The sequence below is a fragment of the Cebus imitator genome, unplaced genomic scaffold, assembly GCF_001604975.1.
Source record: "Cebus imitator isolate Cc_AM_T3 unplaced genomic scaffold, Cebus_imitator-1.0 Scaffold129, whole genome shotgun sequence".
Taxonomy (NCBI): domain Eukaryota; kingdom Metazoa; phylum Chordata; class Mammalia; order Primates; family Cebidae; genus Cebus; species Cebus imitator.
Window position 1 is genome coordinate 3171551 of NW_016107444.1, and position 72089 is coordinate 3243639.

Sequence of the window (72089 nt, forward strand, 5' to 3'; positions counted from 1 at the left end):
CCAGCTTGGTACTTCTTTGGGTCTAGAAGCCAGAAGTGGGCAAGGGGTTTATGCTTAACTTATTCTTACTGATCTCCAATACCCAGTTAGCTGCTGTTTCTGACTTTTCCAGGAATGGTTTTAGGAGGAAACGGGATAAAAAGTAAAGGGCTGGCTGTATTGTGATCATGCCAAAGGGCTTGGTGGATATACCATGCTTCCCTTTCTCTCAAGGGGACACTCCGTTTCTTGGAGACTCTCTCACTGGGACTTTCCAGTGGCAATTCAAGGGACAAGAGAATTTTTGTCCTTAGGCAGTCTTTTTCAAGCTGGTTCCAGAGCTCTCCCTCTTGCCAGTTCATTGGTTCAAGGACATAGTTGCACATCCTTGCCTTGCCTCTGCTGCTCTCCTCTGCCTCTCTGTCTCTTCTGAGTTACAGCCTTTCACATCAGTACTGTATTCCCCAAACTCCAAGGAGCACAAGTCAGATCATCTAAGTGATCCTCATGAAACCTCTTGTTGTTTAAGCTGGGAGAAGCACCCTTCCTTCTCCATGGTACTCTGGCATTCCCACAATACTTTAAATAATTTTTCTCTCAAAATTCTTAAGCTTCTTCTCTTTAATCCTTAGCCATTTTTATGCATTCTTACTTCATATGATGAGCAAAGAGTTGCAAAACTGCAAAACTGGGTTTCAGAACTCTCCATAGCAAATGTTTTACTGGTAGTTTAGCAGCTCAGTTTATAATAAGGATATATGATATATCTTTTTGGTTCCTCTGACTCTGGGACCTCAGCTCATCCTGAGGCAGAGAGTCCCATTTTAACATTCTGTTACATACACCAGTTGCAAAATGGATTTAACCTCAGGGTTATAATTACCAGGAATAAACATAAAACAGAAAAAAATAAACTGGTTATGATATCTGAATCCCTTTCCTCACTCATCCTCACAGGGACCAGCTGGGTGAAATGTCATACACCACAATGTGCATCAAGGAGACATTCCGATTGATTCCTGCAGTCCCATCCATTTCCAGAGATCTCAGCAAGCCACTTACCTTCCCAGATGGATGCACATTACCTGCAGGTCTATTCTTTTTCTAAGCATTTCCTAGAGGCTGTGGGATCTTGGGGACCACAGTGACAATGACTAGTGAGTCTCTTAGCACTTGGTGAAGTTAAAAGATAATGGTAACATGTGGTTTAGGTTTAATCACCTATGAGGAGCTCAGAGGATAATGCTTTGATCAGATGTGAATTTCAGTGAATAACCACTTGCACCAAAGGTAAGCCCAGAATCCATGTCTCTGGAACCCCAGCCCAGGATCTCTTCCATTGTGGGAAGACATTTCTAAGATAATCTTTGTTTGGCTCACTTTGAGACTCAGCTGAAACTTCATGGAAAATGAGCACCACTATCTTCGTCTGAAAGACCAACGGGGATCTTTGGCCTCATCATCTTAATATCACCCTTATAAATGTGCAACATTTAATAGCTTATGTAGAGTCTTCAAAACCATTATCTCATTTTTCCCTTTGGAATGTGATGTCAACGTACACTTATACAGTTATTTACAGTTTTCTAAACACTTTTAAATACTTTAGATGTGACTAGAAATCCAGAGGGAACCCCAATGTGTAGATGAGGTTAACTGATGTGAGCAGAGCTAGAACTCGTGCAGAGGCCCTGAGTCTAGAGCCTAGAGCTCTTCAGAACAACACAGGTTTCTGAGCAGGACTTATAGGAAGCAGAGGGGTCATGTGAGACATATTTTCACTTATCTGATTCAATGTTCTATTAATTCATGTCTTAGGAAACAAGCCAACAGGATTGCTTGTAGCAAACATCTACAGCCTGTTACTGTAACTTTGCTGACAGACCCAGAACTAATTTACTAGAATTATTTCTGGAAACCAAATAATCCTCAAATTCTCTTCCTTTATTTTCTACAATTTTTATCACCAAACAACATGGATATTTGCCAGAATTCTATACTTTCCATATATGAACAGCACCAATGGAAATGTGTCACTGGATCTTCATATCTGCACAATGGAATAACAGTTGTGTGCTTTTTTTTTTTTTTGAGGCAGAGTCTTGCTCTGTCGCCCAGGCTGGGGTGCAATGCCTGATCTCGGCTCACTGCAACGTCCACCTCCCAGGTTCAAGCAATTCTCCTGCCTCAGCCTCTTGACTAGCTGAAATAACAGGCATATGCCACCATGCTCTGCTAATTTTTGTATTTTTAGTATAGATGGTGTTTCACCATGTTGGCCAGGCTGGACTCAAGCTCCTGACCTCGAGACCAGCCCACCTTGGCCTCCCAAAGTGCTGGATTACAGGTGTGAGCCACTGTGCCTGGCCCATTCTGTTTATACCCAAACTGTCTCCAGGAGGTGCTTAACAGTCCATTAACAGGTATTTAGGCCAGGCACAGTGACTGACACCTATTCCAATATTTTGTGAGGACAAGGTGTGGGGATTGCTTGAAGTTAGGAGTCTAAGACTAACTAGCTTGGGAAACATAGTGAGACCCTGTCTTTACAAAAAAAAAAAAAAAAAAAAAAAGTATATAGCCAGGCATGGTGTTGCAAGCATGTATTCCTGCCTATTTGGGGGACTGAGGCAGGAGGATCACTTGAGTTCAGAAGTTCAAGGTTACTGTGAGCTATGCTCGCACCACTGCTCTCCAGCCTGAGTGACAGAGCCAGACCCTGACTCTAAACAAAAACAAAAAACAAATATTTAAGTAATTTCCAAACATAGCAGAAAACATAAACATGGTTTATCACTTTAATATGACACCAACAGCTACTTAAGACAGAATCATGAATTAAGTAAATTGTTGTGTGGAAAGCTTAGGTGCCAGCCCAAGCTGTGTCTTCGTATGAGTTCCTCACTGATGTCATCAGCTACAGCAGGCAGAGGATTGTCAGGCACTAGCTCTTTCCTTCAAGAAGGGAAGTCTTGTTTAAGAGCAGTGTAACAGTAGCCCACAACTTGCTCTTTCTCCTGCAATCTCTTTTACTTCCCTCCTTTCTTAGGGATCACTGTGGTTCTTAGTATTTGGGGTCTTCACCACAACCCTGCTGTCTGGAAAAACCCAAAGGTATGATTCTCTCTTATACATAAATACTTCCAAGGACTAATACTGTGCAAGTCACTTTTTGGTAGCTAAGCACACAAGTGGCTATATAATTAAGGTAAATGACACAAAGCAAAAATAAACATAAAAGCCAAAAGAAACGTACAACTCTTCTGTGTTCTTGAAACACTCTTGACATGTATTAGTGATTTCTTTTAATTAAGCCACTAAGGTTTAAGATCTATTACATGTAATAGGAAGCTGGAATATATGTCTCTGTAACAATTGGCCACATAATCATGTTGACTTGATTTCTAAATGGATGCACATCTATTTCTAGGTGAATGTATCTCCATCGTGAAAATAATACCACTTGCCATAGTATTTTAGTTTCCCTGGGTATCAGACAGGTCAGTTTGGAGGCTGCGAGGTAGGCAGATCGGAAGGTACAATGCCCAGTGTAGTAGCCACGGGACACATACGGCTACTGAGCAAATGAAATGTGGCCAGTTGGAATTGAGTTGTGCCCTAAGTGTAAAATTTGCACTGGATTTTGAAGACATAGTATCCTAAAAAAAAAAAAAGTGAAACATTTCCTTTTTTCCTTTTAGCAATTATTTATATTGGTTACAGGTTGCAATGATAATTTTGGTTTTTTTTAAAAAAAAAAAAAAAAACTCTTTTAGTTTTAATTTCACTTTTTTTTTTTTTTTTTTTTTTTGAGACAGTCTCACTCTGTTGCCAGGCTAGAGTGCAGTAGCATGATCTCGGCTCACTGCAACCTCCATCTCCGGAGTTCAAGCAGTTCTCCTGGCCTCAGCCTCCTGTGTAGCTGGGACTACAGGTGTGTGCACCATGCCCAGCTAATTTTTGTCTTTTTAGTAGAAATGGAGTTTCACCATGTTGGCCAGAGAGTCTTAATCTCTTGACCTTGTGATCCGCCTGCCTTGGCCTCCCAAAATTCTGGGATTACAGGTGTGAGCTACTGCACTCAGCAAATTTCACCTTTTAAAAAGGTGGCCACCAGGACATTTTTAATTACACATATAGTTCACATTATATTTCTATTGATCAGTGCTAGGTAGTAGGTGAAGAAATGTGTTCATGATGTTTGGGGATGGTGGTGGGGTTGTCCTCTCATTTCAGGTCTTTGACCCTTTGAGGTTCTCTAAGGAGAATTCTGATCAGAGACACCCCTATGCCTACTTACCATTCTCAGCTGGATCAAGGTGAGAACAATTTGAAGTTGCTGAAAGTACCCAAAGATGTTTACTTGAGAATAGCTTACTCCTTTCGTTCCTTAGCTCTATACATTCTTCCAGGGAACCGTAGATCTTGGTGCCTATTTAAGCCCTAAAGGATCAGTTACTTTTACAAAGGACAGTCCTATTCTCTATCACATCCTATTTGGCCATGTCTCAAAAACAATCCCACAATGTAAGCTACTGCTCATAGGCTTAATGCAGTCCACCTTCAAAACAAGAGAAATAATTTCATGAGTAACCCCAGCTGCCATCTTGTGATAGGGAAGGCATCATGTTGGAGCCTTGCAGCCCACATTCTCACAGTGGACAATTTAAGTCTAGAGTTCAAAAGTTTCAATGGCATTTGGTGGAAAAATGTCGCTTTACTGTATACTTGAGACTTCTTGTGCTAGTATTTTACTATAGTCAGAAGAAACATCATTTCTTCAAGTATCACTTTCTTTTCTGCTTGTCTGCAGGAACTGCATTGGGCAACAGTTCGCCATGATTGAGTTAAAGGTGACCATTGCTTTGATTCTGCTTCACTTCAGAATGACTCCAGACCCCACCAGGCCTCTTACTTTCTCCAACCATTTTATCCTCAAACCCAAGAATGGGATGTATTTGCACCTGAAGAAACTCCCTGAATGTTAGATCTCAGGGTACAATGATTAAATATAATTTGCTTTTAAGTTAAATTTATAGCTAATGGTTCAAGCAGCTAGAAAAGAATCAATGTATAGTGGAAGGATTGGAGGTTGGTGGGATAGGGGTATCTGTGAAGCTATACATGATGCAAAATCATTTCTAGGTACACAGTGTATCAGGTAGATCTGTTTCTACATGACTTTGGGAGATTTTCAGATCTTTTCTGTTAGACTTTCACTACTATTAATGCTATATACCAATAGAATTTCATCTATTTTCTGTTGCTTTTAGAAATAGTTTTCAGAATTATGCAAGTAATAAGTGCATGTATTCGCATTGTCAAAAATTCCCAACTAGAAAAGCAAGTAGAATAAAAATTTTAATCTCACTTCACATTCCATAGCCTACATTCCATGCCCTGATCAATCCCACTGCTTTTCCTAAAAGCAGAATCGTTTGGTGTGCATTCTTTCAGACTTTTTCCTGTAGACATGTAGCAATGTATTCTTATAGATGTGATCATACCTATGTTATTATTGACTTTTTTTCACTTAATAAAAATTTACCTTATTTCTTATCATGGCTTCATGGCATTCTATCATATATATGTACTATAATTTATTTAACTATTTTCCTTATTGGGTATTTGAGTTATTTATAATTTTAAAAACGTGTTTGTTGGCCATTTATGTTTATCTTCGTTTTGTTCTCTGTGATTTTTCTGCACACTGTCTATGTTTGTTTTTCTATGGAATTGTCTTTTTCTTATTGATTCTTACAAGTTTTTTATGTATTGTGGATAATAATCCTTTATTATAACTGTGCTTTGTGATTTTTTTCCCATTCTGTTACTTTTTATAAAAACTGTATTTATGATGTCTTTTACCATATAGAACCTTTTAAATTTTCATGAAGTAAGGTATTTACATTTTTTTAAGTTTCTGAGTTTTGAACCTTGGATAAGAAAGCCTTTTTTTGGAATATTATATATTCTACATATTTTCCTGGTGCTAATCATGTACAGCCTAAATGGAAATGTCTTGATGATTTCCAGATTCATCATTCATTTGAGCCTAATCAGAAATTTAGACTTGTTTTTAAGTGCAGAAGAAGGCCTTTGAAGGGCTTTCATCAGAGGCGAGATATGAGGTGAATTACATTTTAAGAAAGTTTTACATTCATTATATGGAGAATAAGTCAGTGCATTAGAAGGGGCAAGAGTGGGGAAGCAGGGAGACCAGTTAGGAAGCTATTGCAATGTACAGAGGAAAGATAGTGGTGGTTTGGCAAGCGTGAAGTTGAAGGAAAATGAATGTGAGATGGACTTGGGTGGCATATGGTAGAGTAGATAGGACTCTAATTGATTGGAATTCGTGGGTTAGGCATTGGGGAAAATCTAAGGTTATGAAGACTAACCAAGGATATCCTATTTGGCCATAGGAAAAATTTTGAAAACACTTGTGACTGGTGTGCTCTCACCATGTATCCATCAGTACTTGCCTTGCTGGACATTTTGATTATGATTAAATTCTAAAGTAAAAGCTGTGTAGGCACCTGAGGCATCTAATAAGGAGAGAGGCTTAGTATGAGAGAGATGGTAGCTTATGAGGCCAAAAATTCTCTTCACCACATAGAAGAGCACCATACTTGGTTTAATAAAACTCATATCCTGCCAAGAGTTATGAGAAGACAGAGATGATTTAGTTCTCAAAGGTAGTGGCCCCAAGTGCCCCATATAAAAATTTCTAGAAGAAGGCCGGGCGCGGTGGCTCAAGCCTGTAATCCCAGCACTTTGGGAGGCCGAGGCGGGTGGATCACGAGGTCAAGAGATCGAGACCATCCTGGTCAACATGATGAAACCCCGTCTCTACTAAAAATACAAAAATTAGCTGGGCATGGTGGCGCGTGCCTGTAATCCCAGCTACTCAGGAGGCTGAGGCAGGAGAATTGCCTGAACCTGGGAGGCGGAGGTTGCGGTGAGCCGAGATCGCGCCATTGCACTCCAGCCTGGGTAACAAGAGCGAAACTCCGTCTCAAGGAAAAAAAAAAAAAATATCTAGAAGAGTTCAAATAACTGATATAGATACTATTTTCCTGTTGCCTTCTCTGTGTCCATATGCAGTACTGGGGAAGGTCACTGTATTAATTCATTTTCACACCACTATAAAGATAATACCTGGGTTATTTATAGAGAAAAGAAGTGTAATGGACTTACAGTTCTGCATGGCTTGGGAAGCCTCAAGAAATTTACAACTATGGCAGAAGGGGAAGCAGAAACATCTTATATGGTGGTAGGTGACAGAGCTAGCATTTTAAGAAGAAACTGTCAAACACTTATAAAACCCTTGGGTCTCCTGGGAACTCAATCCCTATCACAAGCACAGCATGGAGGAAACCACCCCCAGTCAAGCCAGTCACCTCCCTCCCTCCACACATGGAGATTATAGGTCCCTCCCTCAACACATGGAGATTACAATTTGAGATGAGATTTGGGTGGGGATACAGGGCGAAATCATATGAATCACCATTAGTTGGGGGCAGTTTTCCCTGTCCACCAGTTTAATTTGTAACCTATGGCCAGTACTTCACCATGGAGTAAGGGTAAGTGGGAGCCTAGAGCCCCTATGGTCATGTGTGCTTGGTGCATTCTAGAACTTACAGCAGTAATTGTATTTGTGGTGAGCCTTGCCATTTTCTTTATAAATTAAAGAAAATGAGATGGCCTGCTGGAAATTCGAATGACTCTTGATTACTGAACTGTAAATGGTGTGATACGCTTTCTGGTCATTACTATCCTTTATACTGTTTCTATTTTAAGGGAATAACCCAGTCCATGTTTAAATGATAGGCTGTTTGCGGCAAAGATGACTCAACATCCCTTCAGCATCATTTCTCCACTCCTACAGAAATAGAAGTGTTAGCTGAGCACATGGTTGCCAGGTACAGACCATATTTCCCAGCCTCTCTTTCAATGAGATGTGTCATGTGACTAGATTTTGAGCATAACTGTGAGCGGAAGTGATGTGTACAACATCCAGCTAATGTCTTCAAAAGGAAAAGTGCATACCTTCCCTTTTTATTTTATCTCCTTCCCATTTTCAAAAAGGTGACTGTGGTAGCAGGAGGTAGAGCAGCTGCCTTAGATCATTCACTGAAAGCCGTATGTTTTAAAGAGCAGAACAACAGAGTAGAGAAGGAGCCTAGGTGCCAGGATGACCTTGTAGAGCAAACTACTTGACTACCTCTGGACCACCTAACTTCTCAAGACTTTTATGTAAGATAAATTATCATGTTGAAACTGCTTTATTCAGAAACTTTTTGTTAAAGTCAGCTGTTACTGGGGCGTTCCTTTCATTTTCTATCTATCCAGGTAATCAAGATCAGTTTGCTTTTACTTGGTACAAACAACATATTTATACTCTTTGTGTCAGGGCTGTTTAACAATGAAAAATTGCTGGACAATACCTAAATTGTTATTGATTTTTTCTCTTAATAAAAATTCACCTCATTCCTTATGGTTTCATGGTATTCTGTAATATAAATGTACTATAATTTATTTAACTATTTTCCTTATTTAATATTTATTTATAATTTTACAAACATTTCTTGGCCATTTATGTTTATCTTTGTATTGTTCTCTGTGATTTGTCTGTACACTATCTATGTTTGTTTTTCTATGGAGTTGTCTTTTATCAATTCTTATGAGTTCTTCATATATCGTGGATAATAATCCTTGGTTGTAACTATTCTTTGTGATTTTTTTTCCCATTCTGTTACTTATTATAAAAACTGTTAAGAGGTACATGAGAAAAGAAAGGAGTAGCTTTCGTTACCAAATATCTAGTTGTAAGCCAGGAATGGAGGGAGTGGGCAAGCATCTTGAAGGAGCCACATAGGCTTGGACAAAACACTGTCACTCTCTCTTCCTCCTCCCTCAACTGGGAGGTGACACACAAGTTAAAAAAAAAAAAGAGGGCTTAGTTTCTTGAACACTCACCTTAAACTTTTTCCATAAAGGATAATATGCCTAACCAAGTTGCCAGTTATATCAAGTATCATTTTTATTTTTTATATTTTCTGTATCATAGACATTTTTACAAATAGGAAGAATATCATGGATCTTCTCCAGAAACTTATACATGCTCCAAGCACCAACAATGTGCCTATGATTTCATGGCATTAGTCAATGATGAACTCATGTCTAGACCCAACAGAGAGCCCTTCCTCTGCCTAAATATTAAGAACTTTGGCCTCTCTTATTTCCTTGAGCAGTGGTTTGTAGTTCTCCTTGAAGAGGTCCTTTATATCCCTTGTTAGTTGTATTCCTAGGTATTTTATTGTCTTTGTAGCAATTGTGAATAAGAATTCACTCATGATTTGGCTCTGTTTGTCTGTTATTGGTCTGCAGGAATGCTTGTAATTTTTGCACATTGATTTTGTGTCCTGAGACTTTGCTGAAACAAACAAATGGAAAAACTTTCCATGCTCATGGATAAGAAGAATCAATATAATGAAAATGGCCATACTGCCCAAAGTAATTTATAGATTCAATGCTATCCCCATGAAACTACCATTGACCTACTTCACAGAACTGGAAAAAACACCTTAAACTTCATATGGAACCAAAGAGAGCCTGCACAACCAAGACAATACTAAGCAAAAAGAACAAAGCTGGAGGCATCATGCTACCTAACTTCAAACTATACTACAAGGCTATGATAATCAAAACAGCATGGTGCTGGTACCAAAACAGAGATATAGACCAATAGAACAGAACAGAGTCCTTGGAAGTAATGTCACACATCTATAATCATCTGATCTTTGACAAACCTGACAAAAACAAGCAATGAGGAAAGGATTCCCTGTTTAATAAATGGCATTGGGAAAACTGGCTAGCCATGTGCAGAAAGCTGAAACTGGACCCCTCCCTTACACCTTATACAAAAATTAACTCCAGATGAATTAAAGATTTAAACATAAGACCTAACATCATAAAAACCCTAGATGAAAACCTAAGCAATACCATTTAAGACATAGACATAGGCAAAACTACTTCATGACTTAAACACCAAAAGCAATGGCAATAAAAGCCAAAATAGACAAATGGGATCTCATTAAACTAAAGCGCTTCTGCACAGCAAAAGAAACAATCATTAGAGTGAACTGGCAACCAACAGAATGGGAGAAAATTTTTGCAATCTACTCATCTGCCAAAGGACTAATATCCAGAATCTACAAAGAACTTAAACAAATTTACAAGAAAAAAACAACCCCATCAAAAAGTGGGCAAAGGATATGAACAGACACTTTTCAAAAGAAGACATTTATGCAGCCAACAAACATACGAAAAAAATGCTCATGATCACTGGTCATTAGTCAAAACCACATTGAGATATCATCTCACGCCAGTTAGAATGGCGATCATTAAAAACTCAGGAGACAATAAATGCTGAAAGGGTGTGGAGAAATAGGAATGCTTTTACACTGTTGGTGGGAGTGTAAATTAGACAACCATTGTGGAAGACAGTGTGGCAATTCCTCAAGGATCTAGAAATAGAAATACCATTTGACCCAACAATCCCATTACTGGTTATATATCTGAAGGATTATAAATCGTTCTATTATAAAGACAAATGGACACGTATGTTCATTGTGGCACTGTTTACAATAGCAAAGACCTGGAACCAACCCAAATGCCCATCAATGACAGACTGGACAAGGAAAATGTGGCACATATACATCATGGAATACTATGCAGCCATAAAAAATGATGAGTTTGTGTCCTTTGTAGGGACATGGATGAACCTGGAAACCATCATTCTCATCAGACTGACACAAGAACAGAAAATCAGACACTGCATGTTCTCACACATAGGAGGGTGTTGAACAATGAGAACACATGGACACAGGAAAGGGAGCATCACACACTGGGGTCTGTTGGGGGGGGACTAGGGGAAGGACAGTGGGGGGTAGGGAGTTGGGAAAGGATAACATGGGAAGAAATGCCAGATATAGGTGATGGGGATGGAGGCAGCAAACCACATTGTCATGTATGTACCTATGCAACAATCCTGCATGTTCTCCACATGTACCCCAGAACCTGAAGTGCAATAAATAAAATATATAGATTAAAAAAAAAGACTTGCACAAAAAACTATAAAACATTGCTGAAAAAATGAAATAAGACACAAATAAAAACATATCCCATATTTAAAGATTGTCAGGCTTAATATTGTTAAAATGTCAACACTACCCAAAATGTTCTACAGGTTCAATGCAATCCTTATCAAAATCACAATGGCAGACTTCCACCAAGATGGCCGAATAGGAACAACTCTGGAATGCAGTTCCCAGTAAGAGCAACACAGAAGGCGAGCGATCTCTGCATTTCCAACTGAGGTACCAGGTTCATCTCCATGGAACTGGTTGGACAGTGGATGTCACCCAAGGAAGGAAAACCAAGGCAGGGTGGGGCACTGCCTCACCAGGAAGCACCCAGGCCAGAGGACCACACCTCTACCCAATGGAGGCCATCAGGGAGTTTTCTGGCCGCTGTGGCACTCCAGTTTAGATACTGTACTTCTCCCACGGTCTTTACAGCCCACAGACCAGTAGATTCCCACTGGGCCAACAAGTGCTGCAGGTTTTGCAGCCAGTGTCGTGGGTTTCCATCACAAATCTGAGTGGCTGTTTTAGCTGGCACCTGGAACACCTGTGAGACAGAACCACCCACTCCCCTGAAAGAAAGGGGGTTGAAGACAGGGAACCAAGTGATCTTGCTTGGCAGGTCCCACCCCCACAAAGGCCAGCAAACTGAAACCCATTGGCATGAGAGTTTCATGGCCAGCACAGCAGTTTGAGCTCGCTCCACCCAGGATAGTTGAGCTTAGTGGGGGAAAGACGTCCAGCATTATTGAGGCAGCCCACCATTGCCGAGGCAGTTCTACCCTTACCTGTGTAAACAAAATCACAAGAAAGTTTACACAGCAGCTGAGTGGAGCCCACGGCAACTCAACAATGCCTCTGCAGGCAGACTGTGACTAGACTCCCTCCTTGCTGGGCAGAGCATCTCTGAAAGAGGCAGCAGCTCATCAGGGACTTATAAATAAAGCCCCGCCTTCCTGGGACAGAGTACCTGGGAAAAGAAGTGGTTGTGAATTCCACTTCAGCAGACTTAAATGTCCCTGCCCAGCAGCTCTGAAGGGAGCAATGGAGATCGAGCACAGCACTTGAGTTCTGATAAGGGATAGACTGATACCTAAATTGGCTCCCTGACCCCAATATATCAAAAAAGACCTTTCAAACAGGAGAGCTCTGGCTGACATCTGATGGGTACCCTTCTGGGATGAAGCTACCAGAGGAAGAAACAGGGAGCAATCCTTGCTGTTCTGCAGCCCCAGCAGGTAATTCCCAGGCAAGCAGGGTCTGGACTGAACCTCCAGCAGTCTTGCAGCAGAGGGGCCTGACTGTTATAAAAAATAAATAAAAAACAGAAAAAAAATAGCTTCAACATCAACAGAAAGAATGTCCCCTCAGAGAGTCCATCCAAAAGTCATCAACATCAAAGACCAAAGGTAGATAAACCCATGAAGTTGGAAAGAAACCAGTGCAAAAAGAATGAAATCACCAAAAGCCAGAACACCTCTCCTCCTCCAAAGGATCACAACTTTTCACCAGTAAGGGAAAAAACTGAAGAGATAATGAGTTTGACGAATTGACAGTAGCAGGCTTCAGAAGGTGGGCAAGAACAAAATTCTCTGAGAAAAAGGAACGTGTTCTAACCCCAATGCAAAGAAACTAAGAACCTTGAAAAAAAGGTTAGACGAAATGGTAACTAGAATAACCAGCTGAAAGAAGAACATAAACGACTTGATGGAGCTGAAAAACACAAGAGCTTCGTGAAGCATATACAAGTTTCAATAGCCAAATCGACCAAGCAGAAGAAAGGATATCAGAGATTGAAGATCAACTCAATAAAATAAAATGAGAAGGTAAAATTAGAGAAAAAAGAGTGAAAGGAAATGAACAAAGCCTCCAAGAAATATGGGATTATGTGAGTAGAACTAATCTATGTTTGATTGGTGTAACGGAATATGAAAAGGAGAATGAATCCAAGCTGGTAAACACTCTTTTGGATATTATCCAGGAGAACTTCCTCAACCTAGCAAGGCAGGCCAACATTCAAACCAGGAAATACAGAGAACACCACAAAGATATTCCTCAAGAAGAGCAACCCCAAGACACACAATCATCAGATTCACCAGGGTTCAAATGAAAGAAAAAATGCTAAGGACAGCCAGAGGGAAAGGTCAGGTCACCCACAAAGGGAAGCCCATCAGACTCACAGTGGATCTCTTGGCAGAAACCCTACAAGCTAGAAGAGAATAGGGGCCAATATTCAATATCCTTAAAGAAAAGAACTTTCAACCCACAATTTCATATCCAGCCAAACTAAGCTTCATAAGTGGAGGAGAAATAAAATTCTTTATGGACAAGCAATTACTTAGAGATTTCATTACCACCAGGCCTGCCTTGCAGGAGCTCCTGAAGGAAGGATTAAACATGGAAAGGAACAACCAGTATGAGCCACTGCAAAAATACAGCAAATGGTAAAGACAATCAACATAATGAAGAAACTGTCTCAACTTATGGGCAAAACAACCCTTTAGTATCTAAACAGTAGAATCAAATCCACATGTAACAATATTAACATTAAATGTAAACAGGCCAAGTGCCCCAATCAAAAGACACAGACTGGCAAATTGGAAAAAAAGTCAAGACCCATCGGTGTCCTGTATTCAGGAGACCCATCTCATGTGCAAAGACACACATAGCCCCAAAATAAAGAAATGGAGGAAATTTACCAAGCAAATGGAGAGCAAAAAAATAGGAAGTGTTACAATCCTAATCTCTGATAAAACAGACTTTAAACCAACAAAGATCAAAAGAGACAAAGAAGGGCATTAAAGAAGGGTAAAGGGATCAATGAAACAAGAAGAGCTAACTATCCTAAATATATATGAACCCAATACAGGAGCACCCAGATACATAAAGTAAGTTCTTAATGACCAAAGATTTTTCAATACTCCACTGTCAATATTAGACAGGTCAATAAGACAGAAAATTAATGAGGACATCCAGGACTTGAACTCAGATCTGGACCAAGCAGACTTAATAGACATCTACAGAACTCTCCACCCCAAATCCACAGAATATACATTCTTCTCAGCACCACATCACACTTAGTCTAAAATTGACCACATATTTGGAAGTAAATCACTCCTCAGCAAATGCAAAATAATGGAAATCATAACAAATAGTCTCTGAGACCACAGTGCAATCAAATTAGAACTCAGGATTAAGAAACTCACTCAAAACCACACAATGACATGGAAACTAAACAACCTGCTCCTGAATGACTACTGGGTAAATAATGAAATTAAGGCAGAAATAAAAATGTTCTTCCAAAACAATGAGAATGAAGACACAATGTACCAGAATGTCTGGTACACATTTAAAGCAGTGTCTAGGGGGAAATTTATAGCACTAAACACCAACATGAGAAGCAAGGAAAGATCTAAAATTGACACCCTATTGTCACAATTAAAAGAACTAGAGGAGCAAGATCAAACAAATTCAAAAGCTAGCAGAAGACAAGAAATAACTAAGATCAGAGCAGAACTGAAGGAGATAGAGACACAAAAAACCCTTCAAATAATCAATAAATGCAGGAGCTGGTTTTTTGAAAAGATCAACAAAATAAATAGACCATTAGACAGACCAATAAAAAAGAAAAGAGAGAAGAATCAAATGGATTCAATAAAAAATGATAAAGGGGATATCACTGCTGATTCCACAGAAATACAAACTACCATCAGAGATTACTACAAACAACTCTATACACATAAACCAGTAAACCTGGAAGAAATGGACAAATTCCTGGACACTTGCACCCTCCCAAGACTAAACCAGGAAAAAGTTTAATCCCTGAATAGAACAATAACAAGGTCTGAAATTCAGGGAGCAATTAATAGCCTACCAATCAAAAAAAGTCAAGGTTCAGACAGGTTCACAGCCAAATTCTACCAGATGTTCAAAAAGGAGCTGGTACCATTCCTTCTGAAACTTCCAAACAATACAAAAAGAGGAAATCCTCCCTAACTCATTTTATGAGAACAATATGATCCTGGTACCAAAACCTGGCAGAGACACAACTAAAAAAGAAAATTTCGGGTCAATATCCATGATGAACACCAATGCAAAAATCTTCAGTAAAATACTGGCAAACCGAGTCCAACAGCACATCAAAAAGCTTATCCATCACGATCAAGTAGGCTTTATTCCAGGGATGCAAGACTGGTTCAACATATGCAAATCTATAAACATAATCCACCACATAAAACAGAGCCAAAGACAGAAACCACATGATTATCTCAATAGATGCAGGGAAGATTTTCAACAAAATTCAACAGCCCTTTATGCTAAAAACTCTCAATAAACAAGGTATCAATGGAACATATCTCAAATGAATAAAAGCTATTTATGAGAAACCCACAGCCAATATCATACTGAATGGGCAAAAACTGGAAACATTCCCTTTGAAAACTGGCACTAGACAAGGATGCCATCTCACACCATTCCTATTCAACATAGTACAGTATTGGAAATTCTAGCCAGAACAGCAGGCAAGAAAAAAAAGGGGGGGTGGTATTCAATTAGGAAAAGACAAAGTCAAACTGTCTCTATTTGCAGATGACATAACAGTATATTTAGAAGACCCCAACGTCTCAGCCAAAAATCTCCTGAAACTGATAAGCAACTTCAACAAAGTCTCAGGATACAAAATCAATGTGCAAAAAATCACAAGCATCCTATACACCAATAATGGACAAACAGAGAGCAAAAAACCATTCACAATTGCTACAAAGAGAATAAAATACCAAGAAATACAACTAACAAGGGATGTGAAAGACCTCTTCAAGGTGAACTGCAAACCACTGTTCAAAGAAATAAGAGAAAACACAAACAGATGGCAAAACGTTTCATGCTTATTGTTAGGAAGAATCAATATCATGAAAATGGCCATACTACCCAAAGTAATATATAGATTCAATGCTATCCCCATCAAGCTACCAGTGACCTTCTTCACAGAACTGGAAAAAAACCACCTTAAAATTCATATGGAACCAAAAAAGAGCCCACATAGCCAAGACAATTTTAAGCAAAAAGAACAAAGCTGGAGGCATCATGCTACCTGACTTCAAACTATGCTACAAGACTACAGTAATCAAAACATCATGGTCCTAGTACCAAAACAGAGACATACACCAATGGAACAGAACAGAGGCCTTGGAAGTAACGCCACACATCTGCAACCATCTGATCTTTGACAAACCTGACAAAAACAAGCAATGAGGAAAGGATTCCCTGTTTAATAAATGGTGTTGGGAAAACTGGCTAGCCATGTGCAGAAAGCTGAAACTGGACCCCTCCCTTACACCTTATACAAAAATTAACTCCAGATGAATTAAAGATTTAAACATAAGACCTAACATCATAAAAACCCTGGAAGAAAACCTAAGCAATACCATTCAGGACATAGGCATAGGCAAAACTACTTCATGATTAAAACAACAAGAGCAATGACAACAAAAGCCAAAATAGACAAATGGGATCTCATTAAACTAAAGAGCTTCTGCACAGCAAAAGAAATAATCATAGAGTGAACCGCCAACCAATAGAATGGGAGAAAATTTTTGCAAGCTACCCATCTGACAAAGGGCTAATATCCAGAATCTACAAAGAACTTAAACAAATTTACAAGAGAAAAAACAACCCCATCAAAAAGTGGGCAAGGATACGAACAGACACTGTTCAAACGAAGACATTTATAACAAACATATGAAAAAATGCTCATCGTCACTGGTCATGAGAGAAATGTGAATCAAAACCACATTGAGATACCATCTCATGCCAGTTAGAATGGCGATCATTAAAAAATCTGGAGACAAGAGATGCTGGAGATGATGTGGAGAGATGGGAACGCATTTACACTGTTGGTGAGAGTGTAAATTAGTTCAACCATTGTGGAAGACAGTGTGGTGTTTCTTCAAGGATCTAGAAATAGAAATACCATTATGTGGCACATATACACCATGGAATACTATGCAGCCATAAAAAAGGATGAGTTCATGTTCTTTGCAGGGACATGGATGAAACTGGAAACCATCATTTTCAGCAAATTGACACAAGAGCAGAAAACCAAACACCACATGTTCTCACTTATAAGTGGAGTTGAACAATGAGAACACATGGACACAGGGAGGGAACTTCACACACTGGGGTCTGTTGGGGGGTTGGGGGAGAGATAGCAGAGGGTAGGGAGACTGGGGAGGAATAACATTAGGAGAAATACCTGATGTAGGTGATGGCAGGATGGATGCAGCAAACCACCATGGCATGTGTATGCCTATGTAACAATTCTGCAAGATCTGCACATGTACCCTAGAACTTAAAGTATTAAAAAAAAAAAAGAAGTTAAATTCACAAAAAGAAAATCCCAATGGCATTTTTTGTGGAAATAGAAAATCTCATTTTAAAATCCACATCAAATCTCAAGCGACCCTGAATAGCCAAAACAGTCTTTAAAATTAACAAACCTGGGGGAATGCTGGCAAGATGGCCAAATAGGAACAGCTCTGATCTGCAGCTCCCAGCAAGATCAATTAAGAAGGCAGGTGATTTCTGCATTTCCCACTGAGGTACCTTGTTCATCTCATTGGAACTGGTTAGACAGTGGATGTAGCCCAAGGAGGACGAGCCGAAGCAGGCTGGGGCATTGCCTCACCCAGGAAGTACAAGGGGTTGGGGAACTACCTCTCACTCTAGCCCAGATACTGCACTTTTCCCATGGTCTTCACAACCAACAGACCAGGACATTCCCGCTGGTGCCTATGCCACCAGGGCCCTGGGTTTCAAGCACAAAACAGGGCAGCCATTTGGGAAAACACTGAGCTAGCGGTGGGAGGATTTTTTTCCATACCCAAGTGGCATCTGGAACACCAGAAGACAAAACCATTCACTCCCTTGAAAAGGAGGCTGAAGCCAGGGATCCAAGTGGTCTGGCTCAGAGGGTTCGACCCCCACACAGCAACTCTTGGTGTCAGTCTGGAGGCCCAGGGGAGAGAAAGTTGGCGGTGGGGTGGGGTGGAGGGTGGGGGGTATGGAATTTCCTGTGCTCAGGTTTGCAAAGTCTAAGTCAGAAGTGTGAGTGAGTCCCAGGGGCTCTTGTTCCTCACTGTTCCCCAGTGGGGAGCCTCCATAGGTTCCATGCCAATTCCCAGTGGGCAGCTGTCCTGTCTCACTCTTCTCTTTTCTCTGTGGGTTGGTTTTCTTGATGAATCCTAATGTGTCCTCCTGGACAATCCCACTGAAGAGCTAGTGTTTACCTCCACCCTGCCCTGCCTTAAAAATAAAAAAAGTTAATTGAGATAAAATAAAATTTATATGCTATGAAATCTAATTCATTAGCTATTCAATGGTTTATGTATGTTAATTTTAAGAAGTTAGTTACAAATATAGAACATAAAAGTAGACACTTTAACTAATTTAAATTGTACATTTAATGAAGTTCATGATGATTTAGAAAGCTCATTACTACCTATTTCCAAAACATTTTTTTCACTCCAGCAGAAACTCTGTAACTATTAAGCAATACTTCCCCAATCTGACTTCCCCAGTCCCTGGTAATTTCTAATCTACTTTCTGCATCTATGAATTTGCTTATTCTTCTACCTATAAGTGAACTTATTGTAATATTTGTCTTTTTCTGTCTGCCTGTTTTCACTTAGCGTACATGCTGTTCTCAAGGTCATACCTGTTGTTATATGAATCCGAACTTCACTCCTGTTTGTGACTAAATAATACTGCATTGTATGTATATAGGACATTCTGTGTACCCACTCGTCTTTTGATGGACAGCTGAGTTCTTTCTATCTTACCTCTGTTGTAAATAACGGTGTCATGAACATTGGCTTACAAGTATCTGTTTGAATCCTTGTTTTCAATTAGTTTGGTTATATAGCCAGGTGGGAATTTCTGGATACTATGGTACTTGTGCTTTTATCTTTTTCAGGAATCACAAATCTGTTTTCCAAATTGGTATGCCAATTTACATTCACTGGCAATTTGTTAGAGTTCTAATTTTTCCACATTCTGTTAAATATTCGTTATTTTCCACTAAAAAGAATGACAGACTTCCTAAAGGGTATGAAGTGGTATCTCATCGTGGGCTTCATTCAGATTTCCATAATGATGAATGAAGTTGAGCATCTTTTCAGGAGCTTATTGACCATTTGCATATCTTCTTCGCAGAAATGTCTATTGTAGTCATTCGCTGATTGTTGAATGCAGCTTTGTATTTTAGTGTTGAGTGGTGTTCTTCATATATTCTCATTTGGATTGCAAATACATTCTGCCATTCTGTACACTATGTTTTAGCTTTTCTATCCTTTTTTTTTTCTAAACTTTATATATGGTGTAGGTAAGGGTCTACCTTCATTATTTTATGTGTGGATGTTCAGTGCCCCCCTCCTTGTCCACTTTTCCCATCTCCTTGGTCATGCTCAGGTCTCTATCTCTCCCATCCAAATGAGACTTTCACTTTTATACTTCACCTCTCTTTTCATCCAGGTACTAGGGGTAGTAATGGGAGTGAGTGCCCAGTGTCCTGGGCTCTGTGAACACGGCCAGCATGAGCCTTGTGCACTACCTGATTCTGGGTGACCTGCTAACCATTATGTACAGGAGGTTTCCAACTCACTCTCGTGGCCCAATTTTCCCTCTTCCTCCAACCCTAGCTGATCACCGACTGTTCAGATTTTCCCTTTCCTGCCTCTTCTCAGAACATGGCTGAACTATCCCATTGACCCAGGAGCCCAGGAGACTTGGAGGGAAGTCCTGGCTGCAGGCATTAACTGGAAAAGAAGCCCATCATGGTACTAGAATGAGATGTCACATCTCAGGCAGAGGAAGGTCTGTCTATGGCATCCAGGGCCCTGGGCTAGGAACAGAGAGGGTTTGAAAGGAAACTTATGCTCAGATCAAGCAAGAGAAGCAAGGTCTGGATTGAGAAAGCCTGGTGCAATCAGGAACACCTGCTACCCAGGCCTTGATTCACTCTTTTCCTTGACCAAGTGGAGCTGGTGGGAGTGCATGAGGGTGAAGTGGTGAAATAGGGCTAAGGAGCACCGGTATCCAGGCAGTCACCAAGTATGAACAGCATTGAGGATGCTCCTGCTCCCCTAAGGTAGCCAGCCCAAGAAGCAAAGGACAACTGAAAAACTGTGCTGTGGGGAGGAGCTTCCTGGAGTCCTAACAGCCTCTTTGCCTACCTGGGCTCCTCCTAGTGCTTGTTGAATAGCTGTGTACTCTGAGCCTCCTCAGGAGCATGCAGGTCTCACATATTAGGGAAGTTGACAGGTATCTGGTGATGTTGCTGGGATGGCTGCTTTCTCAGTCTCATTCAAGCTGTGAAGAGCTGGGTACCAGAGGCCCTCATGCGAAACTAGGCCTCTGAGGCTTTCCTGCTAAGCCCACTGCAGCCCCACTATGTCTGGGATTGTGTCCTTGATCAAACTGGTCTTGGAAATTTCTCCCCAGTGTGATACATTTGGAGATGCATCATAGTGAGGAGGTGTTTGAATCATGGATTGGATCCTTCATAAATAATTTATTGTCCCCTTCATACTTTGCTGGTGTGAGTGAGCTTCTGCTCTAAGTGGTACGGTCATATTTCCAGGACAGTGGCTCCTGAAAAGAGTATGGCTTTCTTGGTATCTCTCTCTTGTGTCCTCTCTCATCACGTGATCTGTGTGCATGGCTGCTTCTCATTCTCTTTCTATCATGGGTGAAAGCAGCATGAGGACTACACCAGATTCAGCTGCCAAATCTTGGACCTTCTAACCATCAGAATCACGAGCCAAATAAACCTCTTTTCTTTGTCAATTACCCAGCCTCAGGTATTCTCTTATAGCAAAACCAAACACACTAAGACAAATCTTTAGCTCAGCCTTGCTCTGATTCATCTCACATAAGCAAAACTAAATCTTGAATGGAGTAGAGGCCTGGAATCTTGCCCCTACAGATGTGAGCTTCTCCCTCTGAGCTCCTTGAGAAAACCCCTTTATCTAAACTGTCAAGAAAGCCTCAGGAGCTGGGAAGATTGTGGCCATCATGGGTCACAGACATGCAATTGTGTGAAGCAGGGTAAGCCGGGTCAATCCCATCTGGGATCCTTGCACCACAGAGCAAATATCAACACTCTTTTTCCTACTCTGAAGAGACTTGTCTCCACTATATTTCCTCCACCTTGGTGTCTTCTCTCCTCTGTCAATTTCCTTTTAAGTAAATGCAGACACTACATACACCTTGTGTACTTTATTCTATAGGGGAGTGAAGACAGACGGGTTGGACAAATATAGATAAACATATAGAATGACAATCAGATAGGAACTGTGCTAGGCTGAATCAAGACCCTAGATGGTGTCCACATCCTAATACACAGCATCCATGATCATGAGACTGCATATATCAAGATGTACTTTGAAGTGGAAAGTAATGCGTTTTTTGAGATGGTGAACTTAACCTGGATTATCTGAATGAATTAGATGGAACCACAAAGGTCTTTATTAGAATGGAAGAGATGTGAGGACAGTAAGAGAGAGATTTGAAAATGCCATTGGTTTCAAAGAGGGAGAGGGGCCAGTAGCAAGGAATGCAAAAAAAAAAGGCAGCTCTGGAGCTGAAAGAGCAAGGGGTAAGACTCTTCCCTAGACACCCCAAAAGGGATTGGCCCTGTCTACAACTTGTTTTCACCCACTGAAACCCATTTCTGACTTTGACTTACAGAATTGTAAGATGAAACATTTCTGTTATTTAAAATTACTAAGGTTATAGTAGTTTATTTCAGTAGCAATAGAAAATGCCTACAATGTACAGACAAGTAGGCAGGAGTTAGTCAGGTGTAGCGGCAGATAGGCTAGAGGGCAGGCAGGAGACTGGGTGTTGGATGGAGAGCCAGTGATGCAGGTGGGTAGGAGACAGACAGACAAGCAGGGAGGGAGCCTGGAGAAAGGTGATTGAGAAATGGAAGACAGAAATAAGACAGCAAACAGGTGAGAAGAAGGGCACATGGGCAGATTGAAAGCAGGAAGTGGGCAGACAGGCAGAAGACAAGAGCAGGGGTTAGGAAGACAGGATGGCAGATGGAGGACCTCAGAGCTGGTCCTTATTCCCACAAGGGTTAGGGAGCCTTCTGAGATGCAGGTGGATCCCATTGCTGGACTCCAGCACAATTTGTGGCATGGGGATTGGGATGCTGGTGGGATCAGGCAGCAGCTCAAAGCGCAGCAGGGTCAGGGTCATGGCCACCTTCAGCTCGTTCATGGCAAATTGTTTCCCAATGCAGTTCCTGGGCCAGGCAGAGATGGTAAATTGAAAAATGGCCTCAGGCCTCATTGTGAGCTAGGCAGGCTTTGGTCTCTGAGCTCTACCCTTGAGCTGCGGATTTAGGGTCTTCCCCTACGTGCCCGGCCCCCAAATCCTTTCCTTAAAGGCCGCATGCACCTCTGCCCAGGCCTTGATTCATTCTTTTTCTTGAGTTTAGACAGAGCCTGCCAGTCTTCCGAGGCTAGCTCCTAACTCCTGCCTCTGCTCTGAGCAGGACTGTGACCCTCTGTCAGGAGGACCACGGCTCTAAGGCACAGAGTTTAATCACATGAATTGCTGTAGAGTTAATCAATGGTTTGTTCACTCTTCCACAGTGTGTGGTTCCCTAGTATAGAGCCTAGATCAGGTCACTGTGGGGTTGGAGAGGCACATTCTCTGGCACTCTCCATAGAGGGGTACACAGAGACCTGGCTTCTTAGAGAGAGACCCAGATGAGTGGGAAAGAGGAGTCAGAAGGGTAATGGGGAGGCTTCCTGGGAGGGCACTGGGTATGTGGTGCTCAGTTGTTGCCCCACTTTCCTCCAACTCCGTGGTCCATGCTTGCCTCCCCTTACCCATCTGTCTACCAGCACCTGTAGCCTTCTAATTGTACTCCAGAAATGTCCCTCCTTACCATCCCTCAGTCTTCTTGCCTGGACTTTCTGGGTCCCTGCTTGCCCTCCTTCCACACTGAAGCCACAGACCAGCTCAGACTCTCCCACACTCTTCACAGTGGGGACAGCATCCCAGGTAGCAGCCAAGCCCTCCTTGGGTTGTTGCCTCACCCAACTCTTACCTGGTCAGCCCACGTCCTAGCCCTGTTCATGTGGAGATGGCTGAGAATATCCTCTCTCCACCTCTGCCTGCCACATCCTTAAGGCTAAGTCCAGGGCCCACCTGCCTCTCACCCCCTTCCAGCTGTGCCTCTTCCACCTCAAGCCCCCAGTTAGCATCTGCACTCCATCCATAAATAGTCAGTCCAGTGCCAGGAACAGAAACACTCAAAGAGCCACTCAGTGACTAAGTGAAAGGATGGATGAGGGAGTGATGTGTGTCTGGAGCACAGAATATGTTTCTGTATAATACATTTTTGTCCTTGACTATGAACTAGACGCAGGGACAGTACCTTTTTCCTGTTTTCCCATCATGCTGCACAGTGACTAACCCACAAAGATAAGCTTAATAAATACTTGTATATTTGAATGAAGTTAATTAAGTTTTAAAAATGCATAAAATACAATGGATTACACTGAGAGTTAATATTAGTTCTGGGCTAGACATGGAGCTTAGGAATGCTCTCCTGTCCTCTAGTGGCAGCAACATGATTGACAGCCAGTGTTTGGAGGAAGTTCTCATCCTGGGATAAAGCAGCGCTGGGGAAGGACTTTCTGGAACATTTGCTTAATGACCATTGTGTAAAAGTGGACTCACCATGGGAAGAATTCACATAATTACTCATTTAGAAAAACTATGTTTCTACTAACAATTTACATAGTTCTTGGCAGTAGCTTTTCATCGGATGTTTCCTGCAGCCACTGAGGATTTCCACATCAGTTATTTTGGAGTGTACATGTCCAACTCAACAGCTATTTCAAGTGTGGTTTTTAATCTATACACAGGAAGTCTTCAAATGTTATTTGTCATATACTCAAAAGAGGGCTTCCCTCAAAGTCAGGTTATTGTCCTCATTTTTATGTGTTTGCCAACATTTTGCTATGTGGGCTGTGGGATCATGCTATAGAGAATCCATTACACAAAAACAATTTTGCCAAATGGGAAATGGGACATAAATATATGAACGCTGTAACATAATGAGCATTTGTTGGACAAGACAGCAAAATATTTGAGACAACACATATGGGTATTAAACTTTCTGCAAAGGGCTGTCTTAACCTTTCACTTGTTTGGCTTGTAAGGGAGGACTAGCAAGGCACCTTAATTCTAAATGTATGCAAAGATTTCAGTGTTTTCACATAACAGATTAGTGAGTTAAGTAGAAATGGTGATGTGCTGCACTGGCAATATATAGGGAGAGAGAAATCAACTTTAATATCTCTGAAAATTGAGAAATGCTAATATATAAAATTAATTTTACTGAAAAAGTCTAATATTGAAAATTCATACTCCTAAAATGAGGAAAACACCAGAATACACGGAAGTTCAGAACACACACTATCAGTGAATTTTGGCTGGACATTGGAAAAGGCAGAAGGAGACAAAGTCGCCATGCTGCGCCCTGAATTGCAGTTTTTGTTTTGTTCACAGAGACATCAGCATTAGGCTTCCTTCCCACAAACACCAGCATCCAAGTGTATAGGTGAAGATGCCACATATGAATTAGGGAGCATAGGCATCAGCTGTGTGCCCAGAGACTCCCCTGTTTCTCCACCTCCATTACCAGTGTTAGGGTGCCTCACCTTGATCCTCCAGAGAAGGGCAGGAAAGCGTGGCCGTGTTGAGCAGAACCTGGGGCAAAGTGGGAAGAGTCAAACACCTGCAAAGAGAGCACCAATGCAGGACAGATAGGAGTCCAGCCCCTGATATCTACCCAAAAGGCGACAGGATCCCCAGAAGTATGAGTAGGAGAAGGTGTTGAGAGATCATCTTCCTCCAAGGCCTTCTTACCTCTGGGTTTGGCCACACCTTCGGGTTCTGGTGAAGGCCATAAATGAAAAGGCTGCCTTTCAATCCTATGGGGAGGGTATAGAAGAGAGAGAGAAGACGGATCATACCCATGAGATTCCCTCTAGCAGCAGGGAACAAGTGTTGCTTCAAATCATCGCTTTGAGCAGGATGATATGGGGGCTGGGCTCAAAGAATGAGTAGAAAACCATGAATCCAGGGATGAGAAGCAAGAAAGCATTGGTATTTTACTGTCTGTAGTAAGTGCAGTGGGCAGCTACCTTCATCAAATGCCTCCAAGGTTCACTGGGGAATATACATGACTCACTCAATACCCACAGCAACCATCCAAAGAAGACATTCCTTTTTTCCCAAATTTCAGAAGAGCTACCTCAGTCTCAGAGGCTGATTGTCTTGTCTATGGTCATACAGCTAGAACATGACAGGACTGAGACCGGACCCTTTGGCCGTTGAGCCTTGGTGGCCTCTGTCTGCTATAGGATATGGACATCAGTGCCTCTCTGCCATCAACCTGAGGGCTCCTCAAAAACTGGACAACTGCTGACCCATGACATGTGATTTCTGATCTCCCCCATTTGCCTTAAGCCCATCAATAAAGAACCACATTTCCTGCACCCGTGTCTGATTCTTTCTAGAATTTCTGATTTCATGAAATAGAATTTGGGGGCTTTCATTCCCAAGGCTGCATTCAGAGGCTGACATTTATTTATCAGACTTTTCGTGGTTCAAGCTCTTTGCCAAGCATTTCAAATTTTTCATCCTAACTATAAAGCATTTTTTCATTTTTTGACAAGGAATGAGAGACCTAAAGAGGTTTGCAAATGCTGAAGGACAGGTGCATTTCTGACCCTCCACATCTCCGTGTGGAGAGCTTAGGTGAGTGGATGGAGGAAGTTCATACTTTTGGGCAATGAGCACCCATCAGGGAAGGTGATGGGAGTGATGAGCTCTCTGCTAATGCTTGGCACTGGTGGGTAGAGTCTCAATGCCTCCTTGATGCACATGGTAGTGTAGGGCATCTGGTCCAGGTGGTTCCTAAAACAAAGTCCATCCTGAACATCAGCAGGGCCTGGACAGACCATGTGAATCCCCCTAAGGAAAGGGCAGGGCTCCTGCATCTCCTGAGCCCACACTAACCAGGTGATGGAGGCTTCATCTCCCAGGAGGCTCTGGATCTCCTCCCGGCACGTCTGCTGATCCTTGGGGTGTGTGTCCAGAGCATAGAGGATCCAGGAGATGCTGCTGGCTGTGGTGTCATGTCCTCCAAACATAAATGTGTCCACCTCAGCACGGAGGTCCTTGCCTGACAAGCTGCTACGATTCTCCATCTGGGGAGGACGAGGTGAGAGTTCAGGATTGGTCTCTTGCTCTGGGCTTTTGGGAAAAGCCTCTGGCCTCTCCTATACACACTCACTTTGGCCAAAAGAAGGATGTCCAGGAAATCCAAATGCCTCTTTCTCCTGACCTTCTCCAGCTCCCGCTCCTCCTGCAGGCGAGCTTTCCTCAGTTGGATCACTTGATCTGTTCCAGAACAGTGGTTACTCTACAGGCTGAGCATGCCAGCAGCCCCCAGGAGTCCCAGCTGTTCACCTGCCCCCATGTGGGTGCCTGGTAGATCTCATCATGAGTGTTGGTGTGGGTGCATGGTCAGGAGTAAGAGCTCTATTACAGTGTGAGGCAGGGCAGGCCTCTCTGCAGTGGCATAACTCACAGAGCCTCTGTTTGAATGCTGCTTGGATGGGGTCTCATGTAACCATCCCCATGTGGGGACACAGATAAATGCCTACACCGTGCCTGCCGCTAACATCTCAGCTCCCAGCCCCTGCTCCACAGAAATCTCCATCATGGGTGTGTCTCAGTTTCTGCAGGGGCAACAGGGGGCCTGGATCTGTGATGAGACAGGGCAGCCTCCTTTAGCTGTGCTTAGTGAAGGGAGGAGACAAGAAGAGGAGACAACCTGTGTGCTGATGGACAAGCTGGCAGGTACGATGGTTTGAGCAGCTGGTAGGGGTCAGGTTGTAGATTGTGTCATTCTGATGAAAGACATTGCTCATGCGGGCAATAAACAGGTTTTTGAGGTCCCCAATGGCCTGGATGTAGGATTGGATATCCCTGAGGGAAAGGATGAAGAAGAGACCAAAGTAAAAGAGGCCTTTGTTTAGGAGGCAGTGTGGAATCTGGATAGAGATAGCTTCAAACACTGGGGACAGATATCGCTGAGGCACTTGTTTCTTCTGTCTTAGAGCTCTGTGATCCTGAGGTTTTTATAAGATATTGTGAACAGCCAGGGTCTACCTGTGCTAGGGATGAGGAATCTGTAGCTGAAGCATGTTTTGGTCTGGTCTGGAATTAGAGCTTTCACAGCCTAAGTCTTTCTTCCTGTGGAAGTGAGCCCCCAAGCTGCCCCACTTGCCTCTCGGGTACATCCATGCAGTTGATAAGAACATGACCTGGGGGGTTATCACTGACCTGTCCAACTGGATGCTGCCCTGGTAACTGAAGGCACACTTCATGATGGTGTGTCCAGGGTCATCAAGGAGACATGCTGAGAGACCTCCAGAGGGAGTCCTGGCCAATGAGCTCCTCCCATTTGTCCTGTGGTGGGAGGGGGTATGGACCTTCTTAATCCTCCAGAATTATTTTGCAAATATAGGTCGGCTTTTCCCCTTCCTCCAGATATCGTGCTTGGGATCCCTCACTTAAAGGACAGCTATAGTGTTGAAATTGGTATTGTGAATCAATAGGTGTAAACCAATACCTATTTTTCAAAGTTTTAATACAGCATTAACCATGTCTGCTCACAGAGTCTGAATTAAGTTTTGCATTCTTAGATTCAGCTATACTTGACTAGAAACATTTTTTGTTATTTCTTATGAATAAATAATAGGAGTACTCTTCAGTGTTCTGAAAACTGAGATTGTTCGGAGGGACTGATTGCACCCCAACTTTAGAGGGAAAAGTGTCAAAGCAAAAGGAAGTCTACAAGGCCCGGCACAATTTATCCACTATGATTCTCATTTCCTGTGACAATAAGCAACGTGTGGATTCAACCAAATGCCTGGGTGCTCTGCTCTCATATCACTTTTGGGGAAGCCTATTCTCACAGTAATGGTCTAAGAGTGTTATTCTGTGTGGCTGTGCCTATGGCTCTCTGTGGGTCACAGAGCTGAGAGTTAAATTGGTGAGAGTGTGCTGTGAGTGGATGTCTGGAGGGGAGAAAGACGGACTCACCAGCATCACTTGTACGGAGTCCACCATGAGCCCCACGTAGGGCTTCAGGATGTTATAATGGAAGGCTGGGGTCAGCATCCACCGCTGCTGGCGTCACTTCTGCCCATTCAGCAGGGGCAAACCATACCCTGGGCCAAGAGATGGATGTGTGTATGTGTCGGGATGGGGGGGTGGGAGGTGGGATGAAAGGGATCTCTGGGGAAAGAGAAAAGGCGGTTCCTGAGGAGAGAAAACCTAGAAGGTACTTCAGGGGCTATGGCAGGGAAAGCATGTGAATTTCAGGTGTGGAAATGTCCTAATTGGGCAAATACCTCCCTGAGATTATGACAGCTGTAAGATGAAAGTTGAAAAGTGTTGTGGGCAGATGTTAAATAAATACCAGGCTGAGGATGTCTGGAGAGAACAAAGTGAAGTGGAAGAAGCTGAGCCTCAGGAGGGCTCACACCATCATTAGCAAAGGTGGGGGTCTTGTTGTGTGTAAAAAGGAACATGAAACTGGATTAGGGATGGGGGTCATGACAGTGGTGGCCCCTCACCTATTGTTCTCTATAAGCCAAAGAGATTGCTCTTAGCAAATCTACCTGGGCAGTAGGTGACAGTCCTAGTTTACATATACATACCAATCCAGGGAGCCAAGAGTCTGGAGATTTCTGTAACTTTGGGGTCTGAAAGACAAGAAAAGTCTTTACAGGAAACTGGAAACTACTAAATTTGGCATCCCCAGAGGGGATCTATCAGACCACGGGCTTCTATCAGTTGATATCTGTCTGTTGGCAGTTTGACCTGTGTCATTTCCCACTTGTCTCCTGTCCCTTTCCATGTCTGCCATGAAGGTCAATGTGGGCTCAGGAAGTCAGATTCAGTGTTCTCACAGCAGAAGACCCACAGACCTAGGAAGGAGTTGGTGAGAAACATAGGCAATGTCCTCCAGGCCAGAGAGTAAGACAGAGCCATTGGTGGTAGCTTAGTCTGTCAATGATGCAGGACTGGAAGCAATTATACTTACCAAATCCATGTCATAATTCATTGATAAGTGAAAATGAGAATAAGAAACCCAAATCTCAAAAGTAGCAAAATTAGAGATCAACACCTGTGCCATATGCCTATACCCAAATGTCTATAAGACATGACAATGTTCATTTCAGATTAACTCTATTAGCTTAAAACAGCAAGAAAGAACAGAGAAAAAAAAAGAAAAGAAAGAAAGAAAGAAAGAAAGAAAGAAAGAAAGAAAGAAAGAAAGAAAGAAAGAAACAAACCAGCAAATTTAGCCCCACACAGTTGTTTTAAACATTCATTACTCAGTAAATACTTTTGGCTGTAGCCTGGACTATGGACTTTGTGGATGGTTGGGACAGGGCTTAAATATTAATGTTTCAACGGTCACTTTCTACTGGGATTTTACAGACTCAGGGGCCTGTATCAGCAGGGAAGAGCTGATTGAGTCAAGATGAAATTTCAATCTCACCTGATCTCCCCGGAATCACCTTCATGTAGTCAGGGTCATAGAGCTGGACACGAACTTTGTCTCCCCATAGCCAATGAGGACAGGCACTTGGGAATGTCTCCACCCATTTCCGAATCTGTTGTAGTTCCTGATCCTGTTGGAACTGTCAATGAGGGTAGGCAGATGAACACTTTCATTTAGTTCTTCTAGTCTGTGCAGGGGGAGTGAAGCGCAGGGCAGGACAACCACAGAGACCTTGTAGTTCAGGATCTACCAGTACAAGTCAGGAATTTGGACTGTTTCTGATCATCTAGGCTCTGATCCAGATTCTTGTCCTCTCCCCAACACTTGATCTCAGGTCAGATTCTGTCTGTCCGCTGTGTAGAGCTATGGGGTCAATGCTGCCTACAGAAGCTTAAGTCAGCCATTGTCTTCACATTGTGTAAAATCTCTGGAAGTCATAAACACAACAATTTCCATGGGCAACGTGCATAACTTGTATCATTCGGTAAGCAGATTTGTAAAATAATTTATCTTTAGAGAATAAAATGAATTAACGTAAACATTCAATTACACAATAATTGAATATAATCATACTTGTTATATTTTCAGAATTTCCCAGCATACATAGTATTTGTTAAGATAAAAATAGCATTTGGAATGTGTATGACTAAGTGAAAAATGATTAACTATAAAATTATGTGCATTCTACATGCTGGATACCTACAGATTTATGGGACAGAATCTGGGTATATGCATATGGCACTGGTGTTGATCTATGATTTTGAGATTTGGGTTTCTTATTCTCATTTTCACTTATCAATGAATTACGAGCTCCCTGCTGCCTAGAGTCAGCTTTCTTTTTTTTTTTTTAACTTTATTTATTTATTTATTTTTAAATTTATTTTATTGCATTTTAGGTTTGGGGGTACATGTGAAGAACATGCAAGATTGTTGCATAGGTACACACATGGCAGTGTGATTTGCTGCCTTCCTCCCCATCACCTATATCTGGCATTTCTTCCCATGCTATCTCTCCCCAACTCCCCATCCCCCACTGGCCCTCCCCTATTTCCCCCCAACAGACCCAAGTGTGTAGTGCTCCCCTCCCTGTGTCCACGTGTTCTCATTGTTCAACACCTGCCTATGAGTGAGAACATGCGGTGTTTGATCTTCTGCTCTTGTGTCAGTTTGCTGAGAATGATGCTTTCCAGGTTCATCCATGTCCCTACAAAGGACACGAGCTCATCGTTTTTGATGGCTGCATAATATTCCATGGTGTATATGTGCCACATTTTCCCTGTCCAGTCTATCATCGATGGGCATTTGGGTTGGTTCCAGGTCTTTGATATTGTAAACAGTGCTGCAATGAACATTCATGTGCATGTGTCCTTATAATAGAACGATTTATAATCCTTTGGATATATACCCAGTAATGGGATTGCTGGGTCAAATGGAATTATGTTTCTAGGTCCTTGAGGAATCGCCACACTGTCTTCCACAATGGTTGAACTAATTTACACTCCCACCAACAGTGTAAAAGTGTTCCTATTTCTCCACATCCTCTCCAGCATCTGTTGTCTCCAGATTTTTTAATGATCGCCATTCTAACTGGCGTGAGATGGTATCTCAATCTAGTTTTGATTTGCATTTCTCTAATGACCAGTGATGATGAGCATTTTTTCATATGCTTGTTGGCCTCATGTATGTCTTCCTGTGTAAAGTATCTGTTCATATCCTTTGCCACTTTTGAATGGGCTTGTTTGTTTTTTTCTTGTAAATCTGTTTTAGTTCTTTGTAAATTCTGGATATCAGCCCTTTGTCAGGTGGGTAAACTGCAAAATTTTTTTCCCATTCTGTTAGTTGCCGATTCACTCTAATGACTGTTTCTTTTGCTGTGCAGAAGCTGTGAAGTTTGATTAGGTCTCATTTGTCTATTTTGGCTTTTGTTGCCAATGCTTTTGGTGTTTTGGTCATGAAGTCCTTGCCTACACCTATGTCCTGAATGGTTTTGCCTAGAGTTTCTTCTAGGGTTTTTATGGTGTTAGGTCTTATGTTTAAGTCTTTAATCCATCTGGAGTTAATTTTAGTGTAAGGTGTCAGGAAGGGGTCCAGTTTCTGCTTTCTGCACATGGCTAGCCAGTTTTCCCAACACCATTTATTAAACAGGGAATCCTTTCCCCATTGCTTGTTTTTTTCAGGTTTGTCAAAGATCGGATGGTTGTAGATATGTTGTGTTGCCTCTGAGACCTCTGTTCTGTTCCATTGGTCTATATCTCTGTTTTTGTACCAGTACCACGCTGTTTTGATTACTGTGCCTTGTAGTATAGTTTGAAGTCCGGTAGTGTGATGCCTCCCACTTTATTCTTTTTGCTTAGAATTGACTTGGCTATGCGGGCTCTCTTTTGGTTCCATATGAAGTTTAAGGTGTTTTTCTTCAGTTCTGTGAAGAAGGTCATTGGTAGCTTGATGGGGATAGCATTGAATCTGTAAATTACTTTGGGCAGTATGGCCATTTTCACTCTGTTGGTTCTTCCTAACCATAAACATGGAATGTTTCTCCATCTGTTTGTGTCCTCTCTTATTTCGTTGAGCAGTGGCTTGTAGTTCTCCTTGAAGAGGTCCTTTACGTTCCTTGTTAGTTGTATTCCTAGGTATTTTATTCTCTTTGTGGCAATTGTGAATGGCAGTTCATTCTTGATTTGGCTCTCTTTAAGTCTGTTATTGTTGTATAGGAATGCATGTGATGCAATAAAAAATGATAAAGGGGATATCACCACAGATTCCACAGAAATTCAAACCATCATCAGAGATTATTACAAACAACTCTATGCACATAAACTAGTAAATCTGGAAGAAATGAATAAATTCCTGGACACTTGCCTCCTCCTAAGCCTAAACCAGGAAGAAGCCGAAACCCTGAACAGACCCATAAAAAGGTCTGAAGTTGAGGCAGCAATTAAGAGCCTACCACACAAAAAAAGCCCAGGTCCAGACGGATTCACAGCCGAATTCTACCAGACATACAAAGAGGAGAGGGTACCATTCCTTCTGAAACTATTCCGAACCAACCAAAAAGAGGGAATCCTTCCCAAATCATGTTATGAGACCATCATCATCCTGATACCAAAACCCGGCAGAGACTCAACAAGAAAAGAAAACTTCAGGCCAATATCCAGGATGAACATAGATGCAAAAATCTTCAATAAAATACTGGCAAGCCAATTGCAACAGCACATCAAACAGCTTATCCACCAGGATCAAGTAGGCTTCATCCCGGGAATGCAAGGCTGGTTCAACATACGCAAGTCTATAAACGTAATTCACCACATAAACAGAACGAAAGACAAAAACCACATGATTATCTCAATTGATGCAGAGAAGGCCTTTGACAAAATTCAACAGCCCTTCATGCTAAAAACCCTCAATATGCTAGGTATTGACGGAACGTATCTCAAAATAATAAAAGCTATTTATGACAAACCAACAGCCAATATCATACTGAATGGGCAAAAACTGGAAGCATTCCCTAAGAAATCTGGCACTAGACAAGGATGCCCTCTCTCACCACTCCTATTCAATAGAGTCAGCTTTCTAAACTCTTTGATGTGTATCACAAAGCCCTTGGCTTTCTGGCTTTGACTTTTGCCTCCAGCCTTGCTGGCAATTCCACCATCACCCATTTGTTTCAGCTCCAACGCTGCTGCCACCACTGCTGCTGATTCGAGCACCAGCTACACCTGCTCACTCATCTGGACCTGGCACGTGCTCTTTTCTCTACCCGGAATGCCCTTCTACTCTGCCACGGCGCAGTCACCTCTCCTCAGCTTTCAGGACTCAGCTTTCCTTTAATCTCATCTGGAATCCTCACAGACGTTGGATCCTAGTGACGGTCCATGTAGCCAACCTTTCATTTCAACTGCTTCTAGTAACTCAAAGCAACTGTCTACCACATAAGTATCTAATCTCTGCCCACCTCCTTCTGACAACCATATTTCCCAGCTCTGAGGCAGCTTGCCCTACAGTGAGGCAGGCTCCTTCATTCAGCAGAGGCTTACTGCACACACACCATGTGCCAAGTGTGGCTCAGGAACTGCATTAGGACACAGCTATGATCCTTACCTGTGTGGAATTTCCAGTCTAGTTGGGGAGTAAGGAAGATTAGAGGTTGTGCGGTAGGGGATCATTAATATTGAGTTGAAAGGAAGAACAAGCATCTGTGGACCGATTAACAAGTATCTTAGAGCCCCGGCCCAGCCTGCCCTCCCACTCTCCTGTCAACTCCTTCCTACCTCCTGGCTGTGCCCAAAGAGCCAGTGGGAAGGATGAGACGGGAACTGCTGGATGGCTTTCAGCAGCCACTGCCGATGCAGGTAGAGCTGGGCTGCCTTGAGCAGCAGTAGAAGCAGGCACAGCAAGAATGGCATTGGTAGTTTGATAGGAACAGCATTGGATTTGTAAATTGCCTTGGGCAGTATGGCCACTTTAATGATATCGATTCTTCCGATTCATCAGCATGGAATGTTTTTCCATGTATTTGTGTTGTCTTTGATTTCTTTCAGCAGTGTTTTGTAGTTCTTTCTGTAGAGATCTTTCATTTCCTTGGTTAGCTGTATTCCTAGGTATTTCATTTTCTTTGTGGCTATTTTTCCCCCATTTATTTATTTTATTGCATTTTAGGTTTTAGGGTACATGTGAAGAACATGCAAGATTGTTGCATAGGTACACACGTGGCAGTGTGATTTGCTGCCTTCCTTCCCATCACCTACCTCTGGCATCTCTCCCCTTGCTATCTCTCCCCAGCTCCCCACCCCTCACCGTCCCTCCTCTATTTCCCCCCAACTGACCCCAGTGTGTAGTGCTCCCCTCCCAGTGTCCCTGTGTTCTCATTGTTCAACACCCGCCTATGAGTGAGAACATGCGGTGTTTGATCTTCTGCTCTTCTGTCAGTTTGCTGAGAATGATGGTTTCCAGGTTCATCCATGTCCCTACAAAGGACACAAACTCATCGTTTTTGATGGCTGCATAATATTCCATGGTGTATATGTGTGTGGCTATTTTGAATGGGAGTGTATTCTTGATTTGACTCTTAACCTGAACAGCATTGGTAGTTTGATAGGGACAGCATTGGATTTGTAAATTGCCTTGGGCAGTATGGCCACTTTAATGATATCGATTCTTCCGATTCATCAGCATGGAATGTTTTTCCATGTATTTGTGTTGTCTTTGATTTCTTTCAGCAGTGTTTTGTAGTTCTCTCTGTAGAGATCTTTCATTTCCTTGGTTAGCTGTATTCCTAGGTACTTCATTTTCTTTGTGGCTATTTTGAATGTGAGTGTATTCTTGATTTGACTCTCAGCCTGAACATTATTGGTGTATAGAATAATCTGAAAATGGCTAGATTGTGGTTGTTTTGGGTAATGTGGTATGGAGGTGGGAGAGCTTTTAGTTAAGTAAGAAGCTATATAAACTAACAAGGATGCTAAAATAAAAGTCTCTTTCTGAAGTATTCCATGTCTTTTGGACCCTTTCCAGGAACTGTCAACTATTGATCAAAAAAGTCAAGGCATCGTATATTGCTTCTGTGGTCATTATTCCACGATGCTTAGATTACTAGTATTCATAAACTTGGGAAGAATCTTTGAGCAAATTTTCTCAACTGTCTGAATTACTTCAGTATATTCATGGGAATTCCATAGGATTTTTGTGTGTGATATATGGTATGCAGTTTGCATAGTATCTACTTCTTTGTAATCCAGTTGCTGTTAAGAATGATGTACTTTAAAGAAAAAGAGAAAACTGCATCACAGTCCCATTCTCCAGTGTCCATGCAATGAATTACTGAGCATTTGGGAAGCAGCATCAAGTATATTACAGGCACGATGTGAAACTGTTGATCTTTGACCTGTGATCAAAATTGAACCATTGTGCAGTTTGGCTTCTATTTGCTTCCAAATATGTAGAATTTTTGTTGATGATTAATTTGCAAGACTAACTTTGAGAGTGTAACAGTTTTGAAGAAAACATTGAATGTTTTTCAAATGAAGGGGCTTACAGAATGTTACAATGTTATTAATATAATTTGGCTTTTGTTATGCAAATTGTTAACACCAGCTATTATAATATATTTTAGTAGGAAAAAAAAGGAAATGCTCCTGATTTTTGTACATTGATTTTTATTTATTTATTTATTTATTTATTTATTTTTATTATACTTTAAGTTCTGGGGTACATGTGCAGCTCTTGCAGGATTGTTACATAGGTATACACATGCCATGGTGGTTTGCTGCCTACATTAGGTTTTTCTCCTAATGTTATCCCTCCCCAATTTCCCCACCCCCTGCTATCCCTCCCCTGGCCTTCCAAACCCCAACAGACCCAAGTGTGTGATGTTCCCCTCCCTGTGTCCATGTGTTCTCATTGTCCAACACCTGCCTATGAGTGAGAATATGCAGTGTTTGGTTTTTGGTTCTTGTGTCAGTTTGCTGAGAATGATGGTTTCCAGATTCATCCCTGTCCCTGCAAAGGACATGAATTCGTCCTTTTCATGGCTACATAGTATTCCATGGTGTATATGTGCCACATTTTATTTATTCAGTTTATCCTTGATGGGCACTTGGGTTTGTTCCATTTTGTATCCAGAAATGTCACTAAAGTTGTTTGTCAGTTCCAGGAGCCTCATGACAGAGTCATTAGGGTTTTGTAAGTATAGAATCATATTGTCAGCAAAGAGATATAGTTTGAACTCTTATTTTTCTATTTGGATGCTTTTACTTCTTTCTTTTGCCTGATTTCTCTGGCTAGGACTTCTAGTTCTATGTTGAGTAAGAGTTGTGAGAGGGAGTTTCCTTGTCTTGTTCCAGTTCACTGGCAATGGTTCCACCTTTTTTTTTTTTTGAAACAGAGTCTTGCTTTGTCACCCAGGCTGGAGTGCAGTGGCATGATCTTGGCTCACTGCAACCTCCACCTCCTGGGTTCAAGTGAGTCTCCTGCCTCAGCATCCTGAATAGCTGGGATTACAGGCGCATGCCACCACACCTGGCTAATTTTTGTATTTTTAGTAAAGACAGGGTTTCAGCATGTTTGCTAGGCTGGTCTTGAACTCCTGGCCTCATGATCCACCCACCTCAGCCTCCCAAAGTGCTGGGATTATAGGTGTGAGTCACCGCACACAGCCGGTTCCACCTTTTGCCCATTTAGTATGATGTTTGCTTGGTTCATCACAGATGGCTGTTATTATTTTGAGGCATGTTCTTTGGATGCGTAGTCTGTTGAGGGTTTTTGTCATGAAGGGATGTTGGATTTTATCAGAAGCCTTTCTGTGTCTATTAAGATGACCATCATATGGTCGCTTTCAATTCTGTTTATGTGGTGGATCACTTTTATTGATTTATATATTTGAGCCACCTTGCAACCCACAAGTACAGTCTACTTGATCATGGTGAATGAATTCTTGATGTATTGCTGGATTCGGTTTGCTAATATTTTATTGAGGATTTTTACATTTACATTCACCAGTGATACTGGTCTGAAGTTTTCTTTCTTTGTTATGTCTTTGTCCTCCCTAAATATGGAAAGCCTTGCAGTAACAAGTTTACCATTCCTGACTGGCTTCTATTTTAAAGAAAAGACACCAGAAACAAGGCCAAGTTTTCAAAATCACTTTATATTAATGGATGAAATAATCTTAACCCAAATAATAAATACTAACTTTACCCCAAATGGAGCTGGTTAAGGTGATGGTTTGTTATTTGTGTAAGGCTTAGACATTTGTGATCAGAGGTATAATTCTTGTTCTTACCAATATATTGATTGTTATTCAACTATTCTTAGTTATTTCTATTCAATTAGCCATACCATTCTTAATATTGATTGTACACAAAATTTTAAGACATATACAAATTTGAGAAAGACCTACTGCTAGTTCCCCCTATGGACTGCTACAACTAAGTAGAAACGCTGTCTTCAGGAATCATAATCATTAGCTTCCTCTATATTATTATTTATCATTGCATCAGTCTAGTCTCTTACCTTACATTAACAATATTGATTCTCTTGCCTATGCCATATCCATTAATCAATAAAAGCTTGGGGACATTGTTTACTTTATCAGTATCAAGCTTAGCTGCATACTCCATGCTAAGATCCAGATGAGCTTCAAATTTAAGTTATTCCATCTTAAATTGGGGCATGAGGAGCAGCCACGCAATTTCATATGTAGTAAGTTTACCAATCACTTTCCTATCAGTTATATTAATAAGTGGGTCATTTACACTATCAACTCTTATAATTATCTAGGGATAGTTATGATTAATTTTTTTCTCATGGTCACTTACCATAATGTGATTTATTTCAACTTTAAAAGAAATTACTTGAGTACTCTCGTAGACTTAACTGAAGGAGAAACGTAATGTGTATTGGGCTTTAATATGAAATATGCAGCAGGGTTATTTGCCTATTCTTCTTGCCTGAGTATGCTAACATCATTATGATAAATAGTCCTACAACAATTTCATTTTAGAAGGATTTTATAATGTGTATATTCCAGAAACTTAAACAATTAACTTTTTTGTTATGACTTTACTGCTTACAATTTTATTCCTTTGAGTATGAGTATCATACCCACTGCTTTACTCTGGCCAACTCATACATTTCCTATGAAAGACTTTACAACCACTAACCTTAGCTCTATATATGTAACATGTTTCAATCTCCATTATATTATCACCTATCCCACCACAAACATAAAAAAAAAGTTTCTCTAGTATTAAACTAATGATATTTAGATGAGATTTTTCACTTAAATTGATAGTGTAATGGGTTGAGGCCTTTTGAATGTTGGTACGGGGCAAATATATTTTCCATGGGGAAGACTATACTATAGTGAGAAAGATAATGACCCCAAAAGATAACGAGTTCTAATTACTAAACCTGTAAATGCTATATTATTTGAGAAAGGTCTTTGCAAATGTGATTAAGTTAAGGCTCGAGATGAGGACATTATCCTGGATTATCAAGGTGGGTCCTAAATGCAGAAGAAGATATGACACAAACAGGGATGGCTAAGAGAAGACGGGGCAGAGAGAGGTTTGAAGATGCTGACCCTTGAAGATTGGAGGGATGCAGCCATAAGCCACAGAATGCTGGCAGCCAACAGAGGCTGGAGGAGGCAGGGATTATTCTCTGAACTCTGGAGGGAGCATATCCCTGCTCATACTTAGGTTTCAGCCAAGACAGTGATTTTGGGCTTTAGGCCTTTAGAACTGTGAAATAATAAATTTCTTTACTTCTCTTCTCTTACAGACAATGTATTCTCTACATTGCCCAGGCTGTTTTTAAACTCTTGGGTCCAAACAATCCTCCTGCCTCAGCCTCCTGAGTAGCTAGGACTAAAAGCATGGGTCATTACACCCAGCTCTGTCATTTTAGATCACTATGTTTGTGGCCATTTGTTACAGAAGCTATTGGTAGTAGAGATGAGGTGTGTAAAAAAATACCTAAAAATGTACAAGCAGCTTTGGAATTGAGGAGTAGATACAAACTGGAAGAATTTTGAAATGCATGATAGAGAAAGTCTACACTGCCTAAACACACTATTGGTAGATAGAGGGACGTTGAAATGCTTCCAATGAGGTCTCTGAGGGAAGCAAGCAGCATGGAGGGAAAAGCTTATATGGTTTTGTTACAGATAGTTAGGTATGGGCAGGGCAGGAGAGGGCTCTCCCCAACCCACTAGGAATGGCAGGTGATGGTTCAACAATTATCACATTGCCTCTCTAAAAATGATAATTCGGTAGCCAGTGCCTATGTGCCAGAGAGAGACAATCTCCTGATAATCCACAGCTATTAACACTAAAGTGTTAATTGAAAGCAGATGCCAAGGAGAAGAACCTTCCTGGGCATGTGCACTCAGAGACAAAATGGCAAAGTATGATCTTCCAGGTACACACCACTAGAAAAAGAAAGAAAGCCTCAGATGGGCATGTGTACAATTCCCGAAACACACTGCGTGTGCTCAGTTCCCAAGGTTAAGGAGGGCACTGCACATGCGGGAAGCATTCCCCAAGGGAAGAATCATGGGAAATAATCATGGGAAACTTATGAAGTTCTAAGATCAAGGTTCAATGTGCTCTCTGACCTTCAGGTGCCCACTTGACTATCTTCCAAGAAAATGTTCCTTTCTTTCCTGTTAGAAGGCCTTTTAAAAATAAACTTACACTCCTTCTATGAGACTTTTCTTGGTCTCTTTTTCTGCTTTATACCCCTTGGTCAAATTCTTTCTTCTGAGGAGGCAAAAACTGAAGTTGCTACAGACACATGCGATATGCTGCTGGTAACTCGGGGTAACTTGGATACCTGCCACTGGTAATAGTTTGAAGAATATTCATATCTAGAATAGAATGTTAGCAGAAATAGGAACATTAAAGGTGCTTCTGTTGGGGACTCAGAAGAAAATGAAAGACATGTTGTTGGAAACTAGAAGAAAGCAACTCTTTATCTAGATTGTTCTAACTTTTACAACTCCAGTCCATGACACGATGTGGCAAGAGAGAGAAGCAAAATATCACCTTTGGATACTACTCATCGAATACCTAAATGCCTTATGAAAGGCAACCTCATAGAAGACAAGTTTCCGCATAAGCATGTATTTGATACCTTATAATATTTTAGTCAAATTAAGGAGGATTTTAGGATTGAATGGTTGCTTCTAACCACACTGGAGAAAATGGGGAAAGAAAAAGATGAGATCAGGGATTCAAATTCCCAACTCAAACTATGCAGACTCTACCAGTGTCTGAATTAAAATGCAAATTAAATTCTAAACCTTGCAGGATGCCTTCTATTAAAATGAGAACAACTGATTGAAAGTAATAGGAGCTTGAAAATTGGAATGGGGACATATGGGAAGATACCAATAAAGCTGGGGATAACAAACCTCTCAATTCTGCTGAGATTTCTTTGCCAGTTGCTGAGTGTATCTATTCCAGTTATGCATTCTGGAACCACAGAAATAACTTCAGGAACAATAACAGCTAGGGGGCAATACCTTGTAGAGCTGGGGTAAAGTTCTCTGGGAGGTTATAAATGTTATGAATTAATGTCCAATATAGGGTACTGTTTCTCCCATAGCCAAGGTTTATGGGTTAAGAATTCCAGAAAGTAGCTCATGCCATGATGTGGCAACAGAGGAAATGAAAATATCAGCACTGGATAGTACGAATCAAATGCCTTTAAAAAGGCAACATTGCAAAAGGAGAGCTTCTCAGTGACCATGAAATGGAAATGGCCCTACTAGTATTACCCTTAGTGATCCAATAGAAAAAATTTTGATTTCCATCTTACAGTGTTTCTCTCTGTGTGCCTAGAAGTCTCAGTGTCACAGGGAGAAATGCTTTCACCCAGAGAGACCCAAATTACACTCTTGAATTTGATATATATGAAATATAGGAGATAGTATAGGGCATGTCTGAGTACTATTGTGTCCTATAATTAAAGTAAATGGAAAAATACAACAATTCAAATCAGGCAGGACTATTAATGGTCTAGACTCTGCAACAATGAAGGTTTGGGTCACTCTAGTAGGCAAAGGGAATATGAAATGTGCAGTGGAAGAAAATAGTTCTAAATGAGAGCTGTGACCATGTAATCACTGATACAAACAAGGACTCTAATTGTTATGATTGTTTCTTAATTATTTTGTTATGAATATGTTTGGGAGCTGTAGCACTGTGTGAGGCAGGGCAAGTCTCAGTGGCACACGCCATGGAGCTTCCCTCTCTTATCGCATTCACATCCAATATAAGATATATTAATAATAGTTAATTTTACATCACAGTATTTAAGTTACAGAATTATAGAGGAGAAAAGCAAACATCATCCAATGACTATGCATTGTGTTGGTGACAAAAAGGTTAGTGTGTTTTCAATTGTATGTTGGACAGTTGGCAAAAGTATGACTGTTATAGTTTTAATTTGCATACTAGTTAGGCTTAAGTGGATACGTATGTATAGGTGCCAAGTTGCTAAGAGTAAAATATGACATTTAGTTTTATATATCAACTTGGATGGACTATATTACCTACCTATTCAATTAAATACTACTCAAGATGTTGCTGTGAAGAGATTTGTAGTTGTGGTTAACGTCGACAATCAGTTGACTTCCAGTAAAGGAGAATATCCTTGATAATCTATGTGGATCTGATCCAATTACTAAAAACCTGGAGAACAAAGCTCAAGGAACTACAAAATTGGAGAAGAGAAAAGGGATTTTCTCTAGAACTCCTGATATACCTTGGATCTGCACCAGGAAAACCCAATTCAGATAACTGACCTCAAGAACTGTAAGACTCTTAAGTTTCTGTTGTTTTAAGCCACTCATGTTGTGGTACTACATTACGGTGCCAACAGAAAACTCGTATAGGACAGATAAGCAGGCAGAAGGAAAATAGGTCTACGGGCAGACAGGCTGGAGGGCAGGAAGAAGATCAGGATTTGAGTGGACAGTCAGGAATGCAGGTGGGTAGGACACAATTAAACAAGTAGATAGGGACCCTAGAGAAAGATGAAAGAGAAGGGAAGGCAGACTAGAGGACAGTAGATAGAAGAATGGGCAGGAGGGAAGAAGGGCAGGTAAGCAGAAGTGGGATGTGGGCAGTCAGGCAGGGGATGGGAGCAGGGGACGGAAACGGGATGCTAGGTGGAGGCCCTCAGAGCCAGTCCTTGTCCCCACAAGGGTTAGATAGCCTCCTGCAACTCAGAGGCAGAGGTTGCAGCTTGAAAGCTGGTAGAAAGGGATCTCATTCAACCATCTCCATGGAGGGGCCCAGGCAAACCCCTGCACAGCATCTGGCCCCTAACATCTCAGCTTCCAATACCTGCCCTGCCTCATACAGTGCTACAGCTCCCATCCCTGACCACACACCCACACCCACACTCATGCTGAACTCTACTGGTGGCTCAGATGGGGGCAGTAAAGTCCCCAGCCTGAGTGTCTTTCAGCTCCTGTATCTGCACCTTCTGCCTGAGGGGTCAGGGCAGGCTCCTTTAGCTGTACCTGGAAAAGGGTAGGTGATAAATGGAGGAGATAGAGCCTGTGTGCTGATGGGTGAGCTGGCAGGTGTGGTGTGTCCAGTGGGCAGCAGGGGTCAGGCTGTAGATGGTGTCATTCTGGTGAAAGGCATTTCTTATAAGAGGAAAAATCCCCAGGTTGTTTGGATCCCCAGTGGCCTGGATGTTGGACTGAGAATTCCTGAAATATAGGGTGCAGAAGAGACAAGAGTCTGGACTGCCTCTGACTTGGAGGTGGAGTGTTGTCTGGGTGGAGATGGCCTCAAGTAGTGGGAACAGGCAACTCTGAGGTCTTTGTCATTTCTATGTTATATCCCTTGATTCTCAGACATTTATAAGAAGGCATGAACAGTCTGGTTATATGTGAGCTAGGATTCAGGGGTCTGTCTCTGAGTCATGGTTTGTTCTGGTTTGGAATGGAGCTTGGTCAATAGCTGCATCATCCTTCAGGGGAGGGGAGCCTCCAAACTGCCCCACAAGCCCTTCATGTACATCCATTCTAGTTGGATAAAGAAGGACCCTGACCTTGAAGCATTATCACTGACCTGTCCAGCTGAAGGCTGCCCTGGTGGCTGAAGGCACACTTCATTATGGTGTCCAGGGTCATCAAGATGGGCTGAAAGACCTCCAGAAGGAAACCTTGGCTGATGAGCTCCTCCCATTTGTCCTGTGGTGGGAGGGGACATGGACCTCCTTAATTTTCTCAGAAGTCCTTTGTTAATAAGGCTTAGCTTTTCCCTGTATCTGAGATTTCCTGTTCAGATTTTTCTCTAATTGCAGAGAAGATGCATTATAACATATTAACTGGAAATCAAGTGTTTGTAAAATGACATCTGTACTCTCAAAAACTGCATTGCAAAATTAAAACTAGCTTCTCATATGATCAGAATTAACTTTTGGATATTGTTTACCTGTGTAATCACTTGGTTGATGAGAAATGTATATATATATATATTTAGAGGATAAAAACTAGGAGGACTCTTCATTGTTCCGAAAGCAGAAGTAGACCTGAGTGATTGTGGAAACCTCAGCATTAGGGAGCAAATATATCAAGGCAACAGGAATCTAAGAGGACAGTATGGGCAGCCCTAGTGTAGGGACATGGGGCCCTTCAATTTTTTTTCATTCAACAAACAACTGCTGAGTAGAGTTAGATAAGAAATAAGAGAGTCCTGATCGTATGGTAGGTTCTGGCTCTGATAATGTAGATCTGGTGTCTATTTTACTCCTTACATGGCTCAAATCCATGCAGAAGTTCTGGGCCCCAGGTCAGAGCCTGGGTTGCTGATATCCGGACCTATGCACCCTGCCACTGAAGCTGCCATTGCTCAGGCCAGCCAGGGGAAGGGCATCCTGCTGTCTAGCATAATCAACCACTCTTCCAGGTTATTGTGCTAGATATTTCAAAGTGGGAGAAGGAGGACTCATGTTGTTCCACGTGGCTGTGCCTGTGGCTGTCTGTGGGACAGAGGATTGAGAGCGAAATTGGTGAGAGTGTGTGCTGTGAGTGGGTGTGTGGAGGAGAGAGAGACATGGACTCACAAGCATCACTGGCATGGAGTCTGCCATGAGCCCCACATAGGGCTTTAGAATGTCACAGTGGAAGAGGGGTCAGCTTCTGCCAGTGCTAGAACTAGGTGTCCCTATTCAACAGGAGCAAACCTTACCTTGGTATACAAATGGATGTGTATATGTGGGGTGGGGTAGGGGTAGGGAGGTGAGATCCCAGGGACTAATGGACACAATTTGGGTGGGAAGAGAAGGTGGTTCTTGCAGGGAGAAAATCCAGAAGATACATCATGAGCAAAGATTTTTAAAAAGTCACGTGCATTTCAAACATGACTTTGCTAATTGGGTGTGTACATCCATATGCTTGTGACAGCTGTGAGATAAAGGTTGAAGAGGAGTTGGGGAAGGTCAAGGAAGGACTTACATAAGTGTTAGACTGAGCATGTCTGGAGAGAACTCAGAAGTGGAAGAACCTCAGGAGGGCTCACACCAGCATTAGGAAGGGGGAAGGTCTTGGCAGAAGAAGGGCGATGAGGCTTGATTTAGGGATAGGGTCATGACAGTGGTGTTGTTCACCTGTTGTTCTCCGTGAACCTAGAGACAGCGCTTGGCAAACCTAACTGGCAAGAGGACTAAAGACCTTGTTTACAGCTATGTTCCAATCCAGGGATCCAGGAATCTGTAGGGACCACTAACCTTTGGGTCACAAAGTTGAGGAAAGGCTTTAATAGGATCCTGGGAACTGCCAAATAAAGTAGCCCTGGAGGCAATTGTGGTTCAGACCATGAGCTGCTATCAGTTCTTGGTGGCTTTCAATTGGCAATTTTTCCTGTGTCACCTTTCACTTGCCTCCCATTCTCTTCTGTCTCTGTCCTGAAGGTCAATGTGAGCTCAGGCAATCAGACTCAATGTTCCAAGAGTAGAACACCCAGAAGGCTAGGAAGCTGAATTGCTGAAAAATATAGGCTGAGTCTTCAATAACAATAAATGAGACAAGAGTCATGGGTTTTTCTACATTGGTGGTGGTTTAGTCAACCATGGCCTAGGACAGGCAACAAGTAGAGGTTCCAAATCCAAGTCAGCATAGATACAAAATTTGTTTTACGGATCTGGGGCAATTTACGTTTCTGATCACCTCAATTTGCTTAAAAAAGAGAAAGAGAAGAAAATTAAGAAATACAGTGCAAACAACAATTTTAAATGCTCAGAACTAAGTAAATATTGTTGGACATATGCTGAGTTGCAGCCTAAGGGAATGATTGGTAAAATATTTAGGGCCAATGGCTGAACTGACACATTCTTCTGAAATTTTGCAGACTTGAGGGCATGCACCCAACAGGAAAGGGCTGCTGCAGCCAGGATGGGGTTTCACGCTCACCTGATCTCCCCATGATCATCTTCATGTAGTCAGTCATGCAGTAGGAAGTGGGCTGTGCTCCGCCATAGCCAATGAGGAGAGGTCCTTGGGACTCTCTTTACCTATTTCAAAATTTGTTTTAGTTTTTGGTCATTTTGGAGTGTCATGAATGGAAAGACAGATCAATGAAGACATTTGCTTAGTTCTAGTCATTGGAATGGAGGGACGGGCAGGTCGACTTCAGGGATATTATTCTGGATCTATCTGCATAAGTTAGGGACTTGGAACAACTTTCATGGCCTGGGCAGCGATTGAATCTTTTTCTGTCTCCCCAGGACTTTCCCTGAGCCTGAGTCTGTGCCCCTGTTGGGTAAACTGTATGGCTCAGAGAAGCTACAGGTATCAGAAACCTCAATTCCCTGCAATCTCCTTCTTCTTTTCTCTGTGTTCAATCCACATCCCCTTGGTAAGTACCCCTCCATGTGGCCCCCTACCTTGATTTGTGCCCCCACTTAGTGCTGACAGTTAAGTGGTGGTTGGACACTGTCTTTTCACCCCTTTCTGTCCCTGGAGTTTCTCCTTTTCCTCCTTCCTTTGTCTCTCCACACACTTATGCTAATCATCCCACTATGCCAGGCTCTTGCTGGGTGCTGGAGCACAGGGTGGGGGTGATAAGTTCTGCTCCAGGAACTCAGAGTTCCAGTGTGTGGGAGGAGAGCCAGGAGGTCAGCACACATTATTCAATGGTGCAATTTCAATATCAGTAAGCTTTGCCAGCTGGACATCATTCAGGTCATCCTCATGAGGATCCACGTCCTCTTCACATGTACCCATTTGGGTTTCAACTCCAAAACAACTCGCTCTTGCTCTGGAGATTCCTTCAGTCTCAAGTAAAGGGAGCCAATTTATCCCTACACCTGACCTCACCCATCTAGGTCATACGAATGAACTCTTTTCTTGCAGACTGACACGTCCTGACATTTCTGCTGAAGGTTTTCATCGACCATGACCTCTACAGGGCAGGGATTCCTCAGATGGGTTCCCATGCTTCTGGGAAAGTTTGGGGCCAGGCAAAGAGGATGACATTGAGTGCTTGAGCAGGGAAACATCTAGAAGTCTTTTTCCTTGAGAAGAATTCAGGTTGTTGGGGGTGCTCGGCCTGGAGAAGAGGAGACTCAGGAACAAGCAGGCATCACCCTCCATGGACAATAAACAGCACAACACACTTCAGATCTGCAGAAGAAGGGCTTAGGTGACAGAGCTGAGGACCAGAGGCTGCAAATCTTGGAAAGAGTCAGCGCCCCTTGGCTGGGATGAGCTAGGACTGTAGAGGTAGTTTGGACGTGCCTTTGAGACCATGTGCTCTTCACACAAGGCTTTTCCCTATGACGGCTAGCCAGGCTCCCAGAGCCCAACCCTCCATGCCCCCCAACTCCTCTGTCCAGCTTCTTACTACCTTCTGTTGTGCCCAAAGAGTTAGAAGGAGGGAGGGAACAGGAACTTCTGGAGAGCCTTGATTTATGCCCACCGCCCCCTTAGTGCTGACAGTGCCAGCAGCAGTTAGAGCAGGGCTGACTTGAGCAGCAAGAGAAGCAGGCCCAGCAGTGAGTCTGCTTGGAGGAGCCCTGAGATGCAAAACCCTGGAAGAAAACCTAAGCAATACCATTCAGGACATAGGCATGAAAAAAAGACTTTATTACTAAAACACCAAAAGTGATGGCAACAAAAGCCAAAATTGACAAATGGAATCTAATTAAACTTAAGAGCTTCTGCACAGCCAAAGAAACTATCATCACAGTGAACATGTAACCTACAGAATGGGAGAAAATTTTTACAATCTATCCATCTGACAAAGGGCTAATACCCAGAATCTACAAAGAATTTCAAGAAATTTACAAGAAAAAAAACAACCCCATCAAAAAGTGGGCAAAGGATATGAACAGACACTTCTCAAAAGACATTTACGTAACTGACGAACATATGAAAAAAAGCTCATCATCACTGGTCATTAGAGAAATGCAAATCAAACCACAATGAGATACCATTGTAGGTTTTAAGAATGCATTAGGTATTTGTCCTAATGCTCTCCCTCCCCTTGCCTCCCCACTCTCCAACAGGCCTCAGTGTGTGATATTCCCCTCCCTGTGTCCATATGTTCTCCTGTTCAACCCATACTTATGAGTGAGAATAAGCAGTGTTTACTTTTTTGTTTCTGTGTTAGTTTGCTGAGAATGATGGCTTCCAGCTTCATCCATATCCCTGCAAAGGAAATGAATCCATTCTTTTTTTTCCTATGGTTACATAGTATTCTGTAGTGTATATGTGCCAAATTTTCTTTATCCAGCCTAACATTGATGGACAGACATTTGGGTTGGTTTCAAGTCTTTGCTCTTGTAAATAGAGCTGTAATAAACATATGCATGCATGTGTCTTCATAGTAGAATAATTTATAATCCTTTGTATATATACCCGGTAATGGGATTGCTGGGTCAAATGGTATTTCTGGTTGTAGATCCCTGAGGAATCACCAAACTGTCTTCCACAATGAGTGAACTAATTTACACTCCCACCAACAGTGTAAAAGTGTTCCTATTTCTCCACATCCTCTCCAGCATCTGTTGTCTCCTGATTTTTTTAATGATCGTCATTCTAACTGGGGTGAGATGGTATCTCATTGTAGTTTTAATTTGCCTATCTCTAATGACCAGTGATGATGAACTTTTTCCCTTATGTTTGTTGGCTGCATAAAGGTCTTCTTTTGAGAAGTGTTTGTTCATATCTTTCTCCCACTTTTTATGGAGTTGTTTTTTTCTTTTAAATTTGTTTAAGTTCCTTGCAGATCTTGCATATTAGATTTTTATCAGCTAGGTAGCTTGCAAAAGTTTTTTCCCATTCTGTAGGTTGCCTATGCACTCTAATAATAGTTTCTTTTTCTGTGCAGAAGTTATTTAATTTAATTAGATTCCATGGGTCAATTTTGTCTTTTGTTGCCATTGCTTTTGGTGTTTTAGTCATGAGATCTTTGCCCTTGCCTATGTCCTTAATGGTATTGCCTAGGTTTTCTTCTAGGGTTTTTAAGGTTTTGAGTTTTACATTTAAGTCTTTATTCCATCGTGAGTTAATTTTTGTATAAGGTGTAAGGAAGGGGTTCAGTTTCAGTTTTCTGCAAATGGCTGGCCAGTTTTCCATATATGACTGGCCAGTTTTCCCAACACCATTTATTAAATATGGAATCATTTCACCATTGCTTGTTTTTGTCAGGTTTCTCAAAGATCAGATGGTTGTAGATGTGTGGGACTGTAAATTAGTTTGTTTGTCCTTATTTGTGAAATGAGGCTTACACTGCCCTGAATTTTACAGAATGGTCTGGAGAACTGAGACATAAAATACATGTAAAAGTGACATATTAAGTAAGCTCTTATAGTTTCCACTTCCTGGTACTCAGGAGTGAGTTTGTAAAAAATTACAAGTCTAAGAGTCAATTTGCCCAAAGACCCATTGTATCTAACAAAAAATAAAATTTTTTGCTTAGTCTTCCTACTTATTTCTATACATTTAAACATTTTTTTCCTGTGTTTTGTGTTTGCTGTTGTTCTGTAGCAGAACATAAATATGTAGTTACCAGTTTTCAGCTTCATTCTAGGAGAAAGGCCACCATACCATTTTCTCAATGTTAGGCTGTTGTGGCTGGCTCATTTGGAGTTTGTCATTGTTTGTTTGTTTTTAAAGTGAAAGAAAGTTTATTAGGAAAGTAAAGGAATAAAGAATGGCTACTCAATAGGCAATGCAGCCCCAAGGGCTTCTGGTTGCCATAAATTTTGGCAAATTTATGACTCACTATATATGTGTGCATAATGTCAGGAAGTGGTAGGTGAGAGATCTTAGGATGCATTGGAGGCACCATATGATACAGAAGACAGACTTTGGGAGCCACATATGACCAAGGTCAAGTTACTTCATTTCTCAGGCTTCAACTTGTTTTTTTGTAAAGTGGAAATAGTGAAGCCTACTTGGGAGAATGGAGATAGCATATGTAATGTGCCTGGCACATAGTAAGAGTTCAGTCTTATTTGATATTATTATTATTCCAGATAAGAGTCTAACTTGGCAGAAGTTGATGTATCTGTTACACCATAAGCTACGTTACTTATGTGATGCTCAAACAAAATTATTCTTTTTGAAATGCACCCAAATTGGACAAATATGAGAATTCTTCTCCACATCCTCTCCAGCATCTTTTGTCTACTGATTTTTTAATGATTGTCATTCTAACTGGCATGAGATGGTATCTCAATGTGGTTTTGATTTGCGTTTCTCTAATGACCAGTGATAATGAGCTTTTTCTCATATGTTTGTTGGCTGCATAAATGTCTTCTTTTGAGAAGTGTCTATTCATATAATTCACCCACTTTTTGATGTGGTTGTTTGATTTTTTCTTGTACATTTGTTTAAGTTCTTTGTAGATTCTGGATATTAATCCTTTGTCAGATGGGTAGATTGCAAAAATTTTTTCCCATTCTGTTGGTTGCTGGTTTACCCTAATGATAGTTTCTTTTGCTGTGCAGAGGAAACCATCATTCTCAGCAAACTGACACAAGAACAGAAAACCAAACATGGCATGTTCTCACTCATAAATGGTTGTTGAACAACGAGAACATATGGGCACAGGGAGGGAAACATCACACACCAGGGCCTGTCAGTGGGTTTGGGGGGCTAGGGGAGGGAAAGCAGGGAGCAGGGGGATAGGGAAGGGACAGCATTAGGAAAAATACCTGAAGTAGAAGATGGGGTGATGGATGCAGCAAACCCTCATGGCACATGTATACTTATGTAACAAACCTGCACGTTCTGCACATGTACTCCAGAAATTAAAGTATAATGTAAAAATAAAAAATAATAATTAAGGCATTTGACTTCCTATTGAGGAAGTTAATAGTTTAACTTATTATGCAAAATAATAATTTATTTAATCTGATGTTAAGCAAATAAACTCTTTCATTAGTTGGGGAAGTGTGAAGTTTAAATGACTGTATTGACCTCAATTAATTAATTAATTAAGAGATGGAATCTACTCTGTTGCCCAGGCTGGAGTGCAGTGGCACACTCTCACCTCATTGCAACCTCTGCCTCCTGGTTCAAGCAATTCTCCTGCCTCTGCCTCCCAATTAGCTGGAATTACAGGCACCTGCCACTGTGTCTGGCTAATTTTTGTGTTTTTGGTAGAGATGAGGTTTCGCTGGTTGGCCAGGCTGGTCTCATACTCCTGACCTTAGGTGATCTGCCCACCTTGGCCTCCCAAAGTGCTGGGATTACAGGTGTGAGCAACCGCACCTGGCCCTCAATGTCCTCTTAAATTTAATAATTTTGAGTTGGCCCATTTATATTTAATATGCTTCTTTTCCATCTCCTCTGGAGGCTCACACTTCTCCACCCAACATTTTAAAAACTGGGTGGAAAAGGATGAGCCTTTAGAGGAGATGGAACAGAATAACACTTTGGATATATTTAAGGTTTCACTGTGCTATCCTTCAAAGGAACTGGAAAGACCAACACAGCTGGTATAGCCTATAGGTCACATGGAGAAAGGAAAAGTGACCTTGGAATTCTCAGTCTGGAGAGAAGGAGCTTAGGGGCAGTCCGTTTTTTTTGTTTTTTGTTTTGTTTTGTTTTTTACTTCATTTTCTTTTCTGTAAGATAGCACTAAATCCAGATAACCCATATGGGCTCCTGTAGTTGCAGCAATGAATACATTTTACTGTAGTACTGCTTTCCATATCTATCTGTCCTCTCCACCAGACTGTGTGCTGGCCTACCTTTGGTCCATTTTTGTGTCCTGGTATTGCCCAGCATTGGCAGAGGGACAGAGCAGCACAGTGAGAGTCAGGAATGGCTTTATGCTTCCTTACTGAAACTTTTCATTCTCTTACCTCCAGGCTACTGACTGGAGAAAATGATGCAACCATGTGCCAGTGACCTTTTGCATGGAACCTGCTATGCAAATTCTAGTAGTTTCTAAGTCTTTTAACACCTGGCTTGCCAATTCCCCCCCCCCCAGCAATAACCATAGCACCTGTTCTGAATCTCTGCTCTACTCAGCCATTTAATATCTTCCCTGCCCCTGCCATGGCAGAAGATGCTTCAGGATTCTCTAAAAAATAAAGCTAGGTTATCCAGCATCAGAGATACATTCTGCCTGTTTCCTCCTCCCACTCTTTCTATTTTGCTTATGTGTTTGTCTTCCCAGTTGAACCATTTCAAAACCCAAACTACTGTGTTAATTAGGAGCAGAATGAAGTGATCACTTCCCAACCTTGATGCTTCCATAAAAATATCTAGGACTACTCAGCAGGCTGAGGTGGGAGGATCACTTGAGCCTAAGAGGTTGAGACTTCAATGAGCTGTGATAGAACCACTGTACTTCAGCCCTGGTGACACAATAAGACTGTCTAGGACTGACTGTCTATGAAGTTTCTGTGCCTTGTCCTTTCTGGATCATCCATTCTATTCAATGCCCCATTTAACCCCTTCAGCCTCCCTGGCCATGTGTTTTCTCTCTTATTGGCCCTCTCTCAGCACCTTCTATCCTTCCTATTAGTGCCATTTCCTTGAGGAACAAGCAACAGGCTCCTTGTCTTGGGAATAACTATTATTTTACTTTACTCATCTTCTATTTACCTACCTTCCTACACTCTACCTTCTACTTATTCTCTTAATAGACAAAATCTTGACCTGGGATGTCTCTATTTCTTCATTGCCACTTGCTTTGTAGGCCATTGGGCTACATTTCTTACCCTGCTATTTCTAAAATCTCCTTAAACTCCTAGTATATCTCCTTAGTTCAAGTGAATTAAATAACTGTTTATAAAACATCTATTGCCTGCCCAGCTCAAAGATGGGCTCCAGGCAAATTCAAGAAATGAAACATTGGGAGAAATGCCTGATGTAGGTGATGGGGGAATAGAGGCAGCAAACCACCATGGTATGTGTGTACCTATGCAACAATCCTGCAAGATCTGCACATGCACTCCAGAACTTAAAGTACAATTAAAAAACAAAGAAAGAAAGAAATGATTAAACAAAAAAATGTTTAAACCATCATAATTTTAAAGCCAAATTAGAAAGATAAGCTGAATATGCAAAGAGATACAGGAGGAAGCTGTACAGGATTTCTTTTTTATTCTTTTTAAAAATTTTTCTGGCCATATGGTATGTGTATATGTTTATGGGATACATGAGATGTTTTGATACAGGCATGCAATGCATAATAATCACATCAGGTAAAATGGAATTTATTCCTTGTGTTACAAATAATCCAATTATGCTCTTGTTAATTTTAAAAGTTCAATTAAATTGTTATTGACTATAGTCACCCTGTTGTGCTATTAAATACTAGGTCTTATTTATTCTTCATTTTTCTGTTCCCACAATTCCCCCAACTGGTAACCATCCTTCTATTCTCTATCTCCATGACTTTCATTGTTTTGATTTTTAAGATCCCACAAGTGAGAACATGTGATGTTTGTCTTTCTGTGCCTGACTTATTTCACTTAACATAATGACTCCCAGTTCTATCCATATTGTTGCAAATGACAAGATATCATTTATTATGGCTGAATAATACTCCATTGTGTATTTATACCACATTTTATTTATCTATTCATCTGTTGATGGACATTAACGTTACTTCCAAATTTTGGTTATTGTAAGCAGTGTTGCAACAAACATGGAGTGCAGATATCTCTTTGATATACTGATTTCCTTTCTTTAGGGTATGTACCCTGCAGTGGGATTGCTGGATCATATGGTAGCTCTATTTTTAGTTTGTTGTTGTTGTTTTGCTTTTTGTTTTTTGAGGAAACTCCAAACCATTTTCCTAGAATTTCTGATTATGGAATGAATGACAAATGAAACCAGGGAATGAAGTATCAAATGAGAGGCATAAAAACAAAGGCTTTAATTTTTCATCAAATAGATCCCTGTAGACTGGTGGTTAAAGAAATCTTTGAGAAAGAGATAAAAAGTGTTTTTGAGGAACACTTTGAGAAGAGCAAAAGATACACAGGACAGGGGATGGAGATAGGGGTGGGATTGGGGAAGACAGATTCTTGTTGCCTTTCCTATCTCAGTGAATAGAAACTGTGAAAAGAAAATATCCTGGGACCCCAAATCACTAAGCTAAAGGGAAAATTCAAGCTGGGAACTGCTTAGGGCAAACCTGCCTTCCATTCTATTCAAAGTTATCACTTTGCTCAGTGAGATAAATGCATATCTGATTGCCTCCTTTGGAAAGGCTAATCAGAAACTTAAAAGAATGCAACCATTTGTCTCTAACCTACCTGTGACCTAGAAACCCCTTCCCTGTGGCAAGTTGTCCCACCTTTCCAGACCAAACCAATGTTCACTTTTAATATGTTGATTGATGTCTCATGTATCAAATGTATCAAATGTATAAAACCAAGATGTGTTCTGATGACCTTGGGCTCATGTCGTCAGTACCTCCTAAGGGTGTGTCATGGGCACACATCCTCATCCTTGGTAAATTAACTTTCTAAATTAATTGAGGCCTGTCTCAAATTTTGGGGGTTCACAAAACATAGGAATTATCCTAGACTTTCTTACTGTGCCTACATCCAGTCACCAACCCCCATCAAATATACACCCCAATATCTCTTCCATTCATTCTTGCTTGTCTGTACTACTCTTCCTGGAGCAAATTGAGTGTCAGGCTGCTTATACTTGTGGCCCAATAATGAGATGCAGATGAACTAGGGAGGAAGAGAGTTTTTATTTCTGTAACTGGTTACAGGGAGAAGGCCTGGGAAATATCACCAGACAAACTCAAAATTATAAAGTTTTTTCAAAGCATATATTCCTTCTATAAAACTCTTGGTGGGCTTTTGTTACATTCCAGCCTTTGTGTAAGGGCACTGACTCTTATCAGTTTTTAATACTTAACCATTCAGTCAGTGCTGAAATAGTTGTTACAGAGGCCTGTGTTAATGAGACCTGACCTGCTACAATCTCCACTGTCAATTTGTGCATGATTTCTATCATGCTTATATATTTAATCATGAGAATTTTAATGAGATGGGGCGTAGTAATCTTTATGGATACTTTCTACGGAGAGGGAGTTATCATTATGGGGCACCAAATGCAGTGTTGGAGTGGAAGAAGTTGATCTGTCCCAAGTAGTACTCTGTTTCTGGGGCTTAGAGGCAACACCTGCCAACACATAACAATATACAACAGCAACACGTATAAATAGGTTGTTGCTGTTTTCTTCTGAAGTTTAAGTTGTCTAGCTCTTAGTTTGCAGGGCTTTATGAAAGCATGGTTTAGGTTTCAGTGAGTCCCAGTTAGGAAAAATGGGGAAAAAGGAAAAAATTAAAAACATTATTTTGGAGACTTGTAGCCAGAAAAATCAGAATTCTATCCAAACTGCAGAAAATAAAATTGAAAAAATATTAGAGAAGACTAAAATCAAACAATAAGTGTATTATAGTTTTGAAACATAATTTTTTTCTTTCCAGTTTCCCATTTTTACTGAGAAAAAATTATGCTAAGACTGGTTTGCTTTATTGTACTCAGCCTATTTGTATAATGTACAGCAAGAGTAATTTTTTTCCATAAGCTCTTTTGAAATTGGCTTTGATGAAACTCTGTTCCATAGAAGAAATCTTAGATAAGACTTTTTAGCGCCAAGCCGTGGTGTTGGTTTGTACCCTTATATACCTATGAGTTGAGTAGATTCCTCTCCTCTTGGGGTTCCAAGATAACTTGGGGCTCCTGGACCTGTTAGAAAGTGACATTCTTTACTTATCACAGGTCAGAAACCCAATAAAGGGATTGGGGAGATAAGGTATGAGGCATTTCCTCTAGGGGCTTTTATTAGCTTTACAAGTCAGGTTTGATTTCTTAAAGGAAAGCATGCCATTACAATCAAAGCTTTGGTAAAATAAAAGTTTCCCCAATTGTGCCTGTTGCAAAAGAAAACAGATTCTTATTGCCTTGTGCAAATAACTATAATTAAAAATACTCACAAAAGGTTTTCATATTTTGGAGGAATCAGGTAAAGAGAAACAAATATGCTCCAAATTTTGCTCACAGTAGTATACTTTTCTTAATTGGTAAAGCTGTTAATAGCTCAAAAGAAAAGTTTCCTTGACTCTGAAAAGCAAAACAAAGGATCAACAGTGTTTTAAGCAAAAAGTCAAAAAGATCACTTCAGTATTTTATTTAGTTTACGCAGTTAATTCCTGTTCTGCTTGATATCAATGAATATTTTATCTCTTCAAGAGTTCTGAACATTTTTCCTCTATTCTGATGTTACAATCTCCAAAGTTATCAGAAACCTGCATTCGACGCACCTATTAGAGCTTTATTGCTTATTATAAAACCACCTTCTAAAGAAGACCTAGACAAGACAACAATTGTTTATGGATGACAACAAGTTTTAGGGTAGCCATAGTTAAAGACACAATTGACAAGGAAAACTGTTACCTCTGTGGCACACAATAATTTGACATAACAAGTATATTATTACTGATAATGTACACTAAGATTTAGCAGAATTATATGTTTCCCATAATTTGGAACACATACCAATAACATATTTATACATAGATAACCCCCAAAAGGAAACATCATTTTATATTTGACAATGTTTCCTGTACAGTTTTTATACCAAATAAGCCTAATTTTGCTTTTACATTAGGAAAATATTAATGTTAAGCCCAATTTTTAATAAAACCTTACAGGCATATTTACCCAGTTTTAATGGTTGACCATAAGGTAAGATTTTCATAAATCTTTTATAATCCTTTACAAAAGACTTTTGTTAAAGAGTGGATTAATGCTCAAAGAGAAACCTGTTGTGCTTTTATTTTAATTTTTAATTTATGGAAAAACAAATTAATACCACTTTAACATTAGCCAATATGTTTACACACAAAATTTTTTTACAATTAATTTTCTCATAAACCTTCTGCAACTTGCTTAAATCTTTAACTTTATTTCTATCTAACTTAAAACAATCCTTTAACCTTTTAATTGAGGCCAAAGTCTACATTCCAACACCTCCTTTTAATCTTTTTACCAAAAGTATACTTTTGAAGAGTATACTTTTGGTTAAAAAAAAAAAAGTATACTTTTCAAAAGTATACTTTTCTTACACACGTTGTATGCAAAACTGTTTTTTCAGTAATCTCAAGTAAATGTTACATGGTTAACTCTTAGCAATCTTTACTTTTGGTGAAAACTTTGGTAAGTTTGGGATTTTAATTATGTACTAGGTGTGAAGCCTAGGACCTAAACAAGAGTACACATAAGGTCTGACTCTTTCTAGCACCTAATTCAATGTGTCTAAAATCTTACCTAGCCATAAAGCAAGCAAGTTATACAGTTAAGAGTTATAGTGGCATATCATGAAGCATTTAGGAGGCCTAATTACCTTTAAATTATACAACAATTTTACATAAATTCCCTTTCATAAATTCTTTTTGTGACTTACACAGACCATCTATGACATGCTTGGACATTTTGACTAATTCTAACCATCCATCTTTCTAAAACAACCTGTCATTTTATTCTAGGACTAAATTTACCATACAAGATTCTCTTTCATATAACATTATTTTTCTTTAAGCTTTTTTACTAAAAATACCTTTTTTAAAAATAACTTTCTTTATATCTCTCTTATTTCCTGGTTCCTTTTACCTTGTTTTACATATACACTCTAAATAAGCTTTGAATTAGACAAAAATTATTTACCTTTAAAAAGAAATACAATTGGCACTGTGGGCCCTCCCATCCTCACATAGTTGATGTCAAAGTTAAGTGAGACAAGACCTGGCAAGATGACCAAATAGGAACATCTGTAGCTCCCAGCAAGATCAATGCAGAAGGCGGGTAATTTCTCCATTTCCAACTGAGGTACCTGGCTCAGCTCACTGGAACTGGTTAGACAGTGGGTGCAGCCCATGGAGGGTAAGCTGAAGTGGGGTGGGAAATCACCTAACCCAGAAAGCACAAGGGGTTGGAGAACTCTCTCCCCTAGCCAAGGTAAGCCATGAGGAACTATGGCATAAGTAACGGTGAACCCCAGCCCAGATACTACAATTTAATCACAGTCTTCACTACCCAAAGACCAGGAGATTCCCTTGGGTGCCTATGCCACCAGGGCCCTGGGTTTCAAGCAAAAACTGGGAAGCCATTTGGGCAGACACCAAGCTAGCTGCAGTTTTTTTTTTTCATGGTACAGTGGTACCTGGAAGGCCAACAACACAGAACCATTCACTCCTTTGGAAAGGGGATTGAAGCCAGGGAGCCATGTGGTCTAGTTCAGTGGAATCCCACTGTCATAGAGCCCAGCAAGCCAAGATCCACTGGCTTGAAATTCTCACTGCCAGCACAAGCAGTCTGAAATTGACTTGGGACATTCTCAAGCTTAGTGGGGAGAATGGTGTCTGCCATTACTGAGGCTCCAGTAGGTGGTTTTCCCCTCACAGTGTAAATAAAGCCACCAGGAAGTTGCAACTGGGCAGAGCCCTCCACAGTCCCGCTGTTTATTCTTCCCACTAAACATTCCCCTACAGGGTTAATAGGACAAATGGTTCCAGGACTATGCTTTCTAGAATGGGTTTTTTGCTCACGTACCAATACTAAAACTGTCTCCCTATAATCACTTATTAATTAAGTAATCCATTCAGGGTGCAGACAGTGCAGTCAACTGCTAGGTTATGATCCTGATATTATCAGGATTCCTTTAAGTAAAAGGCAATTCAAGGCAGCTTTGCCCCTGTTGTTAGATCTGCAAACAGTATTATCCGATTACATGGGGCAAATAGAAAATGCTTTTCCTGCTAATAAGCTCCTTCAGTTCTCATCTGGCACTCCTGTAATTATTCCCTACAAAGGTAGTTTACTCCCCCATACCTAATGCTTTGACAACCTTTACTGATGGGTCAGGTAAAAAAGGAAAGGTAGCTATCTGGTGGAGACCTCATAATTCAGTCACTCAATCTGGATTTACTAGCACTCAGAGAGCTAAAATTGGAGCCCTGATTCTGGCCCTGGAACTATTTTCCACTCAGCCCATAAATATTGTTAGTGACTCTGCATACTCCGTTTATGTGTTACAAAATCCTGAAACAGCTTTAATTCAGTCTAATCTTGAGCCTACCCTATGTGCTCCTTTTCTTTGACTTCAGCAATTGTTAGATCAGTGCACACATCCTATCTTTATCACACATATTCGAGCCCACAGCTCACTGCCTGGCCCATTGGCTTATAGCAATGAACAAGCAGTCTTACAAGTAATGATGTCCCTGCTTGCCCAAGCCACGCAATCACACCAATTTTTCCATCAAAATTGGAGAAACCTGACTAAGCAATTTCAACTTACTCAGGGACTGGCTAAGTAAATTATCCTACAATGCCCAGACTGCCAGCTGACAGGCACATCCCCTCCTTCAACAGGAGTTAACCCTAGGGGACTAGAACCTAATCAGTTATGAGATACAAATGTTACACATATCTCTGAATTCAGAAAATTTAAATACATACATGTGTGCATTGATACCAACACTCATTTAATTAGTGCAGATGCTCTGCCTGGAAAATCAACTCAATATGTCACTAAACATCTTCTTTTAATTTTTGAATTCATGGGATGGCCTACAAAAATTAAAACCCATAATGGTCCAGCCTATACCAGCTCACTTGTTAAAAAATTTTGTCACACGTGGAATACCCAACATTTCACCAGCATCCCATATATCCCCCAAGGTTAAGCAATAGCAGAATGGGCCCACTTCACCCTTAAAAATATACTCAAAAAACAGAGAAGAAGGAATATGGGAAAAGACCCTGCAAACACCATCGTCACAAGTCCTATTTACACTTAATTTTCTGAATTTAGATGACAAATTTCAGTCAGCTGTAGAAAAGCACTTTGCTAAAACCCCTCAAGACATAAAACCTATGGTTTTATGGAATTATATGAACAGTAATAAATGGCATGGTCCAATTAAGTTATTAACATGGGGTAGATGGTATCAAATCCTCTCAGGTCCTCTTTGGATTCAAATCCCCTCAGGTCCTCTTTGAATTCCAGCAGGATGCATCAAAGCATACCATGGCATGGCTAGGACTCAACCCAATAACAGAGATGCAGAAGGTGACTCTGCAGGACCCACCACCCCAGACGATGTGGCTTCCATGGACAACTCAAGCCCCAGATGTCACCTGAGGAATGCTGAAGAGGACAACTCAGGAGGCTGAGCAAGTCCTACTTTGGACACAAACACCATTTACTCCAGTTAAATTACTTCTTGCTATGTTTTCTGTTGTACATTGCAACTGCTGTAGAGTGTTAATCTTTTTTTTGCTTTTGCTTTGTCAGCAACCTGCATCTTCTATACTCTACTGGGCTCATAGATTAGACCCACTTTTCTTTCAGCCTGTCATTTGGGCAGACACACCCTTTCCAGCCTATAAGAAAGTGACTGCTTGACTGGGAGGGATAGAGTTACCCCCAGTGGGGTCCCTCAATAATGGCACACATTGGACTATGGTGTCAGATAACACTACATATTACTCCACTATTCTTTCACCATGTGTAAGTTATAAAAGCCCTAGACCTTACTGTGTACCAGCCAAAAAGTAAGTATGGCTACATCATGGCAAAGGAGATACCTAGACATTCTTAGTGGCAGGCAGCCTCAAACTAGGCAATACAATATAATCCATGCCACGTTTCCAAACATTCCCTCCTGTGCAAAAGAACTAAGCTGGGAAAGCAAAGGATTTCACTTTAACTGGGAGGTCTGTCACCATAAGCACACCTGTAGCCTCCAGGTAGGCAATTACAAAATCTTAGACTGAAGCCCCCATGGCTGACTGCAAAGCAGCCTTACTAATATCTTCATCCACCATAGCATTAATCACAGTGTCATAGCCACATCTCATTCTCCTATACTTTGGGCTGATGGAGGAATGGTATATCCCAGACCCCGAGTAAAGTCCATGCCACCCCTAGGCACCTTATGGCACCTAGGACATCTCAGCACCTCTCTTAACACCTGGCATGGGACATGTCATAATTCCAGTCACAACTACACTATAACTTTTATTCATAATTACACTGAGCAGCGCCTGATTTGCACTACCCATCCATATGTTTTCCTCATGGGAGCTATCATTTCCATTACACCCCAAGACAGGTGCAGGGACAGGCTTGTTTTGCCTCATGTATCACTAATCACAATATATCTAATTTAAATATCATTAGTGTCATGGTTTTAAGGAGACAATCTGAAGCATTCCTACCAGTGAATTTAACATGACTGACAAGATTCCTCTGCCCTTGCCACTTTAGAATGTACTCTGTCCCAGATCAGACACAAAAGATTCATAGTTACACTTATAGCTTTTATAATCTCAGCCACAGTCATCCTGGCTACAGCCATCATTACAGTGGCATCTATTACTGAGTCAGTACAGACAGCTGCTTTTGTGGATAATCTGGCAAGGAATGTGTCAAATTAACTTCTCTTACAGCAAGGTATAAATCAGAAGATTCTTGCATGTCTGCAAGCCCTTGAGGCTGCTGTGGAATATGTGGGTGAGAGACAGCATTTTGGCAGCAATTAAGCTGTGACTAGGAACATAAACATATTGTGTTATTTCTTTGCCATGGAATCAATCAGAACATGGTTGGGATGAGGTAAAACAACACCTCTGGGGAGTCTTTCAAGCCAATTTAACAGCAGACATAAAGCAAATTAAAACTAAAATTCTAGAATCCCTTCATACTATAGATCTACACACCCAACAAACAGTCATATGGAAATGTGTGCAAGATCATCTCTCCTGGTTAGATCCCCATTTCTGGGAGTCACTCTTTGACTAGAAAAGACTGTTTCTAATTGTACTCGTAATTGTCTTATGTTATTCATCAATCCTAGGATGCAAAGTTGGAATAAAAGCAAGGACCACCTCACCTGACAGTCCCATAGCTGAACAAATCAGTGGCTGGAAGACAAAAAAAAGCCTGATATTATTGAAAAAGAAGGGGGAAATATTAAGATTCGCTCAGAGTGGCTGGCAAAATATTAAAGAAATATTAGGAAAAGTTATAGATTAGTCTCAAACCTTTTAGAAGGCCAAAAGGTTTTATTGGGACAGGCTGAAGGCAGCAGGTCCATTAAGTTAGGGAGAAGATGGGACGATAAGAGGCTTTCTGATTTTAAGTCTGTTTACCCCACATCTCTTTGTCTCTACTCTGTTTATGCATGTAAACTTTGTGCTGGATGGTCCTCTCAGGGGGAGATCAAAAGGGAATTACCCATTAATTGTGTTTACTCAGGGTTTGCAACCTAAAGCTTTTATCATTCGTAAAACCACTCTTTTAACCGTGTTAATTATCCACAAGTGTGTTAACTTAGAACCTGTGTTGTAAAACTGACTGAATAAATGTAACCATGGAGAGGGAGTCTTGGTCAATTGGCTCCATTTTGCCCTCTGAAAGCAGCCAATAACCATCCCTAGCCTACTTGAATCACTGTAATAGTGTGAGAGTACATTCATTCATCCATCATTGAGTCAAGGTCTGCAGGCCAGACCTCCACAGGTGGTGGTCAATGTCTCAATCATTTATCTTTCATGACAAGTAGATTCACTGTGCCACTCTGATTTTTGAAATTATTTAATTGAATGCAGATACACATGTTCATAGTATTGTATTTGCCCAACTTATAAAAGCTGGTGAAGGATAAAAGCTAATATAATACAATATAATTCAAATCATCAGAAATATTTCAAAATTAATCTAAACTATAAATAAAACAATTTTGCAAGCATGTTTTTGAAACATTGCCTGAGTTTCATGAGAACAAAGTAATAAAAGATACTAGTATATTTATATATATTTTATACTAATATACTAGTATATTGGTATAAAATATATATAAATATACTAGTATCTTTTATTTATACTAATATACTAGTATATTAGTATAAAATAGCTAATAAATAAATTTTATATATTTACATAATAGGTTTACATATCCCAATGCCTTCATCATTAATTCTCAGATATTTTTGCCTAAACCCTGAGGTTAACATTTTACCTAAAGCAGACTAAGTTGCTGTAATAGAAGGTTACCATGCAAATAGCCAGATAGTTAAATGAAAAACAAACAGTTCGTTTTATATTTTGTGGTTGAATATATATAATCAAGACAAAATGAAATACAAAGTTACTTTCTTTGTGTCCTGAAGTCACTTAGAGCCTATCCAAATTTGGCAGATAGTTTTATAAAATATAAATGGGAGGTCAGCCATTCATTTCTAGTTGGACCAATGTGAAAACAATAATTTGCAACAAGCTGACCAATAATTTGCTAACTCTGCCTATGTGATCTCCTAGAATTTGGCTATATAAATATCATGTCTGATTTTGGCATACCTGCTGTACTTCTCAATTTTCATGTCTAAACATCACCTGCTTGCATGTGGGAAAACCCCAAAGGCTTTCATACTGAGTATGAAAAGAACCTGATGAAAGAACATTTAATATCCCTAAGTTAGTAGCCAAGACAATTGGGACAGAGGCTGATGGTCCCCTATGGGACACTTTGTTTTAAGTAAGAATTTATCTGATCATGCACCTTCGGCCTGACTGTGAGTTTTACAGAATACTGCTCCCACCCTTTTCTCCTCCCCAGACTTATACTTGTTCTTTATGTGAAGTTCAGGGGACTCTGCAAACCTAAATGTGATACCACTTCTTTCTCCTTGAAAATTTATTTCATGAATCAATATCAAGTATGGCCAAGTTATGCTTGCATCATGTATTGTGAAATGTCCTAGTTTTGTCTTGGATTCGTTTAACAGATTTATTTATCTGATAAACAGAAATTCATTTAGATTTTCAAATATTTGTTAGACACATTCACTTCATTTCTATGATCCCTTTCCAATGTTTGCTCAAAACTTCTTGTAAAATACTTTTTATATTCTTTTAAAAAAATTAATAGATTCTTCAATGTAAATGGGCTAAATGTCCCACTTAAAAGGCACAGAGTGGCAAGCTGGAAAAAAGAGCAAGACCAAATGGTATGCTGTCTTTAAAACACCCATCTCACATATAATGAGACCCAGTCTCAAAATAAAGGGATGGAGGAAAATATACCCAAGCAAGTAGAAATCAGAACAAAAGCATGGGCTGCAATACTAATTTCAGACAAAACAGACTTTAAACAAAGATCAAAAAAGATAAAGAAGGGCATTACATCATGGTAAAATGTTCAATTCAACAAGAAGGCCTAACTATCCTGAATATATATGCATGTAACGCAGGAGCACCTGGATTCATAAAGCAAGTTCTTAGAGACCTACAAAGAGACTTAGACTCACACATGATAATAGTTGGAGACTTCAACACTCCACTGTCAGTTTTGGAACATCAAGGCAGAAATTTAACAAAATATTCAGGACCTGAAATAAACACGACTAAAGAGATTTGATAGATTCTATGGGACTCTCCATCCCAAAGCAACAGAATATATATTCTTCTCATTCTCACATGGCATATACTCTAAAATCAGCCACATAAATATAACATAAAACAATTCTCAGCAAATGCGAAAGAAAACAAAATCATACCAAACCCACTATCAGACCACAGTGCAATAAAAATAGAAGTCAAGACTAAAGCGGTCATTCAAAACCACATAATTACATGGAAATTAAACAACATGCTCCTGAATGGCTTTTGAGTAAACAATGAAATCAAGAAATAAATAAAGAAGTTCTTTGAAAATAATAAGAACGAAGATACAACATACCAGAATCCCTGGGACCAGAGCTAACAGTTTTAAGAGGAAAATTCATAGCACTAAATGCCCACATCAAAAAGCTAAAAAGTTCTCAAATTACCAATCTGACATCACAACTGAAAGAATTAGAGAAGCAAGAGCAAATCAACCCGAAAGCTAGCAGAAGACAAGAACTTCCCTGAGAAGCCAAAAACTATGAGTCTGCTTCCTTTCTCAATGGGGAGCCTCATGGTCTGGAGCAAGTTTTCAGCCCTGGTCACTGGCTGCCTGGAAATAGACTCACTGAACTTGGGGAGGGAGGACACAGTAGGAATGAAACTGGCCCTTAGAATTTCAGGCTCTGTGGAAGCAAAGTGAGGCCTCTGACTACAGGCTTTCCCCTACTTCCCTGGTGGCCTGTATGCCCAGCAGAGGCAGCCATAATCCCCCTGGGAATATAACTCCATTGGACTGGGAACCACAACCCCACCTCGACAACAGCTGCAGCAAAACCCTTCCAAGGAAAGGCTGAGCTTAAACATGCCTACCCTAGCCCCACCTGGTGGTCTTTCTGTACCTGCCCTGGTAGCCAAAGACAAAGGTCATAGTCTCTTGGGAGCTTTATGGCCCTGCCCAACACCTGAGAAACCTGAATGTGTAACCAGATGTCAGTACAACAAGTTTGCATCCTCCCTATAGGACCACAGCTTACGCGCTCTTGAAAGTGCCACTTCCTGGCTGGAGGCCAACCAAAACAAGACCAGTGAACTAAACAAAACACAACCAAGGACCCTCACAGAATCCACTTCGTTGCCTTGCTACCCCCACTGGAGCAGGCGCTGGTATCCATAGCCACAAGACCTGAAGATGGATCACATTACAAGAATCTTTACAGACACTCCCCAGTACCAGCCCAGAGCCTGGTAGCTCCACTGATTGGCTAAATTCAGAAGAGCAAAAATAATAACTGTAAATTGGCTCTCAGGAAGCCCCATTCCTAGGGGAAGGGGGAGAACAACACATCAAGGGAGCACCCCATGGGACAAAAGAATCTGAACAGCAGCCCTTGAATCCCAGACCTTCCCTCTGATATAGTCCATCCTAATGAAAAGAAACCAGAAAAACAATTATGGTACTATGACAAAACAAGGTTATTTAACACCACAAGAGATCATGACAAAACAAGGTTATTTAACACCCCAAGAGATCATGACAAAACAAGGTTATTTAACACCCCAAGAGATCATACCAACTCACCAGCAATGGAAACAAGCTAAGCCAAAAATCTCTGAATTGCCAGAAAAAATAATTCGGAAGGTTGATTATTAAGCTAATCAAGGAGACATCAGAGAAAGGTGAAGTTCAACTTAAAGAAATCAAAAACATGATACAGGATATCATGAAAGGAAAATTCTTCAGTGAAATACATAGCATAAATAAAAAGCAATCACAACTTCTGGAAACTGAACACACACTTAGAGAAATGCAAAATACATGGGAAAGTCTCAGCAACAAAATCAAACAAGGAGAAGAAAGACCTTAAGAGCCCAAAGTCAAGGCTTTCAAATTAACTCTCTCCATCAAAGACAAAGCAAAAAGAATTTTTAAAAATGAACAAAATCTCCAAAAAGTTTGGGACTGTGTTATTTGTCCAAAACTAAGAATAATTGATGTTTTCCCGTAAGAAAAGAAATCTAAAAGTTTGGAAAACATATTTGAGGAAATAATCAAGAAAAACTTCCCTGGCCTTGCTAGAGATCTAGACATCCAAATACAAGAAGCTCAAAGAACACCTGGGACATTTATCACAGAAAAATCACTGCCTAGGCACATAGTCATCAGGTTATCTAAAGTCAAGATGAAGGAAAGAATCTTACGAGCTGTGAGGCAAAAGTGTCAGGTAACCTATCAAGGAAAACCTATTAGATTAATGGCAGATTTCTCAGCACAAACCTATAAGCTAGAAGGGATTGGGGTTCTAATTTTTTTTTTAAACAGAGCCTCACTCTGTCACCTGGGCTGGAGTGCAGTGGCTCAAGAACACCTGGGAAATTCAACTCACAACCTCTGCCTCCCAGGTTCAAGTGATTCTCATGCCTTAGCTTTCTGAGTATCTGGGACTACAGTCACACACCACAACACCCTACTAATTTTTGTATTTTTAGTACCGACAAGGGTTTCACCATGTTAGCCAGGATGGTCTCAATCTCCTGACCATATGATCCAACTGGTCTCAGCCTCCCACAGTGCTGGGATTATAGGCATGAGCCACCCACCCTGGCCTGGGTTCTATTTTTAGCTTCTTTAAACAAAACAATGGTCAGCCAAGAATTCTGTATTCAGTGTAACCTTCGTAAATGGAGGAAAGATACAATCTTCCAGACAAACAAATGCTGAGAGAATTTGCTACTACTTCCAAGCCAGCACTAAAAGAACTGCTAAAAGCTCTAAATCTTGAAACAAATTATCGAAATACACAAAATAGAACCCCCTTAAAGCATGAATCTCACAGGACCTACATAACAATAACTCAATGAAAAAAAAAAACCTCAAGTTATTCAGGCAACAAATAGCACAATGAATAGAACAATACCTCACGTATCAATACTAACATTGAATATAAATGGCCTAAATGCTCCACTTAAAAGATACAGAATGGCAGAATGGGTAAGAAATTACCAACCAAGTTTCTGCTGTCTTCAGGAGACTCACCTAACACATAAGAACTTACATAACTTAAGGGAAGTAGAAAAAGATATTCCATGCAAATGGACACCAAAAGTGAGCATGAGAAGCTATTCTTATACCAGACATAACGAACTTTAAAGCAACAGCAGTTTAAAAAGACAAAAAGGGACATTATATAATTATAAAAGGACTAGTCCAACAGAAAAATATTGCAATTCTAAATATATATGCACCTAACACTGGAACTACCAAATTTATAAAACAATTACTATTAGACCTAAGAAATGAGATAGGTGGCAACACAGTAATAGTCAGAGAATTTAATACTGCACGGACAGCACTAAACAGGTTATCAAGACAGAAAATCAACACAGAAACAATGTACCTAAACTATATCCTACAACAAATGGACTTAACAGATACTTATGACCATTCTACTTAACAACTGTAGAATATACATTCTATTCATCAGTACATGGAATATTCTCCAAGGTAAACCATATGATAGGCCACAAAACAAGTCCCAGTAAATTTAAGAACATCAAAATTATATCAAGTACTCTATGAGATTACAATGGAAAACATTTGGGAATTGACTCCAAAAAGAACCTCAAAATCATGCAAACACATGGAAATTAAATAATCTGCTCCTGAATAATTTTGGGTTCAACAATAAAATCAAGATGTAAATTTAAAAATTCTTTGAACTGAACAATAATAGTGACACAACATATCAAAACCTCTGGGACACAGCAAAAGCAGTGCTAGGAGGAACGTTTATAGCATTAAGTGCCTACATCAAAAAGTTTGAAATAGCAAAAATAGACAATCTAAGGTCACATCTCACAGAACTGGAGCAAGAGGGACAATCCAAAGCCAAATCCAGCAGAATAAAAGAAATAAAAAAGATCAGAGCAGAACTAAATGAAATTGAAACAAAGAAAAATAAAATGAAACAAAAAACCTGGTTCTTTGAAATGATAAATAAAATTGATAGACCACTAGCAAGATTAACCAAGAAAACAAGAGAGAAGATCCAAATAAGCTCAACTAGAAATGAAACAGGAGCCATTACAACTGATACCACTAAATACAAAAGATTATTCAAGACTTCCATGAACACCTTTACATGCATAAAGTAGAAAACCTAGAGGAGACAGATAAATTTCTGAAAATATACCACCCTTCTTGGTTAAACCAGGAAGATATGGAATCCCTGAACAGACCGATAACAAGCATAAAGATTGAAATTGTGATTTTTTAAAATGCCAACAACAACAAAAAAAGTCCAGGACCAGATAGATTCACAGTTGAATTCTATCAGACATTCAAAGAAGAATTGGTGCCAATCCTATAGACACTATTCCACATGACAAAGAGGGAATCCTCCCTAAATCACTCTGTGAAGCCGGTATCATCCTCATACCAAAGCCAGGGAATCACACACACACACACACACACACACACACACACACACACACACTACAGACCAACATTTCTGATGAACATAGATGCAAAAATCCTCAGTCAAATACTAGTGAACTGAATCCAACAACATATCAAAAAGATAATCCACCAGGATCAAGTAGGAGGCAGGGATGGTTTAACATACCCAAGTCAACAAATGTGATAAACCACAGAAACAAAATTTAAAACAAAAATCACATGATCATCTCAATAGCTGCAGAAAAAGCATTTGACAAAACCTAGCATCCCTTATGATTAAAACCCTCATCAACAAAATTGGCATATCTTAAGGTAATAAAAGGCATATACAACAAACTCACAGCCAACGTTATACCGAAAGGGGAAAAGTTGAAAACATTCCCCTTGAGAACTGGAATAGGAGACGGATGCCCACTTTCACCACTCCTATTCAACATAGTACTGGAAGTCCTAGCCAGAGCAATCAGACAACAGGAAGAAATACAGGGCATTCAAATTAGTAAAAAGTAAGTCACACTGTAACTCTTTGTTGATGATATGATCATATACCTAGAAAGCCCTAAAGACTCATCCACAAAGCTCCCAGAACACGTAATTAAATTCAGCAAAGTTTCAGGATGCAAAATTAATACACACAAATAAGTAGCTCTGCTGTACACCAGCAGCAATCAAACTGAGAATCAAATCAAGAACTCAACCCCTTTCAAAATAGAAAAAAAAAAAACTTAGGAATATACCTATCCAAGGACATGAAAGACCACTGTAAGTGAAACTACAAAACACTGCTGAATGAAATAATAGGTGACACAATAAATGGAAACACATCCTATGCTCATGGATGAGTAGAACCAATATTGTAAAAATTACCATACTACCAAAAGCAATCTACATATTCAATGTGATTCCCATCAAAATACCACCACCATTCTTCACAGAACTAGAAAAAAATCCTAAAATTCATATGGAACCAAAAAAGTGTGCACATAGCCAAAGCAAGACTTAGCAAAAAGAACAAATCTAGAGGCATCACATTACCAACTTCAAACTAAACTATACTATATTATACTATACTGTACTATACTATACTGCCAAAGTCACCAAAACACCACAGTACTGATACAAAAAATAGGCACACAGACTGGTGGAACAGAATAGAAAACCCAGAAATAAACCCAAATACTTACAGACAAATACTTACCCAAATACAACAAAGCAAACAAAAACATAAAGTGGGAAAAAGATACCTTATTCCACACATGGTGCTGGGATAATTAGCAAGTCACATGTAGAAAAATGAAACTAGATTCTCATCTCTCACCTTAAACAAAAATCAACTCAAGATGGATCAAAGATTTAAATCTAAGACTTGAAACCATAAAGATTCTACAAGGTAACATCAGAAAAACCCTTCAAGACATTGGCTTAGGCAAATACTTTATGACCAAAAATCCGAAAGCACATGCAACAAAAAGATAAATAAGTATGACTTAATTAAACTAAAAAGCTTCTGTACAGAAAAAGAAATAATCAACAGAGTTAACAATCCACAGAGTGAAAGAAAATCTTCACAATCTATGTATATCCAACAAAGGACTAATATTCAGAATCTATGAAGAACTCAAAAAAATCAGCAAGAAAAAAGAAAAAGAACAATCCCATCAAAAAGTGAGCTAAGAAATGAAGAGACAGTTCTCAAAAGAAGATATACAAATGGCCAATAAGCATATGGAAAAATGCTCAACATCACTAATTATCAGGGAAATGCAAATCAAGCCCACAATGCCATACCATCTCACTCCTGCAAGAATGAACATAATCAATGATTAATGTTGGCATGGATGTGGTGAAATGGGAACACTTTTACACTGTTGGTGGGAATGTAAACTAGTTCAACCACTATGGAAAACAGTGTGGACATTCCTTAAAGAACAGTAGATCTACCATTTGATCCAGCTGTCCCACTACTAGGTATCCACCCAGGGGAAAAGAAGTCATAATACAAAAAAGATACCTGCACATATATGTTTATAGCAGTACAATTTGCAATTGCAAAAATATGGAATTAGCCAAATGCCCATCAGTCAACAAGTGGATAAAGAAAATATGAGATATACATACACAAACACACACACACACACACACACATATCATGGAATACTACTGAGTCATAGAAGGAACAAAATAATGGCATTTGCAGAAAACCAGATGGAATTGGAGACTACTATTCTAAGTGAAGTAACTCAGGAGTGGAAAAGTAAATATATGTTCTCACTCGTGTCAGAGCTAAGCTATGAGGATGCAAAAAGCGTAAAAATGACACACTGAATTTTGAGGATTTGGGGGAAAACGTGGGGGTTGCTAAGAGATAAAAGACTACACATTAGGATAATCCCAGAACTTTGGGAGGCCAAGGCAAGCGGATCATGATGTCAAGAGATCGAGACTATCCTGGCCAACATGATGAAACCCCATCTCTACTAAAAATACAAAAATTAGCTAGGCATGGTGACATGCACCTGTGGTGCCAACTACTTGGGAGGCTGAAGCAGAAGAATTGCTTGAACCTAGAAGGCAAAGGTTGCAGTGGGCTGAAATCATGCCACTGCACTCCAGCCTGATGAGAGAGTAAGACTCCATCTCAAAAAAACAAAACAAACAAAAAAAAGACTATACATTGGGTATAGTGTACACTGCTCAGTGGTGAGTGCACCAAAATTTCAGAAATCACCAGCGAAGAATTTATTCATATAACCAAACACCACCTGTTCCCCAAAAGCCTACTGAAATTTTAAAAAAAATTAAAGAAAAGGCATCTGTGATGATTAACACTGAGTGTCAACTTGATTGGCTTGAAGGATACAAAGTATTCCTGGGTGTGTCTATGAGGGTGTCGTCAAAGAAGATTAACATTTGAGTTGGTGGACTGGAGCAGGCAGACTCACCCTCAATCTGGGTGGGCACAATCTAATCAGCTGCCAGCATGGCCAGACTAAAAGTAGGCAGAAGAGCATGAAAAGACTATATTGGCTTAGCCTCCCAGCCTACATCTTTCTACCATGATGGATGCTTCCTGCCCTTAAATGTTGGACTCTAAGTTCTTCAGCTTTGGGACTCAGACTGGCTTCCTTGTCCCTCGGCTTGCAGATAGCCTATTGTGGGACCTCGCCCTGTGATAATGAGTCAATACTCTTTAATAAGCTCCCTTTTAAGTATACGTCTATCCTATTAGTTCTGTCCCTCTAGAAAGCCCTGACTAATACAGCATCCAAATAAGAAGAGAGGAATTCAAATTATCCCTGTTTACATGCAACATGATTCTCTATCTAGAAATCCCCATAGTCTCAGCCCCAAAACTCCTTCAGCTGATAAACAACAGCAGTAAAGTTTCAGAATAAAAAAAAAATGTACAAAAATCACTAGCATTCCTATACACC

The 72089-nt window shown here is 40.5% G+C and overlaps 1 protein-coding gene and 1 pseudogene across 2 annotated transcripts in view; one reads left to right on the forward strand and one right to left on the reverse strand.

Moving 5' to 3' along the window:
- Positions 1 to 5538, forward strand: part of CYP4X1 (cytochrome P450 family 4 subfamily X member 1) — a 148809-nt gene extending 143271 nt beyond the window's left edge. For both annotated transcript variants that reach the window (XM_037742898.1, XM_017540931.1), the window contains 4 exons: positions 937 to 1070; positions 3029 to 3093; positions 4216 to 4298; positions 4793 to 5538. In XM_037742898.1, the coding sequence (XP_037598826.1) occupies positions 937 to 1070; positions 3029 to 3093; positions 4216 to 4298; positions 4793 to 4967 (457 nt within the window). In that variant the 3' untranslated portion in view covers positions 4968 to 5538. The remainder of the gene's footprint in view (positions 1 to 936; positions 1071 to 3028; positions 3094 to 4215; positions 4299 to 4792) is intronic.
- Positions 5539 to 22235: 16697 nt separating this feature from the next.
- On the reverse strand, positions 22236 to 34196 carry LOC108312796 (annotated as a pseudogene).
- Positions 34197 to 72089: the final 37893 nt, after the last annotated feature.